This window comes from Sorex fumeus, unplaced genomic scaffold, assembly GCF_029834395.1.
Source record: "Sorex fumeus unplaced genomic scaffold, SorFum_2.1 ptg000183l, whole genome shotgun sequence".
Taxonomy (NCBI): Eukaryota; Metazoa; Chordata; class Mammalia; order Eulipotyphla; family Soricidae; genus Sorex; species Sorex fumeus.
This window is the reverse complement of record NW_026606240.1, coordinates 3,711,744-3,783,832: the sequence shown is the minus strand read 5'-3', so window position 1 is coordinate 3,783,832 and position 72,089 is coordinate 3,711,744. Positions and strand designations below refer to the sequence as shown.

Below are 72,089 nucleotides of genomic sequence, written 5' to 3'. Positions count from 1 at the left end.
TGGTTAACTAGGCAATATAAATTATTAACTAATAACTATTTATTAATGAAATATGTAAGCTCATCAGTATATAGGAGTATTTTCCTAACCTACGAGTCTGAGGAAAGTGAAACTGTTATAACTGTCTTGTAAGATTCCATCTCTCTAGCCTGCTTAAGCTAAATCTCAATCTATCCAATCCAGTCTTCTTCTTGGGAATCTGACGTCCCAATTGGCTAGCCTCTACCTTTCAACTGCCTGCTTTATGACATCATTCTGGCACCAAACCTACCAGCACGTGGTAGAATCTTGGGGCTCCCGTGCAGTTGTTTGTAAACAAGTTTGGATCATCACGATTGACCAGTAACCAATGACCGATCACCAGTGATCGGTCATTGGTGCTGAACACTTGTGGACTCCCACTTCAGTGTTCAGACATACTCTCATATCGTGTCCTCTTATCATTTACCTTTCCTTGATATTTCCTCTTTTCTGATCATGTCAGGTAAGGAATAATATTTTTCAACGCTTTTCAGGAGATTTCTTATCCCTAACTTAGCAGTTAAGGAAAAGCAGCATGTAATAATGGAGGAAAGTATTCAACTAGAATATGGTAAGCTTATTTTAGCTTGACGTTCACATTTCTTTGTGCTTTTAGACACTGACTTCCTTTCTATCAAATACAAAGGGTATTTCTTCATTTATTAAATTATATTTGATACATATTTACAACCTCAATTACATGTTTATATATGAGTATTCACTCTCTGTGTTTCCTTTTCCTTTTAATTGTATTTTGACAAGATATTCATGAAATAAAATAAATCAGAGACAATATTTTGACAGAAACAGAAAATTCAGTTTTGGTAGAAAACCTAATATATACCAGGATTTTTTAACTGTAGTGGTCTCTCCAATTGTATTTATAATTTATTATTTTAAATTTAGTGCTATTCAAAAGTCATTATCATGTGTCTTTTGAGTTTTCTTTCTAAAATCGATGATAAGAAAAACTGGATTGTGGGGAAGGTTTGGAGTGCTGAGTGGTAGGGAGGCATGTCCTCAAAGTGTAGGGTTATTTTCAACAAGCTGTGGCGAACAGAAGCCAAGAATTAGAAGATGATATGAGGGAGAATGAAATAGGAAAGAAAGTTTATGGAGGGAAATTATCAAGGAAGGAGATACAGTTTGAGATAGAATGTTGGAGAGAACCAAATTGTTCAAATCAAAACAGAGAGAATATAGTTAAATATGCTGAGAGCAAGTCAAAGCAGTTGACTTTAACCAATTTTAGGACTAGAAAACATACTATATCTTTAGTAGCGTACCTAACACTATGAGAGAAAAAACAGCCTATCTGAAAACCATGGTTGTGGTTTTCTTTCTTATTGTCTCTAGAACACAGTTGGCACTTGGCAGTTTTGAAAGTAAACACGTTTTATAAATGATACTTCCTATAAATAACTAATACATGTTACCTAGGGGGATGGAAGATACATCATCTTTAATGTTGTTATTACATTCTAGTTTGTAAGGTACATGTATGATCTGCCTGTTATAAAAAAGAAGTGATATCTTCTAAGTTGAAACAGGAGAAATGATTCCTTCGTGTGGTAAGTAGGGTCCAGGTTAAGGCAACTTAACCTCCAGGTTTTTGGGTAGTTCAAAGAAGCCCAAAGATGTCCAGCCCTCCTCAGCTGTGAAACCATTGGCAGGTGCTATAAAGGATGGAAAAGGTCTTGAGAAAACTCAGGTCAAAGCTCAGAAATCCAAGCAGCAGTGCCTAGAAAGCTCGTCTCCATCCCAGTCTGAGCTGCCACCTCCTGGGAAGGTCAAATTGGTACCTTTGCCTTTTATTACCATGGAGAAGCCACAAGCTCGACGTATTCCTCGGAAACCACAGTCTCTGGCTTCACATCGTCCTGCTGCAGCTTACCCTGCCAGGCCTGGCTCGACCAACTCAGCTCGGCCAACTGCCAGCAATTCATCCCGGCCAGTGACTGCATCTTTGTCACGTCCTGCCAGACCAGCTCAGCCCATTTGGACCAACCCATCTCGACTAGCTTTGCTGAGCTCTACTAGCCGTCCTATTTCTCAGCCAGCAACTTCTAGACCTGCTCCCTCCAAGACAACAGCTAGCACTTCTCTTCTGCGGGACCCTCTTCCTGTCTTTGAGATTGAGCGCCAGGCTCCACCCAAACAGCAGAGTCAGTTTCTACTCCAAGACTTCCATTTCCAACCAATTCCATGGAGAAAGCCCAATGTTCCCGAGCCAGTCATGTCAAAGCCCATCACAAAAGAGCAGAGGCCAGATCGTGAGGCTATGAAGAGGAAGGCTCAGCAGGAGCTTGAGAATGCTGCCAAATGCACCTCTTTGGGGAAAGTGCAGTTTTTTATCGAGAGAGAAAAAGATGTGGACATCTCTTAATTCTATGGCTATAAGTAGATGGAATGGTTGGTGCCAAATTAAGTACCAGATAATTGTCTTAGACAAACACCTGAAATGCCATACACATTTCATTTATTCGATACATTTTTCAAAAAATAAATAGATGCTTATAAGTTAATATATTGGTAATAAAATTTCTGAATGTTGAGAGCCTTTCCATTGTGGTCATCTTTTGGAGGGGGTCAGGATTGAAGGATTCAGGAGAAACAAATAGAAGTTAGCGGGGGATAAAAGGGGAAACAGACAAGACTCTATGAAAGAGAAACTTGGCTCAGGGTTTTAAAGCCATTAAGAGGAGTAATTTTATGGGCCTGATGAAGAGTTGGGGAGAGTGGGGCAGAGAAATAGTATACCTGATACGGCATTGCACGAGGCTGACCCAAGATTCTTCCCTGGAATCCTATGCGGTCCCAGGAGTTTCACTAGATGTTATCCTTGAGCACAGAGCCAGGAGTAAGCCCTGAGTACAGGTAAGTGTGTTTCCATCGCCAGTCTCCTCCAAAAAAGAATGGGAGAAATAGCACAGTTCGAGGGTTTGGTTTAATATAAAAAAATGGAATAGGTTGAAGAAGGAGGATTAGTAGAAGATAAGCTGTTGAAAAGTAAAAATAGATTCACAGAGGCTGTCTTTATGTTTCAGGACCTCCGTTATTAAATAAAGAGATTTGAGACATGTCTCCAAAAGGTGTGGGTGGTCTATCCATAAGTGATCAGGCTGTGGGATGCTAACATGTATACTGGGGTCAGAATCTACAGATGAACAGTCCAGGGCCCTCAGAATTATTCAGGGGTGACTGTAAATAGTGACCAAGCAAAGATTACAGTTGTAGCAATATGCCTGAAAATCAGCTCTTGGAACATGTAAAGATCAATTGCCATGTACTCAGGCCAATAGTTCAGCAAAACTAGATGCACCATTTCACTTCATCTTCCCAACAATACTCAGAGTCAGTATTACCGGGACACTAGGCCAGCGGGGTTCAACAATGAGGTGTATTTGACTAAGTTCTTTGGATTTGCAAACTCCCCAAAGTGGGCAATTTGTCTTTCAGACCACAGCATCCTGACATTACTGACTTTGGAGCTCAAAATATATTAGCTTCAGGGGGCCTCCCGGGTGTTTTCCGTGGTTCCTGGTCCCTGCAGACTTCTCCAAACATCAATGTTAATGGAAGCTCACACAAAAACCAATGGTATCAATGGTGTTGGAGGCTGGGCCGTGGGAGAATTGTAGCTGTTAGAAAGGATGAAGTCATGAAATTTACATACAAGTAGTTCAACATAGTAACATGCTAGGTGAAATGAGCCAGAAAGAGAGGAACAGAGATAGAAAGACTGCACTAATCTGGGGAATGTTAAATTACAGAATGGGAGAAAACACCCAAGAATATTTGAAGTCATTACCAGGAGGTCTGCTCCATGGCTTGGAAACCAGCAAAACTGGACAGCTACATGCAAAAAAAAAATGGGCTCAGACCTCTACATAAACCGCGCAAAAAAATTGAGATCAATATGGATTAAAGAACCTCAGCATCAGATCTTAATCCATAAGGTCCATTGAAGAGAAGGTCAGCAAAATCCTCCTCGTCATTGTAAATAAAAGTATCATCAAAGGTGACATGCCACTGAACAAGCAAGTGGAAACAGAGATACACTAATGGGACTGTCTTATACTAAGTAGCCTCTGTGCCTCAAAAGAATCAGTGAGCATAATACAAAGACAGTTTACAGAATGATAAAGGATATTCACTCAATACCCATCTGATAAGAGGTGATTATCAAGGGTATACAAGGCACTGGTTGAACTCTACAGTAAGAAAACATCCATTTCATCAGAATGTGGGGCAATGAAATAAACAGAAACTTTCTCAGAGGAGAAATTTGCATGGCCAAAAGGCACATGAAAAAATGCTCTTCATCACAAGTCATCAGGGAGATGCAGATGAAAACAAATAATACCATGTCACACCACAGAAACTCGTACATATCCAAAAGAACAAAAGCAACCAGTGTTGGCATGGATGTGAGTTGAACGGCACTCTCTTTCTCTGCTGGTGGGAATGCTGAATGGTGCAGACTTTTTGGAAAACAATATGGACGTTTCTCAAAAAATCCTAGAAATTGAGCTCCCATTTGAGCCCGCAATACCACTTTTGGGAATATATCCTGGAGATTCAAAGAATTACAGTAGAAATGACATCTGCACTTGTATGCGCATTGCAGAACTCTTTGCAACAGCCAGAATCTGGAAAAATGTCCAAGTGCCCAAGAACTGATGACTGGTTAAATACAACTTTGGGATTCAGCCGAAGAGAAGGACTACATAGAGGGCGGGATCCACAGATCCCGAAGGGAAAAAAAAACAGGTTCCAAAAAGAGCTGAGATCATCGGGAAGTCCCAGATGGGGTAGATACTGCATCCCGCCTCTCCCAGATGGAACCCCGGTGACCAGAAGCCTCTACAAGCACAGCTCGAGTATGCGGGAACTAGGACTTTTCCTCAAATCTGCCGGGACTACAACTCCCAGGTAACCTCAGATTCCGGAAGTCACGCCCACAGCCTGCCCCCCAGCGCCATCTTTACAGCATTCAGCTGAAGAGAAGGACTACATGGAGGGCGGGATCCACAGATCCCGAAGGAAAAAAAAAACAGGTTCCAAAAAGAGCCGAGATCATCAGGATGTCCCAGATGGGGTAGGTACCGCATCCCGCCTCCCCCAATTGGAACCCCGGTGATCAGAAGCCTCTACAAGCACAGCTCGAGTATGCGGGAACTAGGACTTTTCCTTAAAACTGCGCGGCCGCTTATGTGGCCGTGCGACATCTCTCTATATACAAAGTGATCCATGGGAAGTAAACCACCCAACGTTTCTCTCTGAAAATCATAGTTAAGTTTGGAGCACGGCCACAGCCCCAGAAACACAAGGACTTAATGCATAACCCAGCAGCTTGGAGCAGAAAAGTGAACGGGCTATGCGTTAATCCAGGCCATCAAGTCTGCTGGAGGGGAAAGGGTGTTGCCCCAATCGCCCTCTCCTCTCTGGAAAGAAAGATGGCGGCCGCATGGGAGCCTTGTGGACAGCAGGTATGAGCCGGGGGAGTTGGGGCGACTAAAACCTCATGGGAAGGGGGGCGTTTCGGTCCGCCCTTCACACCCTACCGAGGCCACCAGTTGCCCCCCACTAGCGGCTCTCCAGCACGGCCACGACTCCAGAGCACAGAAACCAATTTCTTAACTATCTGACTTTCAGTAGAAATAATTCCAGGGTCAATAAGTAAAATAGCAGAAATCCAAAACCAACATTTAATTCTTGAACCCAGCTGTAGAAAGCAAATCACTTCACAATGCTTTTTCAGCATGTCTGATTTGGGGTGGGGGGTTAAAGGTAAAGGTAAAGGCCCTCCCGTTGATCGTCGATTTGCTCGAGCGGGCCCAGTAACGTCTCCATTGGAGACTTTGTTGTTACTGTGTCTGGCATATCGAATACTCTCAGTAGCTTGCCGGGCTCTCCGAGAGGGGCGGAGGAATCGAACTCGGGTCGGCCATGTTGGCCGCGTGTAAGGCGAATGCCCTACCCGTGGGGGGGTAAACTCTAAATAATAGTGGTGAATCTTTTATTGAAACAATGAATCTAATCAAAGCAGATAGAGTGTTAACTAGAATTCATCTGCCCCACAGGGACTTGGAGGGGTGAAGGGTGGGGTTTTATTGGGGTTCTTCATGGTAAAAAATAAGTATTGGTGAAGGGAAATGTTTTTGATATTTGCATGACTGAGACCTAAACCTGAAAGCTTTGTAACCTTTCCCACGGTGATTCAATAAATAAATAAATAAAAAAGAAAAAAAATAAATACAACTTTGGTACATCTACACAATGGAATACTATGCATCTTTTACAAAGGTGAAATAATGATATTTGCATACATGTGCATCAATATAGAGAGTGTCATGCTAAGAGAAATCATTCAGAGAGAGAGGGTTGGACATAGAATTACTGCACTTATTTGTGGAATATAATGTAACAGCTGGGAGACTGACAGATAGAATAAAGAAGGGACCAATATTTTTTTAAGATCATTTCTCCTGCCCCCACGCCTGACTTCACTACTTTCATAAACTAGAAATTACATTAGGTATATAAAGAGTAAAATTTAATTTTTTTTTTGCTTTTATTTTTTTTTTTATTAGTGAAACACCATGAGGTACAGTTGTAGATTTACAATTTTTTGTGCTTGGGTTTGATTATACAATGATAAGATACCCATCCCTCCACCAGTGCCCATTTTCCACCACCATGGATAATATCCCCTCCACCCCCATCCCCCATCCCCCCTGCCTCTGTGGCAGGGCAATCCCCTGTGTTCTCTCTCTCCTTTTGGGTGTTGTGGTCTGCAAAAGAGGCATTGAGTGGCAAACATGTTCAGTCCATAGTCTACTTTCGACATGCATCTCCCCTCCTGGGAGGGTGCTCCAAGCACCCTTTATTTGGTGTTCCCTTCTCTGTCTGAGCTGCCCTTTCCTCTAGAATGCCCGACTGGCCACTAAGCTATGGAGTAATCCTCCTGGTGCTGATCTCAGCTATTCTTGGGTATTAATCTCATATTTTGTTACTTTATATCCCCCAGATGAATGCAATCTTTCTATGTCTATCCCTTTCTTTCTGACTCATTTCGCTTAGCATGATACTTTCCATGTTGTACCACTTGTATGTAAATTTCATGACTTCATCTTTTCTAAGAGCTACATAGTAGTAAAATTTAATTTTATAACTCTTCGTTGTTTTTAATTTTCTGAAGTTTCTATAACCTTGCTCTGGCCTCATCTAAGCATTACAGGAATGCACAGGGTTGCCCCAGACCTAGGCACGCAGGAGGCTTTTAGAGACTTGCTTCTTGATGGTTGCAGTTGCCAGAAAAAATGGTCCATAATAAACCCATCTGGAAGAACTAATTTGAAAGCTTAATTTATAAACTCTATAATGACAGCATTGTTGTCACTACAAGATAAAAGAAATATAAACTCACGTTTAGTTCTTCTTTTACCATAGCTTCACATCAACTATGCTGTCATGTTTTTAATATTTTTTGGTATGTTTAGTAGGAGAGCTTATTGACCTCCTTATTAAGTTTAAGTTCACATTACATGTCGGTAAAAGCTCCACCAATCATCATTGTCATATTCACTTCGGATGATAAATTTTAATAGATGATTGTGTGTAACAAAGTATATTGTAAGCATTGCATTGTGTATCTCAACATGTTTCTCATAAATAATACAAGTGGAAGGAGCAAGAATAGAATAGTTCAGGGTGGTCTAGTTTTTAAGGTCTAGTGAGGTTAAGTGTTAATACAAAAATACAAAAATGTGAACACAACAAGGAATTATGGAAGAATGAATATTGGGGAAGAATAACTATAGTAAAGTACAGACTGTGAATTGGTTAAAATGAACAACGCACATTTAATCAGTCATGTAACTGACCTGTTGGCTACATGCAGTTACTAGCTCCAAAAACTTACTGGTAATCTTCCAAAACTGCTTTTAAATCAAGTTCTTAAATCTTAGCTATAAACAAAAGGACAAGAAACATTTAAACAATACTGCAGTTTATCAAAAGACAGATAAGAAATTTCAAATCTTATGTCTTTGACAGTTATAAGAAAAATTGAAGTCTTGGCTAAGTTATAAACATGTTTATAATGCAACGTTTGCATAACGAATAATGCTACGAATGATGTCTAGAAGATCAGGATAGTTTTAAAAAAAACAAAACATAAAAATACAGAGCCAATTATTTACTTGTAGAACATGTACATTTATGCCTAAATTTTAGCATTTACTGTACCACCATTAATTTAAAAAATCACATCCAAAATCTAATGCAAAAACCACCTATGAATTGGCATATTAGTTTATTTCTCAGTTTTTGAAGATGTCCTTAGTTTACTGATGTAGCAAACAAATGTCAGTTCTGATTCCTATGCAAAAAAACAGAAGATAATCTGTTTGGCAATGAACATTAAAAGTTCAATTACACACAGGCAACATGCTATATATGAAAAGTTACTAACTGAACTAAGGGTATTAAATACTGAAAAATGTTAACAGTTTATTATAATTTATTTTATTTAACAATCTAGGAAATTCGCAGCCATCAGCCATTCCAGTGCAATTTCAGGTGATATTGAGAATTCAGGAATCTCGGTGGAGCTGTTAGTGTAAGGAACCTTGTATGTGAAATACATGCACACTTTGGATAGCACATGTGAAGGGATCTCTCTACAATTGACTTCATTGGTTTCATTTTCAGGAAACTGACCTGGGCCCCTCAACATGGCTTTTATTGTTCCTGATGTTAACGCATGTTCTCTTTTTACAATAAACTCATGGCCATCAGAGGATATTAATTTGACATACATAGCATCAGGGCCTTCACAGCCACCATAGGTTTTCTCTTCTGCATCAATTATGTTCTTAAGAAATTCTACTTCATTCCAGAGGAAATTTAGGAGTTTCTTGTCAGCTCTGCAGCCACCACAGCCACTACAGCCGCCACACCCGCACCCGCGCTCTGCCAAGAAGGGACCACAATTTAAATGATTCTTGGAGGGCTCACTTGGGATGTTAGATTCCTGCTGAAAGTAAACTATAGAGCAACCATGAAGGCCACTTGCTATATGCATTGCAAAGCATAACACCCAAAGGAGAGAGAGTAAAGGGAATGTGTTTGCCATAAAGACAGGTGGGAGAGATTGTGTGGGGGTGGCAGGAGGGATACTGGAAACATTAGTGGTGGAGAATAGGCACTGGTAGAGAGATGCGTACTCGATCATTTTATGACCGAAACATAGTCACGAAAGTTTGCAAATCCGTAACTGAATGTGATGGTGATTCATTAAAAAATACAATAGAACAGAAGGAAACCAATCTTAAGGGAAATATATTTATACAGAAAGATAGATGGACAGACAGATATGCACACAAGGCTAAACCTTAACAACGTGTTACTAATCTGTTATAGAAGTGCTTCATGGCTCCTGGTGAAATACAACCACCTTGACATACTTTTCTCTAAGAAACAATTTTTAGATCATTTTTAGTGAATTATTCATAATAAGCACTGCAAAAGTAAATTTTTGGCTCTGCATTAGGGCAAGGTTTTAGGTTTGGGATGGAAACATTTGAAATACGGTGGTGAGAAGGTGTGATGGTGGTGTATTGGCGTTTGAATATTAAATGTACTCAAATATTGTGAACAACTGTATAAAAATAAAATTAACTTTAAAAATCTTTTTAACAGATTAAAGCAACAATTCTGAGTGTCGAAAACTATGAAGAGGAAAACCAAATCAAGAATATCTCAGAGGTTTCTGTATTCAATTATCAGGTGTTCACTAATAAAATTCAGCATGGTCCACAAGGCTCATGCTGAAAACTGAATGCTGAAATCCCCAAACGTGCCATGTGGAGAGACGCATCATGTGAGTCCAGCACTAAGCCAGAGGTTAGGACTGTGATCATAAGAAAACAGTTGGTTGTCAAAAAAATGAAAGTATATAGAGCAAGACCTCACAAGCTCATGTTTGAATCAAGGCGCACTTATAATATTGAGAATCGAATAGTGGAATATTCTGCCATTCACAGTACTCACACTTCAGTCTATAAAACACTAGAAATTTTATCTGCACATAGCACCATAGCACTGTCCTCCATTTGTTCATCGATTTGTTCAAGCGGGCCCAGTAACTTCTCCCTTGTGAGACTTGTTGTTAATGTGTTTGCCTTGCTTGCTCTGCGGGTGAGATACTCTTGGTAGTTTGCCAGGCTCTCTGAGAGCAGCGGAGGAGACAAACTCAGCTCAGCCAGGCAGAGGCAAAATATTTACTAAATTTAAATGTAGTAATGACTCAGCCAGAGCCATAGTAAAGCAGATAGGTATTTGGCTTGGTCAGGGACCTATCAGGTTCAATCTAAGGCTTCCCATATTTTTCGACAAGCACTGCCAGGCATAATTACTGACTGTCGAGCCATGAGTCACCTCTGAAAATTTTGGGGTGGCCCCCAAAACAGTAAGACCTTATGAAATACCCACTGTATACAAGCCACAGTTTTAAGCATATTAAGAGGCATTAGTTGATAATATTTTGTTAGAAATGCTCTAGCATCAAAGATATAAGATCAAAGAGATAGTATGTGGGAAATTGTCTGCCATGAAGGCCGGGGGGAAGGCCAGAAAGGGGCAGTATACTGGGGAGATTGGTGGTGGGGAATGTGCCCTGATGGAGGGATGGGTGTTTGAACTTTGTATGTTTGTAACTCAGGCATGAAAGCTTGTACTTGTTTCTCACGGTGATACAGTAAAATAAAATTTAAAAAATGTAAAAATTCAACCAAGAGAACTCTCAAAAAAAAGAAGATAAGAAAATAAATAAAAAAAGATTCAAAATCTATTTAGAGACTCATCCCTTCCCCGCCCAAATGGAGCTAGCCCCAGCAGACAAAAATGTCCAGAACTTGAAAGCCATGATCATGGCCACTATCGGCAATTGTGGACTAGCCTCCTCTATGAGTTATCTGCAGAAAAACTCGGGTATGTGGGACTTCTGACTGAAAACTCCAGGCTCAATGAAATCAGATAATGGGTGATCTCTCCCCAACTCTCCCTGTTCTCAGCTGCTTGGCAGTCACACCCACAAAACACCTCTGGCGCCATATAATCTCATCAATGGCCATGATCCAGTGACTCAACAATGAATCTCTCAGAATAGAGCACAGAACAGTACACCATAGACATGGCCCTAGACCCCAGGTCAGCCTGTTTTATTCAGGGCATCCCAGAGGGAAGTGAGGTGGTCCAATGGAGCCAGCCCCAGCAGCCGAAAACTTTTTCCTTCCTTCCTTCCTTCCTTCCTTCCTTCCTTCCTTCCTTCCTTCCTTCCTTCCTTTTTACCTTCCTTCCTTTCTTTTTTTCTTCCTTTCTTTATTCCCTTCTTCCTTTCTACTTTCCATCATTCTTTCCTTCCATCCATGTTTCCTTCCTTAGATATGCCTTACTTTCTTCTTTCTCTCTTTCTTTCTTCTTCTCCTCAGTCTTCCTTTCTTTCTTCCTTTAGCTAATTAGGGATCAGCAAATACTTTCTTTTAAAAAAAAACTACATCTAGTCAATTGGTTACTCTTTAAGGATCTGTCTCTGTCTCTACTCATCTCTGCATGTGTAGTATGAAATCCGTCCCTGGACACTTGGGTGATCCTTCCCCAGCAAAGTTCCTGATTCTGTCTTTGCACTGACTCCTACTGGCTCATCTTTTTTTCACTTCTAAAATATATTTCTGCTCCAGCACTGAGGAATAATGTAGGGCTCAATATATTTTAATATTCCGGGTGACTGACCCTGGTTCTATCTCCAGCACAACATATAGTCCCATTAGCAGCACCAGGAGTCACTCCTGAGCATAGAGACAGGAGTACTTGAGTATCACTGGGGCTACCCCAAATCCTCTCCCTCTACACACACACACACACACACACACACACACACACACACACACAAACACACATACATAACACACACATACACACATACTTTCTGGGCTGGATTGATAGTACAGTGTGTAGGGTGCTTGCCATGTATGAAGACAATACTCAAGAGTTCAAGGAACATACATATTGGGATGGCAGGGATTGAATCTAGGTCGAACATGTGGAAGGCAATTGCGTTTCCCACTGGATTATCACTTTGATCCAGATGACGACACTATGTTAAATTACAACTGACTTCAAGTATTTATTGTGTTCTTCCTGATTCTTTTGATAGGTTCCCAAATATCCCATACTACTTGCGATTTTCTAATAGATGGTAAAATTTGTTGATCACAACAATTGGTTATAATATGTGTAAATTGTTTCTCATTTGTCAAATCTAATTGTCACTTTGAATGTCCATTCAGCAGCAGTCACACACAGAGAGTGAGACAAACACATAAGTAGACAAACAAACGGATTGACTTAGCTTTAGGGTCATCTATGCAGCCATCAGTAGTCTCATGGCATGTCAATATAATGCAATATTGCTCCCCCCAACCCCAGCAGATCCAAAGGTGAGCCAATGTTGTAGTTGACAGAGACATCAAGGACAGTTAGGAAGTATATAAACATGTCACAGGGACCTGGAGAGCAGAGGCTAGTGTAGTTCACAGAGAATCAGTAGGCATGAGTAAAATTTAAAGTTGTTTGTGCAGGAGAGAGAGTTCAGTGGGCAGGGTACCTCCCTTGCACCCAGTCTACCCAGATCCTCCAGGAGTGATTCCTGAGTGTGGAGCCAGGAGCAAGCCCTGGGCATGGCTAGCTTAGGACCCAAAATCAAAATAAATAATTAAAGATTGTGAAAGTTGTTTATTCTAGTTTTGGCTATATTGCCCCTAAATCTAAAAGACCTTACAAAGTATTAGTCTATGTTTTCCTGACACAAGTTTACAACTGGCAGATACTGTGTCATCTATTCTAACCTTGCCTACTATTCTTTTCTGTGTGCATGTTTGCTAGCGGAACACCCTAAACTTAGGGTTTTTTGCTAGTGGAAGATTTCTCATAATAATCATTTACTACCCCTAAAGTAAGTAATAATAGATATCATAAAGCATTAACATATAATTTATTTTTTATTGTTAAACATCATACAAAATACACTAGTAGTAACTTAATGTTATTGGTTAACTAGGCAATATAAATTATTACCTAGTGCCTGTTGATTTTTTAAAGAAATATGTAAGCTCATCAGTATATAGGAGTATTTCCCTAACCTAAGATTCTAAGGAATGTGAAACTGTTATAACTGTCTTGTAAGATTCCATTTCTCTAGCCTGCTTAAGTGTACATCTGAGTCTATCCAATCCAGTCTGCTTCTTGGGAATCTGACGTTCCTATTGGCTAGCCCCTACCTTTCAACTGCCTGCTTTATGACATCATTCTCCCACCAAACCTACCAGCACCTGGTAGAAACTTGGGGCTGCCGTGCAGTTGTTTGTAAACAAGTTTGGATCATCAAAAGTGACCAGTGACCAATGACCAATCACCAGTGATCAGTCATCCGTTCTGGACATTTGTGGACTCCTGCTTCAGTGTTCAGACATACTCTCATATCGTTTCCTCTTCTCATTTACCTTTCCTTGATATTTCCTCGTTTCTGATCATGTCAGGTAAGGAATAATACTTTTCAAAGCTTTTTATGAGATTTCTTATCCCTAAACTTAGTAGTTAAGGAAAAGCAGCATGTAATAATAGAGGAAAGTATTCAACTAGAATATGGTAAGCCTTATTTTAGCTTGACGTTCACATTTGCAGTGTGATTTTAGACACTGACTTCCTTTCTCTCAAATACAAAGGGTATTTCTTCGTTTATTAAATTATATTTCATAGATATTTACGACCTCAAGTACATGTTTATATATGAGTGTTCACACTCTGTGTTTCCTTTTACTTTTAATAGTATTTTTAAATGATATCCATGAAATAAAGTAAATCAGAGAATATTTTGACAGAAACAGAAAATGCAGTTTTGGTAGAAAACCTAATATTTACAGGATGTTTTATCTATAGCGGTCTCTCCAATTGTATTTATAATTTAGTATTTTAAATTTAGTGCTATTCAAACGTCATTATCATGTGTCTTTTGAGTTTTCCTTCTAAACTTGATGATAAGAAAAACTGGATTGTGGGGAAGGTGTGGAGTGCTGAGTGATAGGGGGGCAAGTCCTCAAAGGTAAGGAAGTTTGGGGTTATTTTCAACAAGCTTTGACCAACAGAAGCCAAGAAGTAGAAGATGATGTGAGGGAGAATAAAATCAGACAGAAACATTACAGAGAGAAATTATCAAGGAAGGAGAAACAGTTTGAGATAGAATGTTGGAGAGAACCAAATAGTTCAAATCAAAACAGAAGGAATATAGTTAAATATGCTGAGAGCAAGTCAAAACAGTTGACTTTAATCAATTCTAGGACTAGAAACCCTACTTTATCTCTAGTAGAGTACCTAACTCTACTAGAGGAAAAACAGCCTAGCCAAAAACCATGGTTGAGGTTTCTTTTCTTATTGTCTCTAGAACACAGTTGGCACTTGGCAGTTTTGAATGGAAACACGTTTTAGAAATGATACTTCCTATAAATAACTAATACACATTACGTAGAGGGATGGAAGATACATCATCTTTAATGTTTTTATTACATTCCAGTTTGTAAGGTACATATATGATTTGCCATTATAATAAAGAAATGATATCTTCTAAGTTGAACAGGAGGATTGATTCTTTTTTTGCTGTAAGTATGGTCCAGGTTTAGGCAACTTGTCATCTTCACAAAGATTTTCTTTCTGGGCTGGAGCTATAGGTAAGGCGTTTGCCTTGCACAAGGGTAGGCCATTTACCTCACATGTGGCCGTCCCAGGTTCGATACTCAGCATCCTGTATGGTTCCCTGAACAGCACCAGGAGTAATTCCTGAGTGCATGAGCCAGGAAAAACTCCTGTGTAGTGCCAGATGTGACCAAAAAAAAGTAATTTCTCCCTAACCTGACAGCATTTTGATAGCAGTGGACATCTGCTAAGATCCTAAGAAGAAACAAAACAGTCAAGTCTCAGATGTCTAAGTACACATTGATTACAGCTTTGTGGAGTCTGACTTTTCCTACATTAAAAATATTTAACTTGGATTTCGGTGATTATTTCTGAAAATTTGGGAATGACATTTTCCTGGTTGATAAAGATATTTGTTATCTAGGTTTTCAAAATAAATCTGAAATGTTGTGACCATTTTTGAAATGAACTTTTCTGCTTCTTGTGTAATTTACTGAAATGCTATATTCTATTTCATACCTGTTGTTTGATGGCTAATATTCAGAGGTATGAATGAGGTATGAATGAGAATAACAAAGTCATTTCCTTGTAATTATTATTTTTATTTCTGCTCTATACTCCTTTAAAACATATACTGGCCACGAAATGCAATCACATTTATTCTATTTTCTGCTTGTTATGTCAGTTACTGGTAAATCTTCTGTTTTATGGACTGGTAAGCTATACACTCAAAAATCACCTTTTATTGCCTTTTTTGGTTTGTTGTTTTTGCTAAAATAGAATTTCATATTCATATCTTATACATGACACAAAGTTTTGTACTGTTTTCTTTGTTGTGTTTGGGGATGACATTCACTGTTGGTCAGGGCTTACTCTTGGGGCTGCTCTTATTCAATTACTGTCATATGCTGCTTGCCAGGTAGCCCATATTTCATTAATTTCTACATACTTCTTATTCAGTTCTGTGATACATATTTTTCATGATTTTTTCTTGGTCTCAATTCTTCTCAAATATCATGTAAACCATGTGAAAAAGACAAATTTTATTTCTGTGTTCACATTATTCTTAATTAGATTTGTAAGTAACGCCTTTGCAGGATGGCAACTTGAGAGTTAGAATTTAAACAACACTCTTCCTTCCAAAAGCACAACTTGAGAAAAACTAAAGTACTCATTTTTGATGGGGGGATCAGAAACCAGGGTACACTTGTGAACCTTTAATTCATCAAGCAGTTTGACTTATATGTGAGCCATAGGCAATAGATAGGAACTGCACAAGAAAAAGACAACCCTGAAGATTACACTGCTAATAGTTGTAACGACCACACATGCCTATATTAATGGAAAGTATCTTCCTCCTAGTTTCTGATATTGTAGTGATCAAGGCAGAGTCCAAGCAAGAATGTCCACATGCTTAGGTTCCGTAACCTGATAATCCATAAGGGACAGCGAGATAGTCCAGAAGGGGAAAAGGCATTTGCCTTATAGGCAGCTAATCCAGTTGGATCTCTGTCACTGCATCCAGTCTCCGGAGCACTACAGGGTGTTACTTCAGATTACAGAGCCAGAAATAGCCCAAGTTCACTGCCAGGTATTGGTCCAAATCCACTCCACCCCAATTAAAATAAAAAAATAAAAAATAAATGGGAAAGCTTGAACAAGTCTCTATGCCAATTCTAGGCCTCAGGTTTCTTTCTTCTCCAATAAAATGTTAGTCATTCTCTTAGGACTTCCTAGTTGTAAAATGGCTTCCATTCTAGGAAATAATGTAAAGTTCAACAGGAGAGCAAGCTACAGGTAGAGCTAGGACGAGGAGAAACTAGCTCTAAGCAACAAATCCGTGTACCAACATCACCAGAGTCTTCTATAAACTTGGGAGCATGGTGCCAAATACACTAAGTGCAAAATGTTCCAGCCTTTCAACCAACCAAATTTTTGGGACTTTTGGTAAATTACTCGACTGTTGGTATTACAAACGTCTCTATACTTGAAACTTAAAGTGAATTTTGCTCCTCTCCAACTTTGTCAGAGGGGCTGGAGTGATAGCACAGCAGGTAGGGCATTTGCCTTACACAAGGCTAACCCGGGTTCCATTCCCAGGATCCCATATGGTTCCCTGAGCACTGTCAGGAGTAATACCTGAATGCATGAATCGGCAGTTAGCTCTGTGCATTGCTAGCTGTGACAAAATAGAAAAAAAAATGGTCGGAGGTTATCAGTCTCACAGATTTTTTTCATCACCCTCTTGTTCCTTACAGAAAATATTCAAACTCCATCTGTATTGGGAACTGCACATTCTCTACAGCTTCCTTTCCCGTGGTGCACATTGCAGATTCTCTAACAGGAAGTGTCTGCAACTACTCCAGCATACTTACGCCTGTTGGTAGATCTGCTTGGCTCCTTCCCTCAGATACTGCCATCTCTTTCCAACCACTCATGTGTAGTGGCTACCTTGACCAACATTCTAGCACAACAATGCTGCCTGGAGTGTCTGGCCAGGGCCAGCTATCCACTTTGTCTGCTTCCAATGCAAGTGTTTTGGAGTGGGATATTGCAGGAAGTACTAAAAAGAATTCTTACACTGGAGACTTTACTGTGACTATCCTTGACCAAAACACCACTTTCTCATCCATGTCTATGGCAGCTCGCTATTAGAAAACCTTATATACCAACCACATGGTGTCTTTTTACCCATCACTTGCTGCCAGTCTTGTTGAAAGGACAAGATTTCAAGTTCTAATCAGAGTTATAGGCTGTCGTTTCCCTACCAGGAAGGAAACCAGGTGGTTTACTATCATCAGGGCAGTCCAGGACCTCTCCTTTCTGGAGAGGACATCACAACATGGGTGGAAGATAAACAACTTCCCCAGTCCTTTGATTGCTTAGAAGACCTAGATCAGTGCATAGATCCACAGGAAATTAACACCACAGATACCATCACTCTGAATCAGGGGCAAGAAAACTTAGGTGGCACTAAAGGGACCTCCCACCCAACAAGGTAGAACAAAAACCAGGTCTCTGAGCCTCTGGAGGGAGAACCCAAGGCCAAAATCTACTCCAAAGTCCCAGAACACTTGCTAGGGGGAGCAGGGATTGTTTGTAATGCTGCAGCCTGTGATAGGTGTCCTGTGACCTTGGTCAAACCCAACAGCAAACCTCAGAAAGCTGCATCAAGCAAGATCACCGAAACCAAGAGCCATGGGCAGGAGAAGACCAAAAGGGCCAGAGAAAACTGCAAGAAAGCTGATGACAATAAGCAGACAGGGAACAAGGTGAAGGCAGAAGAGAAGGCCACCGTTGCCAGGATGAAACACAAGTTAAGTCAATCTGAGATTTGCCAAGAGGTCTTAAAAAGCTTCGCAGCTGCCAGGACATGCACATGCTAGAGTCTGTGCACTGGGGAAGAAGAGGGTTCCAAAGCCTGGATCCTCTTCCTCCCGGGTTCTGGGTAGTTCAAAGAAGCCCAAAGATGTCCAACCCTCCTCAGCTGTGAAACCATTGTCAGGTGATATAAGGGATGGAAAAGGTCTTGAGAAAACTCAGGTCAAAGCTCAGAAACCAAATAGCAGTGCTGAAAAATGCTCGGCTCCTTCCAAGTCTGAGCTGCCACCACCTGGGAAGGTCAAATTGGTACCTTTCCCTTCCTTACCATGGAGAAGCCGCAAGCTCGACATGTTCCTTGGAAACCACAGTCTCTGGCTTCACATAATCATGCTGCAGGCCTGGCTTGATCAACTCACCTCGGCTAACTACCAGCAATTCATCCCGGTCAGTGACTGCATATTTGTCACATCCTGCCAGACCACCTCAGCCCTTTTCGACCAACCCATCTCGACCAGCTTTGCTGAGCTCTACTAGCCAGCCTATTTCTCAGCCTGCAACTTCTAGACCTTCTCCCTCCAAGACAACAGCTAGCCCTTCTCTCCAGCGGGACCCTCTTCCTGTTTCTGGAACCGAGCTCCAGGTTCCAACCAAACGGCAGAGTCAGTTTCAACTCCAAGACTTTCGTTTCCAATCAATTCCATGGAGAAAACCCAATGTTCCTGAGCCAGTCATGTCAAAGTCCATCACAAAAGAGCAGAGACCAGAGCGTGAGGCTATGAAGATGAAGGCTCAGAAGGAGCAAGAGAATGCTGCCAAATGCACTTCTTTGGGGAAAGGGCAGTTGTTTATTGAGAGAGAAAAAGATATGGACATTTCCTGATTCTATGGCTATAACTAGCTGGAATGGTTGGTGCCAATTTAAGTACCAGATTGTTGCCTTAGACAAACACTTGAAATGCCATACACATTTCATTTATTCTGATACATTTTTCAAAGATAAATAGATGCATATAAGTTAATAGATTAGTAATAAAATTTCTGAATGTTGAGAGGCTTTCCATTATGGTCATAATTTGGAGGGGGCAAGGATTTAAGGTTTCATGAGAAAGAAATAGAAGTTAGAGGGGGGATTAAAGGGGAAACAGACAAGAATCTATGAAAGAGAAACTTGGCTTAGGGTTGAAAAATCCCTTAAGAGGAGAAATTTTTGGGGCCTGATGAAGAGTTGGGGAGAGTGGGGCAGAGAAATATTATACCTGATAGGGCATTGCAGGAGGCTGACCCAAGGTTCATCCCTGGAATCCTATGTAGTCCCATGAGTTTCACTACATGGTATTCTTGAGCACAGAGCCAGGAGGAAGCCCTGAGTACAGGCAAGTATGTTTCCATCGCCAGTCACCTCCAAAAAAGAATGTAATAGGTTGAAGAGGAGGATTAGTATAATAAGATGACCTGAATAAAAGAAAATATAGTTTCACAGAGGCTGTCTTTATGTTTCATGACCTCCGTTATTAAATAACGAGATTTGAGACATGTCTCCAAAAGGTGTGGGTGGTCTATCCATAAGTGAAGGCTGTGGTTGCAAAAACATATACTGGGGATAGAACATACAGATGAACAGTCAATGGATCTCAGAGTTATTCAGGGATCCCTGTAAAATAGTGACCAAGCAAGGAGAACAGTTGTAGAAAGAAGCCCGAAAACTAGCTCTTGGAACATGTAAAGATAAATCACCGTGTACTCAGGCCCGTGGTTGAGCTACTCTAGATGCACCGTTTCACTTCATCTTCCAAACAATACTCAAAGCCAGTATTACCAGGGCACTATGCCAGCGTGGTTCAACAATGAGGTTTTATATGACTAAGTTCTTTGAATTTCAAACTCTCCAACTTGGCCGATGTGTCTTTGAGCATCCTGAGATAACTGAATTGGGAGCTCAAAATATATTAGCTTCAGGGGACTCTCGGGGTTTTTCGCGGGGCCTGGTGCTTACAGTCTTTTCCAAAGATCGATGTTAATGGAAGCACACACAAAAACCAACGGTATCAATGGTCTTGGAGGCTGGGCCATGGGAGAATCCTGACTGGTATATGCGCAGTAGATCACCAGTCCCAGATCATTTGGGACCACCTCTTCTTGAGACTGGGAAGGCGGTGCTGGGAAGATATGTTGCTAGAAGAGATATGGGGTGATGAATGAAAGGGAAGGAAATGGAGAAGGACAGGGACCGGGACACCAGATGGGCATGATGGGAAAGTTGGTGGGTTACATTAAAATCCTTTTTAAGAAACACTGTATCCCATTCATCAAAGTATGAAAATAAAATAGGTGAGAAATAACAGGTCACATACAAGGACCGAGAGAGCTCAAAGAGCTTAAGTCCATTCTGGAGCTACTGCTGGAACTTGAGCAGACAGCCTGGTTCTCCTAGCATCACGTTATGTGACCACAAAACAACCACAAAGTGTTAAACATGCAAAGACAAAAAAAAACCAAGCTGCAAACTTTGAGAGTGTTGAGTGGTTTTTCTTTTGGGGGCGGTGGGAGAGACTTTGAAGTGAAGAGTTGTAAGTATTTCCTAAGGGGAATAAAGTAAATACACCTTGTCCAACATAGGGATTAGAGTCCCAGAGGTGAGAATCTGATGGCCTTCTATTGCTAACATGAAAAAGGTAAGGTGCACTGCATTTACATAATTTAGAGTTTGCAAAGTAGAAAAAATCTAACACAGCCCAACAGTTATTTCCAATATTCCTAGGTGCTTGTAGGCAATGAGTAAAGGAGAAAGAACTTGTACCCTTTTAAAATACACACCTGCTTAAGCAATTTTTTTATGGGATCCATCATTTAAGACAAATTTCAGTGCTATTTGCTATACTTGCTAGTTTTGCAACTATTACCATTATTTTATCCATGTGCTGGAGCGATAGCACTGTGGGAAGGGCATTTACCTTGCAAGCGGCCAACATAGGCAACCCGAGTTCAATTCCTATGCCTCTTGCAGAGAGGCAGCAAGCTACCGAGAGTATCTCCCCCGCACGGCAAAGCATGGCATGTTACCCTTGACGTAGTCGATATGCCAAACACAGTAACAATTGTCACAATGGAGACGTTACTGGGCCCGCTAGAGCAAATCGATGAACAATGGAAGGACATTGACAGTGAGGGTGACCATTATTTTATTCATAACAGTTTCATCATTTCCAAAAACAGCCTCTTCACTACCCACTGACCTCTCCATTCTCTCTCTCCTCTGGTTCCTGGCAACGCTTGTCTTTTTTCTACATGAATTTTCTTTCTCTAAACCCTTCACATATACGGATCTTAAAATATGTGTCCTTTTTGGCAGCCGTTTTTAAACCCTGATGCTTTCAAAATTCATCTCTGCTACAGTATGTCATTAGTTCCTCTGACTGATATTCTGTTGTATGGATCTATCATATTAGAGACCGTTCCACACGTTAAAAATACACAGAGCCCTGGAGGTCTCATATATTGTATAAAAGAAATATTGATAGTGGTTATACAAATAGTACACAGGGTTCTTTGCCTGTCTTCAACACAGTAGGCCTGCTTGGCTCCCTGGCACTCCATATATCCCCTGAGCCCTGTCTGGAGTGACACCTGAGCAAAAAACCAAGAAGAAGCTTTGAGCACCATCAGTTGTGGATACAACACACAAAATATCAAAGCCTTCACACACACAAAGATCTAGTCCCATTCATGTAATTTTAGATGCTAACAACATCATGGTGTAGGATAGGTAATGGCCATTCAAAGAAAGCATCAAACCTGCAAATATTCCTTCGTTTAGAAAACCTTTATTGAATAGGTGCCATGGCTGGCAATGGAGTGATCTGGTGTATTTTCAGGCGAGTCAATGGAATAACAATTGTTCTGACACAATGGCGGAAGTAGATGATGAAGACAGAGGAGAAGGTCATATGACGTTCGAGGCCAGGATGTGAGTTTATTAACTACCAGACAAGCCTAATGGAAATTATCAGAAGTTATCAGAAAATACAGGCTAAAGACCTTCTTAAGAAGGCTTATATCCCGGCTGACATCTTTTTCCCAGTCATCTGTATATGAAATTTCTGAGTTGTAGGAGTGCGTATTTTTTTCCTCTGGTGTTTAAGCTAACAAGTAATTGGTTACAGCAGTCACAGAAAACCTAAACAAAACAACACATCAATAACACAGTAGCCTGTAAAACAATATAGTGCTCCAGCAACAAATATTTGAAACCAGTATATATAAAACTTGCTTGGAATATCACGTTTCACTCAAATGAGAGAAAAAATCTGGAGTTCCGACATCCGTCGACGATCAAGAATCAGGGACGCTGTCTCATTTGCCAAGGTGTCAAATATCAGATGGGCTGGTCACGTAATGTGATTTAAAGATGACCGCTGGATTAGAGCTGTTACTGACTGGATTCCACGGGATGTCAAAAGGCCGCGTGGCCGCCCACCTACCAGATGGTCAGACTTCTTCCTGAAGATCATGAACGATTGGTTTGAGGTTCTTCATGTTCCTAGAGCGAACAGATGCCATTGGGCTACACTAGCACGCGACAGGGACAAATGGAGACGTTACTGGCACCCGCTCGAGCAAATCGACGAATAACGGGAAATTAAGTGATTAAGTGATATATAAAACTTAAAAATCTTTTTCTATTTCACTCTTAAATAAAAACAGAATGTCAAAAGACCACGTGGCCGCCCACCTACCAGATGGTCAGACTTCTTCATCAAGATCATGAAGGATCGGTTTGAGGCTCTTCATGTTCCTAGAGCGAAAAGATCCCATTGGGCTACATTAGCACGCAACAGGGACAAATGGAGACGTTACTGGCGTCCGCTTGAGCAAATCTACGATTAACAGGAAGTCAAGTGATCAAGTGATCAAGTGAAATAAAAACAGCATTTGTTAAGGAACATGTGTAGATATTGGGCAAGTAGCAATATCGTGAACCTGAGACTTAAAATGACCAGTGTGTTTCCCTGCTCCACATTAATTTTAAAACTATTTTGATTTTTATTATGGTGACTCCTCCTGGAATGACTCCTGAGTTCAGAGCCAGGAGCAATCCCTGAGGATAACCAAGTGTGGGCCCCAAACTGAAATAAAAAATAAATAGATCAGATTTTGAAAGTTTCCTATCCTCTTTTTAGAAATATTGTCCATAACTCAATCACCTCTATTCTCACAGGCACTATTCGACACTATTCACACACTCAGACTAGTCTCACCTATGAATGAATCTCTTCCAACCTCTTATACTTTACACCACTGATAGATCAAATATAGCACACCACATTTGTTGAGTTTTAAAATAGAAGCAAGGGGTTGGTGGGCGTGCACTCCAGGGCAGTGTGCCAGAAATCCAGCTCAGGGAACTGCAAGACTCATCAGCTTTGGCCATGCCCCCTATCCCCCAGAGGCACTCAGGACAGAGGCGTTCCCCAGCAAATTCTAGGACTGCATCAGAAGTGGGACTTCTTTCCAGATCAGGCACCATTGGGGCTTACTCCCCCCAAAGTAGAGCAGTGTGGTGGGCATGGCCTCCAAGGCAGTAGCACCTCATGCGGCTGCTCTAATTTTCCCCTTTCTCTACACTTTTGACTCACATCTCAGTCACCATTACCTAACTTTCAGGAGTACAGTCTGGTTGTCACAAATACATTATGCCAATAGTCCACTAGCTTATTTAGATCTCACCAAAAAAATGTAAACACAAGATAATGAACAAGTCTACATTAAAGAACGCACATCTGAAACTGCACTAGAGGACACACAGAGGTCTCAAAGGAGTAGCACCAAAGACGAAGGTAGTATTCTAGAAGGGGGAAAAGGTGACCACCATTGAGGAGCTCATCCAGAATCCTTTCTGACAGCAAGAGGGGAACACTGAGAATGAACCGGAGGGTCCCACCTCTAAAATACCTAAGCAGCATGAAGAATAGGCACAAATCCCCACCATGAGGAGTGATGAAGAAAAGAGCTCAGAAACCTCAAAGCGAATACCCACAAATACAATCTCACCAATAAAGGATTCAAAAAACCGTCCTAGCCCAAAGACAATGGGGGGATATAGTGAAAACACCCATTGAAATGAATGCTTCACCAAAGAATACTCTATCTGTCAATGGAATATACTGCAACTGTTAGAAAGGATGAAGCCATGAAATTTACGTACAAGTAGTTCAACATAGTAAGTATCATACTATGTGAAATGAGCTAGAAAGGGAGGGACAGACATAGAAAGACTGCAATCATCTGGGGAATATAAAATAACAGAGTGGGAGAAAACACCCAACAATATTTGAGATTATTACCAGGAGGTCTGCTACATGGCTCGGAACCCATCAATACTGGACAACTACATAAAAAAAGAAAGGCTCAGACATCTACCTAAGACCATGCACAAAACTCAGATCAAAATGCATTAAAGAACCTCAGCATCAGATCTTAATCCATAAGCTTCATTGAAGAGAGAGTCAGCAAAATCCTCTGCAAGACTGAAACTAATAGTATCGTCAAAGGAGATATGCCACTGAAAAAGCAAGTGGAAACAGAGATACACTAATGGGACTATCTTTTTGTTCTTAGTTTTAAAATATTTTATTTTTTTAATTTTTATTAGTGAGACATCATGAGGTACAGTTGTAAACTTAAAATTTTTGTGCTTGGGTTTCAATTATACAGTGATCAAATACCCATCCCTCCACCAGTGCCCATTTTCCACCACCACAGATCCCAGTATCCCTCCCACCCCCCATCCCCCCATTTTTCCAATCCCACCCTGCCTCTGTGGCAGGCCATTCCCTTTTATTCTCTCTCTCTCTCTGATTGGGTGTTATAGTTTTCAAAAGAGGCAATGGGTGACAATCATGTTTGGTCTATTGTCTACTTTTCGGCATGCTTCTCCCATCCTGGGAGGATGCTCCCAACACCCTTTATTTAATGCTCCTTTCCTAACTGAGCTGCCTTTTCCCCTAGCATGTGTAGCTGCCCTCCAAGCCATGGAGTAAAATTCCTGGTATGAAGCTCGGCCATTCTTGGGTGTTAGTATCCTATTTTGTTACTTTATGTTAATGGGACTATCTTAAACCAAGAAGCCTTTGTGCCTCAAAAGAATCAGTGATCCGAATACAAAGACAGTTTAAAGAATGGGAAAGGATGTTAATCCAATACCCGTCTGATAAGGGGTGAATATCAAGGCTCTACAAGGCACTGGTTAAACTCTACAGTAAGAAAACATCCATCCCATCAGAAAATGGGGTGAAGAAATAAACAGAAACTTTCTCAGAGGAGAAATCTGAATGGCCAAAAGGCACATGAAAAAATGCTTTTCATCACAAATCATCAGGGAGATGCAGATGAAAACAAAAAGATACCATGTCACACCACAGAAACTGGCACATATCCAAAAGAACAACAGCAACCAGTGTTGACATGGATGTGGGTCGAAGGGCACTCTCTTTCTCTGCTGGTGGGAATGCTGACTGGTGCAGCCTTGTGGAAAACAATATGGACATTTCTCAAAAAACAAAACAAAACTAGAAATTGAACTCCCATTTGACCCCGCATACCACTTCTGAGAATGTATCCTGGAGACGCAAAGAATTCCTGTAGAAATGACATCTGCACTTGTACATTCATTGCAGAACTCTTTGCAATAGCCAGAATTTGGAAAAAATCCAAGTACCCGGGAACAGATGACTGGTTAAAAAAAACTTTGGTACAACTACACAATAGAATACTATGCATCTGTTAGAAAAAATGAAATGATGAAATTTACATATAAGCGAATTGATATGGAGAGTATCATGCTAAGTGAAATCAGTCAGATAGAGAGGGACAGACATAGAATGACTGCACTCATTTATAAAATATAAAGTGACAGAATGGGACACTAACACCCAAAGATAATAGAGAAAAGGTCAAGCAGATCGGTCCAAGGCTTGAAAACCGGTCTCACATGCTGGGGGAAAAGGCAGATGGAATAGAGAAGGGACCACTATTTAAATGATTCTTGGAGAGCTCACTTGGGATGGTAGATGCCTGTTGGAAGTAGAATATAGACCAAACATGATGGCCACTTACTACATGCATTGTAAACCACAAAACACCACAGGACATAGAGACTATAAGGGATTGTGTTTGCCACAGAACCAGGTGCGAGAGATTGTGTGGGGGTGGCGGGAGGGATACTGGGAACATTAGTGGTAGAGAATGTGCACTGGTGGAGAGATGGGTACTCAATCATTTTATGACCGAATGTACTTTCAAAATGTAATCAAGAAAGTTTGTAAATCTCTAACTGAACCTCATGGTGATCCAATAAAAAATAAAAATAAAAAAAAATAAATAAAAATAAATAAAATAGAATAGAAGGAAATCAATCTTAAGGGAAATACATTTATACAGAAAGATAGATAGATGGACAGACAGACAGACACACAGATAGATAGATAGATATGCACACAAGGCTAAACCTTAACAACATGTTACTAATCTCTTATAGAAGTGCTTAATGACTACTGGATGAAATACAACCATCTTGAAAGGCTTTCCACAAAGAAACTATTTTTGGATGATTTTTATCGAATTATTCATAACAAGCAGCACAAAATTAATTATTTTGGCTCTGCATTAGTGCGGGGGCCCCCGCCAGAGGAATCCTCCGGCCTGCAGTGGTGGCACTCGGGTCCGTAGCTGCAGGGAGGGACCGACCGAATAAACACAAGACACAAGAGACATAATGCAGTTTAGAAGCAGAGAGAAAAAGAGACAGGACAGAGCAGACAGGACAGCAGACAGGATCTGACAGGACAGGATTTTATTCAGGGCATCAGGGGCTAAAACACCTATCAGTACAGGAAAAGCACAATGCAGTTACACAAAAAGGGTCATGTCCATATATGGTTAGGAAAGTTATAAAGTCTATACGTTTTCACATACCAGGCATGAGGTAGTTACACAAAGGGTCATGTCAATATATGATTTACAAAGTTTATACTTTTCACATACCAGGGTAATCACTGTCAGTTACTTGTTGTTTTTACTGACAGCCATGACAGATGTTTTCTCAAGATAACCATACATAGCACAGGCTCGTAGGCCCTTTGCCAGTTAAAGGACCAGCTTCCCACACATTAGGGCAGGGTTTTAGGTTTGGGATGGAAATATTTGAAATATGGTGGTGATAAGGTGTAATCGTGGTGTATTGGTATTTGAATATTAAATGCACTCAAATACTGTAAACAACTTTTAAAAATAAAATTAAATTAAAAAATCTTTTTAAGAGATCAAAGCAACAATTCTGAGTGTGGAAATCTACGAAGAGGAAAACAAAATCAAGAATTACTCAGAGGTTTCTGTATACAATTATCAGGTGTTCAGAAAGAGAATTCAGCATGGTCCCCAAGGCTCATGCTGAAAACTGAATACTGAAAGCCCCAAAGGCGCAATGTGGAGAGAAGGATCATGTGAGTCCAGCACTAAGCCAGAGGCTAAGGACTATGATCATTAGAAAACAGTTAGTTGTCAAAAAATGAAAGTGTATAGAGCAAGACCACTTAAGATCAAGGTTGAATCAGTGCGGAATTATAATATTGAGAATCGAATAGTGGAATTTTCTGCTATTCACAGTTCTCAAACTTCGTCTATAAACCACTAGGAATTTCATCTAGCACATAGCACTGTAGCACTGATCACCCATTGTTCATCCATTTGCTCAAGGGGGCCCACTTTTCCTTTGTGAGACATGTTGTTACTGTGTTTGGCATATTGATTATGGGAAGGCACTGTAGCTTGCCTTACTTTACTGTGCGGGCGAGATAAACTTGGTAGCTTGCTGGGCTCTCTGAGAGGGGCGCAGGCATCGAACTCAGGTCGGCCAGGCTGAGTCAATATATTTACTCTATATCAGTATAGTAATACTTCAGCCAGAGCAATAGTAAATTAGATAGATATTTGGCTTGGTCAGGACCTATCCAGGTTCAATCTAAGACATTCCTTATTTTTCAACAAGGACTGTCAGGCATAATTACTGAGTTTTGAGCCAAGAGTCACCTCTGAGAATTTTGGGGTGCCCCCTCAATTAGTAAGAACTTATGAGGTACCCACTGTATACAAGCCATTGTTTTAAGCATATTAGTAGGTATTAAGTTGATAATATTTTGTTAGAAATGCTCTAGCATCAAAGATATAAGATCAAAGAGATAATTTGTGGGAAATTGTCTGCCTTGAAGGCAGTTGGAGGGTGAGAAAGAGGCAGTTTCTGGGGAGACACGCTGAGGGTTGTGTATTTGCGTGCTCTCTGGATGGCAATATCTCACCGTCCGCGTTCGGTGCCATAGAACTACTGTGTGTGGCCTGGATCTGGAAGGCTGTTGGCCAAGGGCAGACTAAGGAAGAGCCCAGGGCCAGGCCGGTTGATCTTTGCAGTAGTTTATTAGCAGGAAGTTTATCCCATATAAAAAATTTATGTTATGGAGGGCCTAGGTTATCTCAAGCACATGTTCTCCTTGCTGGTCTCTCCGTGGTCCATCTTGAAGCCCTGCAATCTCTCTCTCTCCAGCTCCCTTGTCTCTCCAATTCCCTGTCAGTCAGGTAGAAAAGTCAACATAAGAAAATCCTTCCTGAAGGCCTAGCTAAAAGGTAATTCTAAAGCCCATCCTGACAGCCCAAGGGCAAAATACCTTCTAAGGTGTTTTTCTCTATTCCTCAGTCCAATAAAATATCAAGAAACTATCAACTATTAAGTATTTCTGAGGCTTTTCAGAAAGGACAGAACAGTGTTATCCTACAGAATGTGCACTGGTGGAGGGATGGGTGTTTGAACATTATGTTTGTAACTCAAACATGAAAACTTGTAACTCTCTCACAGTGATTCATAAAATAAAATTTAAAAAATACAAAGATTCAATCAAGAGGACTCTCAAAAAAAGATAAGAAAATAAAGAAAATATGATTCAAAATCAATTTGGAGTCCCGTACCATCCGCGCCCCAATGGAGCTAGCCCCAGCAGCCAAAAACCTCCAGAGACTGAAAGCCATGATCATAGCCACTATCCTCATGTGTGGAGAAGCCTCATCTATGCGTGAATATGCAGAAAAACTCAGTTTTGAGGGACTTCTGATTGAAAACTCCAGGCCCAATGAAATTAGAGTATGAGTGACCTCTCCCCAACTCCCCTCCTTTTCCAGCATCTTGGCAGTCACACCCACAAAACAAAACACCTCTGGTGCTATATAATCTCATCAATGGCAGTGATCCAAAGACTCAACAATGAATCTCTCAGAGGAGAGCACAGAACAATACACAATCGACATGCCCCTAGATTTCATGCCAGCCTGTTTTATTCAGGGACTCCCGGGGGTGGGTGCTGCGGATGAGGTCAAATGAAGCCAGCCCCAGCAGCTGAAAACATCTTCTATCCTCCGTCCTTCCTTCCTTCCTTCATTTTTCCCTTCCTTCCTTCCTTCCTTCCTTCCTTCCTTCCTTCCTTCCTTCCTTCCTTCCTTCCTTCCTTCCTTTCTACTTTCTATCCCTCCCTCCTTTCTACCATGCCTCTTTCGTTCCTTACATATGCCTTTCTTTCTCCTTTCTTTCTTTCTTTCTTTCTTTCTTTCTTTCTTTCTTTCTTTCTTTCTTTCTTTCTTTCTTTCTCTTTCTTTCTTTCCTTCCTTCTTTCTCACTCTCTCTTTCTATCTACGCTTTCTCCTTCTTTCTTTCACACTTTCTTCCTCTCAGTCATCCTTTCTTTCTTCCTTTTGCTAATTTGGGATCAGCAAATATTTTCTATTTAAAAAACTACACATAGTGAACTGGTTACTCTTTGAGGATCTGTCTCTGTCTCTGCTCATCTCTGCAGTTGTAGTATGAAATCCGTCCCTGGCCACATGGGTGATCCTTCCCCAGCAAAGTTCCTGATTCTGTCTTTGCACTGACTCCTACTGGCTCATCTTTTTTTTCATTTCTAAATTATATTTCTGCCCCAGCACTGAGGTAAAATGTAGAGGTTAATATATTAATATTCGATGTGACTGACCCTGGATCTATCTCCAGCACAACATATGGTCCCATGAGCACCACCAGGATCACTCCTGAGAACAGAGACAGGAGTACTTGAATATCACAGGGGCTACATCAAATCCTCTCTCTCTACACACACAAAAAAACACACATACATAACACACACATACGCACAAACATTTGTTGATCACAAGAATTGGTTATAATATGTGTAAATTGTTTCTCATCTGCCAAATCCAATTGTCACTTTGAACCTCCATTCAGCAGCGGTCACTCACAGAGAATGAGACAAACACATAAGTAGACAAACACACGGATTGACCTAGGTTTAGGGTCACCTGTGCAGCATTCAATGGTCTCATTGCAGGTCAATATAATACAATATTGCTCCCTCAACCCCAGCAGATCCGAACAGGTTAAGCAATGCTGGAGTTGACAGAGACATCAAGGACAGTCAGGAAGTATATAAACATGCTTCAGGGACCTGGAGAGCAGAGGCAAGTGTAGTTCACAGAGAATCAGTAGGCATGAGTAAAATTTAAAGTTGTTTGTGCAGGAAAGAGAATTCAGTGGGCAGGGTAACTCACTTGCACCCAGTCTACCCAGATCCTCCAGGAGTGATTCCTAAGTGTAGAGCCAGGAGCAATCCCTGAGCATATCTAGGTGAGGACCCAAACTAAAATAAATAAATCAAAGATTGTGAAAGTTATTTATTCTAGTTTTGGCTATATTGTCCCCTAAATCTAAAAGACCCTACGAAGTATTAGTCTATGTTTGCCTGACACAAGTTTACAACTGGCTGATAATGTGTCATCTATTCTATCATTGCCTACTATTCTTTTCTGGGTGCATGTTTGCTAGCAGAACAGCCTAAACTTAGGGGTTTTTGTTACGGGAAAATTTCTCATAATAATCCATCATTTCCTACCCCTAAAGTAAGTAATACTGTATATAATAAAGCATAAACATAATTTATATTTATTATTAAACATTATACAAAATACACTAGTAGTAACTTAATGTTATTGGTTAACTAGGCAATATAAATTATTACCTACTACCTGTTGATTTATTAATGAAACATACAAGCTCATCAGTACATAGGAGTATTTCCCTAACCTAAGAGTCTAAGGGAAGTGAAACTGTTATAACTGTCTTGTAAGATTCCATCTGTCTAGCCTGCTTAAGTCTACCTCTCAGTCTATCCAATCCAGTCTTCTTCTTGGAAATCTGACGTTCCTATTGGCTAGCCTCCATCTTTCAACTGCCTGCTTTATGACATCATTCTCCCATCAAACCTACCAGCACCTGGTAGAATATTGGGGCTCTGTGAAGTTGTTTGTAAACAAATTTGGATCATTGCGAGTGACCAGTGACCAATGACCAATCAACAGTGATCAGTCATTGGTACTGGACACTTATGGACTCCCGCTTGAGTGTTCAGACATACTCTTATATCGTCTCCTCTTCTCATTTACCTTTCCTTGATATTTCCTCGTTTCTGATCATGTCAGATAAGGAATATTTTTTCAATGCTTTTTATGTGATTTCTTATGCTTAAACTTAGTAGTTAAGGAAAAGTAGCATGTAATAATAGAGGAAAATATTCAACTTCAATATGGTAAGCCTTATTTTAGCCTAACGTTCACATTTCCTGTGTAATTTAAACACCGAATTCCTTTCTCAAATACAAAGGGTATTTTTTCATTTATTAAATTATATTTGATAGATATTTACTACCTCACGTACTTTTTTATATATGAGTGTTCAGTCTCTGTGTTTCCTTTTCCTTTTAATAGCATTTTGTCATGATGTGCATGAAATAAAATAAATCAGAGACAATATTTTGACAGAAACAGAAAATGCAGTTTTGGTAGAAATCCTAATATCTACCAGGATGTTTTATCTGTAGCCGTCTCTCCATTTGTATTTATAATTTAGTATTTTAAATTTAGTGCTATTCAAAAGTCAATATCATGTGTCTTTTGAGTTTTCTTTCTAAACGCGATGATAAGAAAAACTGGATTGTTGGGAAAGTGTGGAGTGCTGAGTAGTAGGGGGGCAGGCCCTCAAAGGTAAGGAAGTTTAGGGTTATTTTCAACAAGCTTGAACAACAGAAGCCAAGAAGTAGAAGATGATGTGAGGGAGAACAAAATAGGAAAGAAACATTATGGTGGGAAATTATCAAGGAAGAAGATACAGTTTGAGATAGAATGTTGGAGAGAATCAAATAGTCCAAATCAAAACGGAAAGAATATAGTGAAATATGCTGAGAGCAAGTCAAGGTAGTTGACTATAATCAATTCTAGGACTAGAATACATACTATGTCTCTAGTAGAGTACCTAACTCTACCAGAGGAAAAACAGCCTATTCGAACTCCATGGTTGTGGTTTCTTCTCTTATTGTCTCTAGAACAGTATTGGCACTTGGCAGTTTTGAGTGTAAACATGGTTTAGAAATGATACTTCCTATAAATAACTAAGAGTGTTTACCTAGGGGGATGGAAGATACATCATCTTCAATGTTTTTATTATATTCTAGTTTGTAAGGTAGATGTATGGTCTGCCTGTTATAATAAAGAGTGGTATCTTATAAGTTGAAGCAGGAGAATTGATTCTTTTGTGTGGTAAGTAGGGTCCAGGTTAAGGCAACTGTCATCTTCACAAAGAGTTTCTTTCTGGGCTGGAGCGAGAGGAGGGGTGTTTGCCTAGCATGCCTTTAGGTCATTTGCCTTGCATATAGCCGACCTGGGTTCGATTCCCAGCATGCCATATGGTTCCCTGAACACCACCAGAAGTAATTTTTGAGTAAATGAACTAGGAGGAACTCTTGTGTAGTGCCAGGTGTGACCAAAAAAGAAAAAAAATAGTTTTTTTCCTAACATGACAGCAATTTGATACTAGTCTACATCTGCTTTTAAATCCTAAGAAAAAAGAGAAAAGTCAAGTCTCAGATATCTAAGTACACAGTGATTTCAGTTTCTTGGAGTCCGAGTTTTCCTACATTAAAATATTTCAATTGGATTTTGCTGATTTTTTTCTGAAACATTGGGAATGACATTTTCCTGGTTGATAAAGATATTTGTCATCTAGGATTTAAAAATAAATTTAAATTTTTGTGACCATTTTTCAAGTGGTCTTTTCTGCTTCTTGTATGATTTACTGAAATTGTATGCTCTATTTAAAACCTGTTGTTTGATGGTTAATATTCAGAGGTATTAATGAGAATAATAATGTCATTTCTTTAAAATCATTATCGTATTTCTGCTTTATACTCCGTTACAAAATATACTTGTTACCAAAAGCAGTCACATTTATATTATTTTCTACTTGTTAAGTCAGTAACTGCTAAATCATCTGTTTTATGGACTGGTAAGCTATACACTCAAAAATCACCTTCTATTGCATTTTTTGGCTTGTAATTTTTGCTAAAATAGAATTTCATCTTCATATCGTACACTGTCCCAATTTCTTAATAACCTTATTGTACTGTTTTCTTTGTTGTGTTTGGGGACGACATTCACTGTTGGTCAGGGCTTATTCTTGTGTCTGCTCTCAATCAGTTACTGCACTATGATGCTTGCCACATATCCCATATTATATTAATATGAACATACTTATTTTTCAGTTCTGTGATACATATTTTTCATAATTTCTTTCTTGATCTCTATACTTGGTTCCTGGCAACACTTCTCTTTTGTCTTTCTGAATTTTCTTTCTCTAAATCCTTCACATATATGGATCCTAATATATGTGACATTTTTGGCAAGCTTTTTAAAACCCTAATGCTGTCAAAGTTCATCTGTGCTACAGTAAGTCATTACTTCCTCTCACTGATACTCTGTTGTATTGATCTATCATATTGGAGAGGTTTCCACACGTTCTAAATGCACAGCACCCTAGAGGTCTCATAAATTGACTAAAAGAAATATTGATAGTGGTTGTACACATAGTACAGAGGGTAGGGTGCTTGTCTTCAACACAGTAGGCCTGCTTGGCTCCCTGGCACTCCATATGTCCCCTGAGCCCTGCTAGGAGTGACTCCTGAGCACAGAGCCAAGAGGAAGCTCTGAGCACCATCAGGTGTGGTTACAATACACAAAAAATAAAAGCATTCAAACACACAGACAAAATCTAGTCCTGTTCATGTAATTTTAGATGCTAACAACATCATGGTGTAGAATAGATAATGGCCATTCAAAGAAACCATCAATTCTGCAAATATTCCTTTGTTTAGTAAACCTTGATTGAATAGATGCTATGGCTGGCAATGGAGATATCTGGTGAATTATTAGGTGAGTCAATGGAATAACACTCATTCTGACACAATGGAAGAAGTAGATGATGAAGGTAGAGGAGAAGGTCATGTGACCTTCGAGGCCAGGATGTGAGTGTATTAACTACCAGACAAAGAGAAGTCATCATAATTTAACAGAAAATACAGGCTAACGACCATTTAATGAAGATATGTATCCTGGCTGACATATTTTTCCCACTGATCTTTATATGAAATTTTGGCTTTTAGGAGTGTGCATTTTTTTCTTCTGACGTTTAAGCTAACAACTGCTTGATTCCATCAGTCACAGAAAATCTAAACAAAAGAGCACATCAATAACACAATAGCCTGTAAAAGAAGACAGTGCTCCAGGAACAAATATTTGAAACCAGTACTTATAAAACTTAAAAATCTTTTTCTATTTCACTCTTAAATAAACACAATACTTGTTAAGGAAATATGTGTAGCTATTGGGCAAGTAGCAATATCTTGAAACTGGGACTTAACTTAAAATGACCAGTGTGGTTCCCTGCTCCACATTAATTTTCAAACTATTTTGACTTTTTATTATAGAGATTCTCCAGGAATGATTCCTGAATGCAGAGCCAGGAACAATCCCTGAGCATAGCCAGGTGTGGCCCCCAAACAGAAGTACTTAAATAAATAAATAGATCAGATTTTTCAAAGTTTCCTATCGTATTTTTAGCCATATTATTCATAACTCAACCACCTCTATTTTCACAGCCACTCTCCACACGCTGAGACAAGCCTTACCCATGAATGAATCTATTACTGGACCTCTCATAATTTACACCAATGATACATCAAGAGTAGTACACCACATTTGATGGGGTTTAAAATAGAATGCAAGTGATTGCTCAGCATGCACTCCAGGGCAGTGTGCCCCGAAATCTAGCTCAGGGAACTGCAACAATCCTCACTATTGGCCATGCACACCCCCAATCACTCAGGATAGAGGCGTTTCACGGCAAGGTTTAGGACTGCATCAGAAGTGCTACTTTATCCCTGATCAGTCACCATTTAGGCTTACTCCGCCAAAAATAGAGCAGCGGCGGTGGACATGGCCTCCAAGACATCAGCGCCTCCTGCGGCTGCTCTAATTTTTCCCTTTCTCTACACTTTGGAATCACATATCAATCTCCTTTACCTAATTTTGAGGAGGACAGTCTGGCTATAACAAACACATTATGCCAATATTCCACTAGCTTATTCCAATCTCACCAAAATAAATGTGAACACAAGAAAATGCATAAGTCTAATAATAAACAGCACATATCTGAAACTGCACAAGAGGACTCACAGAAGTCACAAAGGAGCAGCACCAAAGATGACGAAAGTATTCTAGAAGGGGTAAAAGATTACCACCATTGAAGATCTCATCCAGAATCCTTTCTCACAGAAAGAGGAAAACATTGAGAGTGAGCCAGAGGGACCCACCTTGAAAATATCAAAGCAGCATGAAGAAAAGGCGCAAATCCCCACCACGAGGAGTGGATGAAAAAAGAGCTCAGGAGCCTCAATAGGGATTACCAACAAATAAAATCTCTCCAATAAAGAATTGAGAGATGAAATGTTGAGGATGTATTTTGAACTCAAAAAAATGATGAAACAGGCACCCAGTAGATTAAAGGAAGCCATGAAAGAAAGTGTGGAATGGACAGCCAATAAAATAAGGAATCAATGAAAGCAGAAATAAGAAAGGAACAAACATGTGTCACTAATAAAGGATTCAGTAGATGAAATTAAAAACAGAGTATGCGCGCACAACAGTAGAAAGACCATCGCTGAAGACAGAATCAGTGAGCTTCAAGATGAGCTGCATAATGCATACAGGCAACAACATATAATAGGAAAGGACCTCAAAATAGTTCATGTGAATGAGAGACCTAGGGGATGAACTTTAGAGGAATAACATGAGAATCATCAAAGATTCAGAAGAAATAGTAGGCAATGCCAATGAAGTAGCAACAGTAAAGGACATCATTGCTGAGAATTTCCCAAAGCTGGAGCATGCAGATATCCAGATCCAAAGAGCTTGAAAGGTACCAGCTAAAAGAGACCCTAATAAAGAGACTCCAAGACATTTCATTTTCAGACTGATGGATACCACAGATAGAGACATAATACTGCAAGCGGAAAGGTCAAAGAGGGAAATCACATATAAAGGAGCATCCCTTAGATTTTCAACAGACTCATCAAAGGAAACCGTTCTAGCCCAAAGACAATGGGAGGATATACTGAAAACACTCAGTGAAATGAATGCTTCACCAAGAATACTCTATCTGTCAATGGAATACACTGCAGCTTGATAGAACGGATGAAGTCATGAAATTTACATACAAGCAGTTCAAAATAGTATTATGCTATGTGAAATGAACCATAAAGAGAGGGACAGACATAGAAAGACTGCACTCATCTGGTGAATATTAAAGAACAGAATGGGAGACTAATACCCAAAAATAGTTGAGATAAGACCCCTAGGTCTGCTCCATGGCGTGGAACCCAGCAAAACAGGACTGTGACATGAAAAAAAAAAACGGACTCAGACCACTTTCTATGACCATGCACAAAAGTCAGATCAAAATGGATTAAACACTCGTCCTTCACGCCCTACCGAGTTCACCAGTTGCTCCCCACGGGCATTCTCTGGCATGGCCATGGCTCCAGAAACACAAGGACTTAATGCAGAGTCCAGCAGCTTTCAGCAAAAAAGTGGACAGACTATACGTTAATCCATGCGACAATGTCTGCCCAGACGGGAAAGGGTGTTGGTCCTTTCCACCTTCTCCCGTCTGGAAAGAAAGATGGCAGCCACTTGGGAGCTTTGTGGAAAGCCAGGTATTAACCGGTGGTGATGGGGCATCTAAAACCTCATGGGACGGGTGGGCTTTCCCTGCTCGTCCTTCACGCCCTACCAAGGTCACCAGTTGCCCCCCATGAGCGGCTCTCTGGCACGGCCATGGCTCCAGATGCACAGAAACCAATCTCTTAATTATCTGACTCTCAGCAGAAATACTTCCCGGGTTAATAAGTAAAATAGCAGAAATCTAAAACTGCAAGGCCACAATAGCCATAACTTAATTCTTGAACCAAGCTGTAGAAAGCAAATCATTTCACAATGCTTTTTCAGCATGTCTGATTTGGGGATGTAAACTCTAAATAATAATGGTGCATCGTTTATGGAAACAATGAATCTAGTCAAAGTAGATAGAGTGTTAACTAGAATTCATCTGCCTCACAGGCATTGGGGGGGGCGGTGATTGTGGTTCTTCGTGGTGAAAAATATGTATTGGTAAAGGGAAATGTGTTGGATATTTGCATGACTGAGACTTAAACCTGAAAGCTTTGTAACTTTTCCCAAAGTGATTCAATAAATAAATTTTTAAAAATGGATTAAAGACTTCAGCAGCCAATCTGAATCCGTAAGGTACATTGAAGAGGTCAGCAAAATCCTCCACGTCACTGAAAATAAAAGTATCTCCAAAGGTGACATGCCACTGAACAAGCAAGTGGAAACAGAGATACACTAATGGGACTATCGTAAACTAAGTAGCTCCTGTGCCTCAAAAGAATCAGTGAGCAGAATCCAAAGACAGTTTACAGAATGGGAAAGGATATTCACCCAATACCTGTAGGATAAGGGGTTAATTTCAAGGCTACACGAGGCAGTGGTTAAACTCTACAGTAAGAAAACATCCATTTACATCAGAAAGTGGGACAATGAAATAAACAGAAACTACCTCAGAGGAGAAATCTGAATGGCCAAAAGGCACATGAAAAAAATGCTCTTTGTCACAAATCATCAGGGAGATGCAGATGAAAACAAAAAGATACCATGTCACACCACAGAAACTGGCACATATCTAAAATAACAAAAGCAACCAGTGTTGGCATGGATGTGGGTCAAAGGGCATTCTCTTTCGCTGCTGGTGGGAATGCTGACTGGTGTAGCATTTGTGGAAAACAATATGGATATTTCTAAAAAATCTAGAAATTGAGCTCCCATTTGACTCCACAATACCACTTCTGGGAATATATCCTAGAGATGCAAAGAATTACAGTAGAAATGACATCTGCACTTGTACATTCATTGCAGAACTCTTTGCAATGGACAGAATCTGGAAAAAAAAAATCAAGTGCCCGAGAACAGATGACTGGTTAAAAAAAGCTTTGGTAAATCTACACAATGGAATACTATGCATCTGTTAAAAAAGGTGAAATGCTGAAATTTGCATGTATGTGGATCCATATGGAGCGTATCATGCTAAGTGAAATCAGTCAGAGAGAGAGGGACAGACATAGAATGACTGCACTGATTTGTGGAATATAAAGTAACAGAATGGGACACTAGCACCCAAAGATAATAGAAATAAAGTTCAAGCGATTGCTCCAAGGCTAGGAAGCCAGTCTCACATGCTGGGGGAAAAGGCAGATGGAATAGAGAAGGGACCACTATTTAAATAATTCTTGGAGGGTTCACTTGGGATGGTAGATGCCGCCTGAAAGTAGACTATATACCAACCAGGATGGTCACTAACTACATGCATTGAAAATCATAACACCCAAAAGGAGAGAGATAGTAAAAGGGATGTGTTTGCCACAGAGGCAGGTCTGGGAGATTTGAGGGTGTGTCAGGAGGGATACTGGGAACATTGGTGGTGGAAAATGGGCACTGGTGTAGAGTTGGGTACTCGGTATATGACCAAAACGTAATCAGTTTGCAAATCTGTAACTGAACCGCCTGGTGATTCATTAAAAAATAAAAACATAAAAATAAATAAAAGAGTATAGAAGGCAACCAATCTTAATGGAAATATATTAATACAGATAGATAGATAGATAGGTAGATAGATAGACAGACTGATAGATATGCACACAAGGCTAAAACTTAACAATATATTACAAATCTCTTATAGAAGCGCTTAATGGCTCCTGGGTGAAATACAACCATCTGGACATACTTTCCTCTAAGAAACAATTTTTGAATCATTTTTAGCGAATTATTCATAACAAGCATTATTTTGGCTCTGCATTAGGGCAGGTTTTAGGTTTGGGATGGAAACATTTGAAATATGGTGGTGAGAAGGTGTGATGGTGGTGTATTGGTGTTTGAATATTAAATGCACTCAAATATTGTGAACAACTGTATAAAAATAAAATTAAATTTAAAAGTCTTTTTAAGAGATCAAAGCAACAATTCTGAGTGTGGAAAACACTGAAGAGGAAAACAAAATCAAGAATATCTCAGAAGTTTCTGTATTCAATTATAAGGTGTTCACTAATAGAATCCAGCATGGTCCACAAGGCTCATGCTGAAAAATGAATGTTGAAAGCACCAAAAATGCCATGTGGAGAGTAGGATCATGGGAGTCCATCATTAATCCAGGGTCTTAGGAAGGTGATCATTAGAAAACTGTTGGTGGTCAAAAAATGAAACTGTATAGAGCAAGACCACTTAAGATCAAGGTTGAATCAGCGGGGACTTATAATATTGAGTATCGAATAGTGGAAATTTCTGCTATTCAGAGTTCTCACACTTCAGTCTATAAACCACTAGGAATTTCATCTTGCACATAGCATTGTAGCACTGTCCTCCCATTGTTCATCGATTTGCTCAAGTGGGCCCAGTAAGGTCTCCCTTGTGAGACTTGTTGTTACTGTGTTTGGCATATTGAATAGGGCACTGTAGCTTGCCTTGCTTTGCTGTGCAGGCGAGATACTCTCGGTAGCTTACCGGGCTCTCTGAGAGGGGTGGAGGAATTGAACTCAGCTTGGCCAGGCTGAGTCAATATATTTACTACATTTATATATAGCAGTACCTCAATCAGAGCAATAGTAAAGAAGATAGGTATTTGGTTTGGTCAGGGACCTATCCAGGTTGTATCTAAGGCTTCCCATATTTTTCGACAAGCACTGCCAGGCATAATTACTGAGTGTCGAGCTAGGAGTCACCTCTGAGAATTTTGGGGTGCCCCCGCAAACAGTAAGACCTTATGAAGTACCCACTGTATACAAGCCACAGTTTTAAGCATAGTAAGAGGCATGAGTTGATATTATTTTGTTAGAAATGCTCTAGCATCAAAGATATAAGATCAAAGAGATAGTATGTGGGAAGTTGTCTGCCATGAAGGGAGGGGGAGGACCAGAATGGGGTGGTATACTGGGGAGATAGGTGGTTGGGAATGTGCCCTGGTGGAGGGATGGGAATTTGAACATTGTATGTAACTCAAACATGAAAGCTTATAACTTTACCTCACGGTGATACAGTAAAATAAAATTTACAAAATATAAATATTCAATCAAGAGAACTCTCAAAAAAAAAAAAAGAAAGGATAAGAAAAAAACAAAAACTGATTCAAAAATCTATTTAGAATTCCATCCCTTCCCCACCCCAATGGAGCTAGCCCCAGCATCCAAAGTCCTCCAAAATTTGAAAGCCATGATCATGGCTGCTATCAGCAAGTGTGGACTAGCCTCATCTATGAGTAAATCTGCAGAGAAACTCAGGTATGTGGACTTCTGACTGAAAACTCCAGGCTCAATGAAATCAGAGAACGGGTGACCTCTCCCAAACTCCCCGTTTGCAGCAGCTTGGCAGCCACACCCACAAAACACCTCTGGCGCCATATAATCTTATCAATGGCCGTGATCCAGAGATTCAACAATGAATCTCTCAGAAGAGAGCACAGAACAATACACCATAGATATGCCCCTAGACCCCATGCGAGCCTGTATTATCCAGGGCATCCCAGAGGGGAGTGGGGTGGTCCAATGGAACCAGCCCCAGCAGCGGAAACCTTTTTCCTTCCATCCTTCGTTCCATCCTTCGTTCCATCCATCCTTCCTTCCTTCCTTCCTTCCTTCCTTCCTTCCTTCCTTTTTTCCTTCCTTTATTTATACCCTTCTTTCGTTCTACTTTCCTTCATTCCTTCCTTCAATCCCTGTTGCCTTCCTTACATATGCCTTACTTTTTTCTTTCTTTCATTTTTTACTTTCTTTTTTCTTTCTTCCTTTCTACCTTTCTTTCTTCCTTCCTTCCTTCCTTCCTTCCTTCCTTCCTTCCTTCCTTCCTTCCTTCCTTTCTACCTTCTTTCTTTCTTTCTTTCTTTCTTTCTTTCTTTCTTTCTTTCTTTCTTTCTTGTGTTTGTCTTTCTTTCTCTCTTTCTTTCTATCTTTCTTTCTTTATCTCAGTCTTCCTTTCTTTCCTCTTTTTGCTAATTAGGGATGAGCAAATATTTTCTATTTAAAAAACTACACCTAGTAATTTGGTTACTCTTGAGGATCTGTATCTGTCTCTGCTCATCTCTGCAGTTGTAGTTTGAAATATGTCCCTGGACACTTGGGTGATCCTTCCCCAGCAAAGTTCCTGATTATGTCTTTGCAGTGACTCCTACTGGCTCATCTTATTTTCACTTCTAAACTATATTTCTGCTCCAGCACTGAGGAATAATGCAGGGGTTAATATATTAATATTCCATGGGTCTGACCATGGTTCTATCTCCAGCACCCCATATAGTCCCATGAGCACTACCAGGAGTCACTCCTGAGCACAGCGACAGGAGTACCTGAGTATCACTGGAGCTGGCACAAAAAACCTCTCTCTCCACAGACACACAAACACACATACATAACACACACACACACACACACTTTCTGAGCTGGATCGATACTACAGTGTGTAGGGTGCTTGCTATGTATGAAGACAATCCTCAAGGGTTCAAGGGACCATATGTATTGGGATGGCAGGGATTGAATCCAGGTTTACCATGTGCAAGGCAAGTGCGTTTCCCACTGGATTATCACTTTGAAACAGATGACGACACTATTTTAAATGACAACTGCGTTCAATTATTTCTTGTATTCTTTCTGATTCTTATTAAAGGCCCCCAATTACCCCACACTACTTGGAATTTTCTAATAGATCGTGTAATTTGTTGATCACAAGAATTTGTTACAATCTGTCTAAATTGTTTCTCATCTGCGAAATTCAGTTGTCACTTTGAACCTCCGTTCAGCAGCGGTCAGTCACAGAGGATGAGACAAACACAGAAGTAGACAAACACATGGATTGCCCAAGATTTAGGGTCACCTGTACAGCCTTCAGTGGTCTCATGGCAGGTCAATATAATGCAATATTGCTCCCCCAACCCCAGCAGATCCCTACAGGTGAGCCATTGGTGGAATTGACAGAGACATCAAGGACAGTCAGGAAGTATATAAACATGCCACAGGGACCTGGAGAGCAGAGGCAAGTGTAGTTCACAGAGAATCAGTAGGCATCTGTAAACTATAAAGTTGTTTGTGTAGGAGAGAGAATTGAGTGGGCAGGTTACCTCTCTTGCACCCAATCTACCGAACTCTTCCAGGAGTGATTCCTGAGTGTGGAGCCAGGAACAAGCCCTGAGCATGGCTAAGTGAGGACCCAAAATCAAAATAAGTAAATAAAATATTGTGAAATTTGTTTATTCTAGTTTTGGCTTTATTGTCCCCTAAATCTAAAAGACCCTACAAATTATTAGTCTATGTTTGCCAGGTATAAGTTTACAGCTGGCAGATTCTGTGTCATCTATTTTATCCTTGCCTACTATTCTTTTCTGGGTACATTTTTGCTAGTGAAATATCTTAAACTTAGGGGCTTTAGTTACGGGAAGTTTTCTCACAGTAATTCATCATTTCCTCAACATAAAGAAAGTAATAATGTATATCATAAATCATTAACATATAATTTATTTTTTATTTTTGAACATTGTACAGAATTCACTAGTAGTAACTTAATGTTATTGGTTAACTAGGAAATATAAATTATTACCTACTACCTGTTGATTTATTAATGAAATATGTAAGCTCATCAGTATAATAGGACTATTTCCCTAATCTAAGAGTCTGAGGATGGTGAAACTGTTGTAACTGTCTTGTAAGGATTCCATTTCTCTAGCCTGCTTAAGTCTACATCTCAGTCTATCCAATCCACTCATCTTCTTGGAAATCTGACATCCCTATTGGCTAGCCTCTACCTTTCAACTGCCTGCTTTAAGACATCATTCTCCCACCAAACCTACTAGCACCTGGCAGAATCTTGGGGCTCCCGTGCAGTAGATTGTAAACAAGTTTGGATCATTGCGAGTGACCAGTGACCAATGACCAATCACCAGTGATCACTAATCGGTACTGGACACTTGTGGACTCCTGCTTCAGTGTTCGGATATACTCTCATATCGTCTATTCTTCTCATTTACCTTTCTTTGATATTTCCTCGTTTCTGATCATGTCAGGTAAGGAATAAAATTTTTCAATGTTTTTCATGAGATTTCTTATCCCTAAACTTACTAGTTAAGAAAAAGCAGCATGTAATAATAGAGGAATGTATTCAACTAGATTATGGTAAGCCATATTTTAGCTTGACATTCACATTTGCTGTGTAATTTTAGACACTGACTTCCTTTCTCTCAAATACAAAGGGTATTTATTTTATTTATTAAATTATATTTGACACATATTTATGACTTTAAGTACATGTTTATATATGATTGTTCACTCTCTGCGTTTCCTTTTCCCTTTAATAGCATTTTGTAATGATATTCATGAAATAAAGTAAATCAGAGACAATATTTTGACAGAAACAGAAAATGCAGTTTTGGTAGAAAACCTAATATCTACCAGGATATTTTATGTGTAGAGGTCTCTCCACTTGTATATATAATTTAGTATTTTAATTTTAGTGCTATTCAAACGTCATTATCATGTGTCTTTTGAGTTTTCTTTCTAAACGCGATGATAAGAAAAAATGGATTGTTGGAAAATGTGGAGTGCTGAGTAGTAGGGGGGTATGTCCTCAAAGTTAAGGAAGTTTAGGTTTATTTTCAACAAGCTTTGACCAACAGAAGTAGAAGTAGAAGATGATGTGAGGGAGAATAAAATAGGAAAGAAACATTATGGAGGGAAATTATCAAGGAAGGAGATACAGTTTGAGATAGAATGTTGGAGAGAACCAAATAGTTCAAATCAAAACAGAAGGAATTTAGTTAAATATGCTGAGAGCAAGTCAAAGCAGTTGACTTTATTCAATTCTAGGATTAGAAAACATACTACGTGTCTAGTAGAGTACCTAACTCTACTAGAGAAAAAACAGCCTATCTGAAAACCATGGTTTTGGTTTCTTTTCTTATTGTCTCTAGAACACAGTTGGCCACTTTGCAGTTTTTAGTGTAAACAGGGTTTAGAAATGATACTTCCTATAAATAACTAATAAATTTTACCTAGTGGGATGGAAGATACATAATCTTTAATGATTTTATTACATTCTAGTTTGTAAGGTACATGTGTGGTCTGCTGTTATAATAAAGAAGTGATGTCTTCTAAATTGAAGCAGGAGAGTTGATTCTTTTGTGTGGTAAGTAGGGTCCAGGTTAAGGCAACTTGTCATCTTCACAAAGAGTTTCTTTGTGGGCTGGAGTGATAGGTAGGGCATTTGACTTACATGAGGGTAGCAATTTGCCTCGCATGTGGCCAACCCGGGTATAATTCTCAGCATCCCGTATGGTTCCCTGAATACCACCAGGAGTAATTCCTGAGTGCATGAGCCAGGAGGAGCTCCTGTGAAGTGCCGAGTGTGACCAAAAAAGAAAAAAAAATAGTAGTTCCTTCCTAACATGACAGCATTCTGATAGAAGTCGACATGTGCTTTTATATCCTAAGAAGAAATGGAAAAATCAAATCTCAGATGTCTAAGTACACATTGATATCTGTTTTGTGGAATCTGAGTTTTCCTATATTTAAAGATAGTTAAGTTGGATTTTGCTGGTTGTTTCTTAAACTTTGGGAATGACATTTTCCTGGTTGATAAAAATACTTGTCATTAAGGTTTTAAAAATTAATTTAAAATTTTTGTGACCATTTTTGAGTGGTCTTTTCAGCTTCTTGTGTGATTTACTAAAATGGTGTGCTCTATGTAATACCTGTGGTTTGATGGTTAATATTCAGAGACATAAATGAGAATAGTCATGTCATTTCCTTGTAATTATTATATTTATTTCTGTTTTATACTCCTTCAGAATATATTCTGGCTACCAAATGCAATCACATTTATTATATTTTCTGATTGTTATGTCAGTTACTGGTAAATCTTCTGTTTTATGGATTGGTAAGCTATACACTCAAAAATCACCTTTTATTGCCTTTTTTGGCTAGTGGTTTCTGTTAAAATAGAATTTCCTCTTCATATCGTATACATGGCACAATTCGTTAAAAAACTTTTGTACTGTTTTCTTTGTTGTGTTTGGGGACAACATTCACTGTTGGTCAGGGCTTACTCTTGGGGCTGCTTTCAATCAGTTACTGTACTATGCTTCTTGCCACATAGCCCAGATTTTATTAATATGAACATACTTCTTTTTCAGTTCTGTGATCCATATTTTTCATGATTTCTTTCTTGATACTCTATACTTCTCCCATGTAAATCAGGTGAAATAGACAAAATCTATTTCTGTGTGCACATTATTCTCAATTAGAGTTGTAAGTAACTCCTTTGCAGGAAAGGAACTTGAGACTCAGAATTTAAACAACATTCTTCCTCCCAAAAGCACATCTTGAAAAAAACTGTTACTGTCCTCCTGTTGTTCATTAATTTGCTCGAGTGGGCCTAGTAACGTCTCCATTGGAGACTTTATTGTTACTGCGTTTGGCATATCAAATATATCATGGGTAGATTGCCAGGCTCTGCCGTGCGGGCAAGATACTCTCGGTAGCTTGCCGGGATCTCCTAGAGGGGCACAGGTATCGAACTCTGGCCGGCTATGTTGGCTGTGTGCAAGGCAAACGCCTGCTAAAGTACTCATTTTTGAGGGGTGATAAAAATCCAGGGTACGGTTGTGAACCTTCAAATTATCAAGTAGATTGAGTTATATGTGAGCCATAGGTAATAGATAGGAACTGCACAAGCAAAAGACAAAACCTGAAGATTACAAGGGTAATAGTTGTAAGGAACCCACATGCCTATATGAATGGAATAAATTTTCCTCCTAGTTTCTGACTTTGTAGTTATCAAGGCACAGTCCTAGCAAGAAAGTCCACATGCGTAGGTTCCGTAACCTGGTAGTACATAAGGGACAGTGAGATAGTACAGGATGGTATAAGGCCTTTTAGGCAGATAATCCAGTTGGATCTTTGTCACTTCATCCAGTCTCCTGAACACTACAAGGGGTCACTCAGAGTACAGAGCCAGGAATACCCCAAGATCACTGCCGGGTATTGGGCCAAACTCCACACCACCCCAATCCCAATAAAAATAATGGGAAAGCTTGAACAAGTGTCTAGGCCATCTCTGGGCCTCAGGTTCCTTTCTTCTCCAATAAAATGTTAGTCATTTTCATAGGACTTCCTAACTGTAAAATGCTTCCATTCTAGGCAATAACGTAGAGTTCAACACGAGAGCAAGCTACAGGTAGAGCTAGGACAAGGAGTAACTAGCTGTAAGCAAAAAGTCCGTGTACCAACATCACCAGAGTCTTCTATAGCTCTGTATTCACTTTGGGAGCGCGGTGCCCAATACACAAAGTGCCAAAATATTCCAGCCTTTCAACCACCCAAAGTTGTTTGGACTTTTGGTAACTTTCTTGACTGTTGGTATTAGAAGATTGTCTATACTTGAAACTTTAAGTGAATTTTGATCCTCTAAAATGTTGTCAAAGGGGACTGGAATGATACAACAGTGGGTAGGGCGTTTGCCCGTGTTTGCCTTGCTCGCGGCCAACCTGGGTTCCATTCCCAGCATCCCACATGGTCCCCTGAGCACCGGCAGGAGTACTTGAGTGCATGAACGAGGCGTAACCCCTGTGAAACGCTGGGTGTGACCCAAAAAGAAAATAAAACCTTGTCAGAGATTATCACTCACAGATTTTTTTCGTCACCCTCTTGTTCCTTACAGAAAATATTCAAATTCCACATGTATTGGGAAGTGCACATACTCTGCAGCTTCCCCTTCCTGTGGTGAACAATGCAGCTTCCCTAACAGGAAGTGTCTGCAACTACTCCAGCGTGTGTACTCCAGCTGGTAGATCTGCTTGGCTCCTGGCCTCAGATTCTGACATCTTTTCAACCACTCATGGGTAGTGCTGATCTTGACCAACACACTTGCACAAAAATGCTCTCTGGAGGTTCTGGCCAGAACCAGCTATCCACTTGGTCTGCTTACTACTCAAGTGTTTTGGAGTGGGATATTGCAGGAAGTACTGAAAAGAATTCTTACACGGGAGACGTTACTGTGACTATCCTTGACCAAAACACCACTATCTCTTCCATGTCTATGGCAGTTCGCTAGGAGAAAACCTTAGATACCAACCACATGGTGTCTCTGTACCCACCACTTTCTGCTAGTCTTCTTCTAAGGACACCATCTCAGGTTCAAAATAAGACGTACAACCTGTCGCTTCCCTACCAGGAAGGAAGCCAGGTGTATTACTATCATCCAGGCACACCGGGACCTCTCCTTTCTGGAGAATCTGGTCCCTCCCTGCAATCCAATGGCTCTATGACATAAAAGGAGGTAGGGGTTCTGCCTTCCAAGATTACAGCAATGCATCCCCAGAAATGGTTATGGTTCTAAAGGAGGTCCAGCCCCCAAAGAACTAACCAACAGCCTCACACTCTGGAGTCTACTACTCTGTGTCTGCTCCACCAATCATGGAATCGTGTTATCAAGGTGAGTAACACTGAGAGAAGGGAATTCTGGGATTCAAAACTTGGGGTCAAATCTGCAAGTGAGTAACTGTCCATAGACAGGTGGCACTTCAGTTCAATATACTGAGATTTTTTAATTTTTTATTAGTGAAACACCATGAGTTACAGTTATAGACTTAAAAATTTTTGTGCTTGGGTTTCAGTTATACAATGATCAAGTACCCATCCTTCCACCAGTGCCCATCCTCCACCACCACGGGTCCCAATATCCCCCCCACCGCCCATCCCCCCATCCCACCCTGCCTCTGTGCCAGGGCATTCCCCCTTGTTCTCTCTCTCTTCTTTAGGGTACTGTGTTTTGCAAGAGAGGCATTGAATGGTAATCATGTTTGGTCTGTAGACTACTTTTAGCATGCTTCTCCCACCCTGGGAGGGTCCTCACAACACCCTTTATTGGGTTCTCTCTTCTCTATCTGAGCTTCCTTTTCCCCTAGCACGTGTGGCTAGCCTTCAAGTCATGGAGCAAAATTCCTGGTACTAATCTCAGCCATTCCTGGGTGTTAGTCTCCCTTTTTGTTGCTTTATGTTCCCCAGATGAATGCAATCTTTCTGTGTCTATCACGCTCTTTCTGACTCATTTTGCTTAACATGATACTTTCCATGTAGTACCACTTGTATGTAAATTTCATAACTTCATCTTTTCTAACAGCTACATAGTACTCCATTGTGTATATGTACCAAAGTTTCTTTAACCAGTCATCTGTTCTCGGGCATTCAGGTTTTTTCCAGATTCTGGCTATTGTAAAGAGTGCTGCAATGAACAAACAATTGCAGATGTCACTTCGACTATACCTTTTTGCCTCTCTGGGATATATTCCCAGGAGTGCTATAGCTGGGTCAAAGGGGAGATCAAATTCTAATTTTTTGAGAATCGTCCATACTGTTTTCCAAAAGGGTTGGACCAGCCGGCATTCCCACCAGTAGTGAAGGAGGGTCCCTTTCTCGCCACATCCGTGCCAGCACCGGTTGCTTTTGTTCTTGTGGATGTGGGCCAGTCTCTTACACTGAGATTTTTAAATGTATGAAACCTAAAGTTAAATAAACTCAGTTTAAGTTTAGACTCCCCTCACTCATTTTATAGCACCTTATTTTCACACTCAACATCAGACCTTCTCATGTAGATTGGAAGGTGTGTTAGTATAAAGACCACCTAGGTTTCCTAGAAGAAAACTTCAGTAGCATAACAAGGAATGGCACATTTTCGTAGTTGATCAGTCCGCCAGTAAGACCGCAGTAACAATAAACTCCATTTTTTAAATTATTGTTTTTTGTGAAATCTGAAGACACTTAAGAACTCTTATTGTGATGATACCACATTAACTTTCCCTACTTTAATGTACAAGATTCTGAATACACAACACACTCAGAGATCCTGTCCAAAGTTATGAAACCTAGAATCTCTACTTGACACAAAATTCATGAGGAAGTGTTGATTCATTCCTTTTTTTTATACCATGATATGACATTTCCAGGGGTTTTTTTTGGTGGAAATTGAAGAAATTGATTATATTATGCTAAGTTTTGTATAGCATTTAATAGTTTAAAAATCTCTAGCTTGAAAAAAAAGCTTTACTTTAGGGGAGGCAGAATGTGGGTCACAAATCGCAGTGCTAAGGGTTTGGACCTTGCTGTGTACTCAGGGTTCACTTACGAAGGTGCTTAGATGCTCATACATAGTGCTGAGGATCAAACTAAGGTCAGCTCTGCGCAGGGCAAGTGCTTTTCCAACTGCCCTATTCCTCTGTTCCAAGTCTCTTAGTTTTAAATACGGTTCTCTTAGTTTTAAATACGGTTTACAGAAACTCTTTCAAATACAAAGAAAACAATGGCACCACATGACCAACAGTAAGACATACAACAGTTACCTCCAATCTTCTAGCTCTGGGCCTTGTCCATGATCCTTAGAAGAGGCAGTAACAAAGCCTTGCACATTGCTGGAAGGTGCCCAATTGTGGCACCACGAGTTGTGTGGAGGGAGTACCTCATTTAAGGGAGACTGATTTCTTCCATGGTTCCTTTGTAGTGATGAATTCCATGGGGATCGAGACTTCCCTGTCATTGCAACATTCCGATAAGACTTTTTGTGTGACACCAATTTCAGAATTACCCATGTCTTGCAGTAGCAGGATTCAAATACTTGAGAGTAACCCAGCATCAGAGATCCCGGATGTTCGTATAATAGAATCAGCACAAAGTAACCTGGCACTGCCCCCAGCTCCAACTCAGGAACAAACAGATAAGAATTGGGATGAGATGAACATTGGGCTTTCAAAGTCTCTGGATACCTAGCAGATCCCAATATAAAACCAAGATCCTCCACTGTGCCCTTTAGAAATCCCTGATATCCACCAGCTCCTGGCTTGCATGGATGCTCTCAGCCAAGACCAACAGCCTGGTACTGAAAGAACTCGTCAGGAAAAAAATGGTCAATGTTTGGAGAACACAGAAACACTTGAAGGTGGGACTGAATCTGTTGGTATTTTTGCAGATTCCACGACATGGGTGGAAGACAAAGAACTTCCCCAGCTCTTTGATTGCTTAGAAGACCTAGATCAAAGCATATATCTGCAGGGAATGAACACCACAGATACCATCACTCTGAATCAGGGGAAAGAAAACTCAGGTGACACTAAGGGGACCTCCCTCCCAACATGGAAGAACAAAAACCAGGCCTCTGAGCCTCTGGAGGGAGAACCCAAGGCCAAAATCCATTCCAAAGACCCAGAAAGCTTGCTAGGGGGATTGTTTGTAATGCTGCAGCCAGTGGTAGGTGTCCTGTTACCATGGCCAAACCCAATAGCAAACCTAAGAAAGCTGCGTCCAGCAAAATCAGCAGGACCAAGAGGCATGAGCAGGAGAAGACCAAAAAGGCCAGAGAAAACTCCAAGAAAGCTGATGACAAGAAGCAGACAGGGAACAAGGTGAAGGCTGAAGAGAGCCCCACCATTGCCAGGATGAAACGCAAGTTAAGTCAACCTGAGCTTGGCCAAGAGGCCCTTAAAAAGCCCCGCAGCTGCCTAGTCATACACATGCTGGAGTCTGTGCAAGAGTTTGATGCACTGGCGAAGAAGAGGGATCCAAAGCCTGTATCCTCTTCCTCCAGCGTCCTGGGAAGTTCAAAGAAGCCCAAAGACGTCCAGTCTTCCTCAGCTGTGAAACCATTGGCAGGTGCTCTAAAGGATGGAAAAGGTCTTGAGAAAACTCAGATCAAAGCTCAGTATACAAGAAGCAGTGCCTTGAACGCTCGTCTCCATCCAGTCTGAGCTGCCACCTCCTGGGAAGGTTAAATTGGTACTTTTGCCTTTTCTTACCATGGAGAAGCCACAAGCTCGACGGGTTCCTCAGAAACCACAGTCTCTGGCTTCACATCGTCCTGCTGCACCTTACCCTGCTAGGACTGGCTCAACCAACTCAGTTCAGCCAACTGCCACCAATTATCCCGGCCAGCCACCGCATCTTTGTCACATCCTGCAAGACCAGCTCAGCTCATTTCGACCAACCAATCTCTACCAGCTTTGCTGATCTCTATTAACCGGCCTATTTTTCAGCCTGCAACTTCTAGACCTGCTCCCCCCAAGACATCAGCTAGCACTTCTCTCCAGCGGGGCCCTGTTCCTGTCTCTGGGACTGAGTGCCAGACTCCACCCAAAGGGCAGTGTCACTTTCTATTCCAAGACTTCCATTTCCAACCAATTCCATGGAGAAAGCCCATTGTTCCCGAGCCAGTCATATCAAAGACTATCACAAAATAGCAGAGACCAGACCGTGAGGCTATGAAGAGGAAGGCACAGCAGGAGCGTGAGAATGCTGCCAAATGCCCCTCTTTGGGGAAAATGCAGTTTTTTATCAAGAGAGAAAAAGATATGGACATCTTTTAATTCTATGGCTATAAGTAGCTGGAATGGTTAGTGCCACTTTAAGTATCAGCTGGTTGCTTAAGACAAACACTTGAAATGCCATACACATTTCATTCATTCTGATATATTTTTTAAAAAATAAATAAATGCTTATAATTTAATATATTAGTAATAAAAGTTCTGAATGTTGAGAGGCTTTCCACTGTGGTGGTTATTTGGAGGGGGTCAGGGTCGAAGGATTCATGAGAAAGAAATAGAAGTTAGGGGGGGGATAAAAGGCGAAACAGACAAAAATCTAAAAAGAGAAACTTGGCTCTAGGTTGGAAAGCCCTAAGAAGAGAAATTTTATGGTCCTGATGAAGAGTTGTGGTGGGGGGGAAGGCAGATAAATCGTTTACCTGCTAGGGCATTTGCAGGAGGCTGACCCAAGAGTCATTTCTGGAATCCTACGTGGTCCCACGAGTTTCACTAGATGTTATCCTTGAACACATAGCCAGGAGTAAGCCCTGAGCACAGGCAAGTATGCCTCCATCACCAGTCTCCACTAAAAAAGAATGGGAGAGATGGCACAGTGAGGGGGTTACGTATATTATAAAAAAAATATGGAAAACGCTGAAGAAGGAGGATTAATGTAATAAGATAACCTGATTAAAAGTAAAAATAGTTTCACAGAGGCTGTCTTTATGTTTCATGCCCATCCTTGTTAAATAAAGAGATGTGAGTCATATCTCCAAAAGTTGTGGGTGGTATATTCATAAATGTTCAGACTGTGAGATGCTACGACATATACTGGGGAAAGAACCTACAGAGGAACAGTCAAGGTCCCTCTGAGTTATTCAGTGGTGACTGTAAATAGGGACCAAAAAAGAGAACAGTTGTGGCAAGAAGCCCGAATACCAGCTCTTGGGACTTGTAAAGATCAATTGCCATGTACTCAGGCCCGTGGTCCAGCCACTCTAGATGCACCATTACACTTCTTCTTCCCAACAATACCCAGAGTCAGTATTATCGGGGCACTTAGCCAGTGCGGTTCAACAGTGAGGTCTCTATGACTAAGATCTTTTGATTTGCAAACTCCCTAAGGTGGCCAATGTCTCTTTCAGGCTACAGCATCCTGACATTACTGACTTGGGAGCTCCAAATATATTACCTTCAGGGGCCTCTCGGGGATTTTCCGCGGGGCCGGGTGCCTGCAGCCTGCTCCAAACATAGATGTTAATGGAAGCTCACACAAAAACCAACGTTATAACTGCCGTTGGAGGCTGGGCCATGGGAGAATCAAGACTGGGACATGCGCACTAGGTCATCACTCCCAGAGCGGTTGGGACCGGCTCTTCCTGAGGCCTGGAAGGCGGTGGTGGGAAGAGATAGTCCTAGGAGAGATATGGGGTGATGAATGACAGGGAAGGAAACGGGGAAGGACTGGGACCGGGACACCAGATGGGCATGATGGGAAAATTGGTGGGTTACATTAAAATGAATTTTAATGAAAAACTAGGAAATTCGAAGTTGGTGGGTTACATTAAAATGATTTTTAATAAAAAACTAGGAAATTCGAAGCCATCAGCCGTTCCAGTGCAATTTCAGGTGTAATTGGGAATTCAGGAATCTCAGTGGAGCTGTTAGTGTAACGAACATTGTAGATGAAACACATGCACACTTTGGATAGCACATGTGAAGGGATCTCTCTACAATTGACTTCATTGGTTTCATTTTCAAAACTGACCTTGGGCCACTCAACATGGCTTTTATTGTTCCTGATGTTAACGCATGTTCTCTTTTTACAATAAACTCATGACCATCAGAGGATATTAATTTCACATACAAAGCATCAGGGCCTTCACAGCCACCCTAGGTTTTCTCTTCTCCATCCATTATGTTCTTAAGAAATTCTAGTTCACTCCCAGAGGAAATTTAGGAGTTTCTTGTCAGCTCCGCAGCCACCACAATCACTGTAGCCGCCGTGCCAGAGGCCCCCGCCCCGCCGAGAAGGGAGCACTATTTAAATGATTCTTGGAGGGCTCCCTCGGGATGTTAGATTCCTGCTGAAGTAGACTATAGAGCAACCATGATGGCCACTTACTAGATGCATTGCAAACCATAATACCCAAAAGGAGAGAGAGAGAGAGTAAAAGGGAATGTGTTTGCCACAGAAACAGGTGGGAGAGATTGTGTGGGGGTGGCAGGAGGGATACTGAAAACATTGGTGGTGGAGAATGGGCACTGGTGGAGAGATGCATACTTGATCATTTTATGACTGAAACGTAATCACGAAAGATTGCAAATCCATAACTGCACCTCATAGTGATTCATTAAAAAATAAAAAAAATTAGAATAGAAGGAAATCAATTTTAAGGAAAATATATTTATATAGACAGATAGATGGACAGACACACAGACAGACAGATATGCACACAAAGCTAAACCTTAACAACATGTTACTAATCTCTTATAGAAATGCTTAATGACTCCTGGGTGAAATTCAACCATCTTGACATACTTTCCTCTAAGAAACAATTTTTGGATCATGTTTAGAGAATTATTCATAACAAGCAGCACAAAAGTAATTATTCTGGCTCTGCATTAGGGAAGGATTTTAGGTGTGGGATGCAAACATTTGAAATATGGTGGTGAGAAGTTGTAATGTTGGTGTATTGGTGTTTGAATATTAAATGCACTCAAATATTGTGAACAACTGTATAAAAATAAAACTAAATTAAAAAATCTTTTTAAGAGACAAAAGCAATAATTCTGTGTGGAAAACTATGAAGAGGAAAATAAAATCAAGAATATCTCAGATGTTTCTGTATTCAACTATCAGGTGTTCACTAATAAAATTCAACTTGATTCATAAGGCTCATGATGAAAACTGAATGCTGAAAGCCCCAAAGGTGCCATGTGGAGAGAAGGATCATGTGAGTCCATCACTAAGCCAGAGGCTTAGGACTGTGTTCATAACAAAACAGTTGGCTGTCAAAAAATGAAAGTGTATAGAGCAAGACCACTTAAGATCATGTTTGAATCAGTGCGGATTTATAATATTGAGTATTGAATAGTGGAATATTCTTCTCTTCCCAGTTCTCACACTTCAGTCTATAAACCACTAGGAAATTCATCTTGCACTTAGCATTGTAGCACTGTCCTCCCATTGTTCATCGAATTGCTCAACCGGGCCCAGTAACGTCTCCCTTGTGAGACTTGTTGTTACTGTGTTTGGCATATTGAATATGGCACGGTAGCTTGCAGTGTTTGCTGTGCGGGCAAGATACTCTCGGTAGCTTGCTGGGCTCTCTGAGAGGGTGGAGGAATCATAATCAGCTCTGCCAGGCTAAGTAAATATATTTAGTAAATTTTAACATAGTAATACCTCAGCCAGAGCAATAGTAAAGCAGATAGGTATTTCGCTTTGTCAGGGACCTATTCAGATTCAATCTAAGGCTTCCCATTTTTTTCGATGAGCACTGCCAGGCATAATTACTGAGTATCGAGGCAGGAGTCATGTCTGAGAAATTTGGGGTGCCCCCGCAGACAGTAAGACCTTATGAAGTACCCACTGTTTACAAGCCAGAGTTTTAAGCATATTAATAGGCATTAGTTGATAATATTTTGTTAGAAATGCTCTAGCATCAAAGATATCAGATCAGAGAGACAGTATGTGGGAAATTGTCTGCCATGAAGGCAGGAGGAGGGTCAGAAAGGGGCAGTATACTTGGGAGATTGGTGGTGGGAAATGTGGCCTGGTGGAGGGATGGGTGTTTGAACATTGTATGTTTGTAACTCAAACATGAAAGCTTTTAACTGTATCTCATGGTGATATAGTAAAATAAAATTTAAAAAATATATAGATTCAATCAAGATAACTCTCAAAAAAAAGAAGATAAGAAAATAAATAAAAAATGATTCAAAATCTATTTAGAATCCCATCCCTTCCCCGCCCCAATATAGCTAGCTCCAGAAGACAAAACCCTCCATAACTTGAAAGCCACGATCATGCCCGCCATCAGCAATTGTGGACAAGCCTCATCTATGAGTTATCTGCAGAAAAACTCAGGTATGTGGGACTTCTTACTGAAAACTCCAGGCTCAATGAAATCAGAGAATGGGTGATCTCTCCCCAATCTCTCTGTTTTCAGCAGCTTGGCAGTCACAACCACAAAATACCTCTTGCGCCATATAATCTCATCAATGGCTGTGATCCAGAGACTCAACAATGAATCTCTCAGAAGAGAACGCAGAATAGTACACCATAGACATGGCCCTAGACCCCATGACAGCCTGTTTTATTCAGGGCATCGCAGAGGGTGGTGGGGTGGTCCAATGGAGCCACCCCAGCAGCCGAAAACTTCTTCCTTCCTTCCTTCCTTCCTTCCTTCCTTCCTTCCTTCCTTCCTTCCTTCCTTCTTTCCTTCCTTCCTTCCATCATTTTTTCCTTCATTTATTTATTTTTTCTTCCTTTCTTTATACCCTTCTTCCTTTCTACTTTCCATCATTCTTTCCTTCCATCCATGTTTACTTCCTTACATATGCCTTACTTTCTTCTTTCTTTCTTTCTTTCTTTCTTTCTTTCTTTCTTTCTCTCTTTCTTTCTTATTCTCAGTCTTCTTTCTTTCTTCCTTTTGCTAATTAGGGATCAGCAAATATTTTCTATTGAAAAAAATTTATCTAGTCAATTGGTTACTCTTTGAGGATCTGTCTCTGTCTCTGCTCATCTCTGCAGTTGTAGTACGAAATCAGTCTCTTGCCACTTGGGTGATCCTTCCCCAGCAAAGTTCCTGATTCTGTCTTTGCACTGACTCCTACTGGCTAATCTTTTTTTCACTTCTAAAATATATTTCTACTCCAGCACTGAGGAATATGCAGGGCTTAATATATAAATATTCCCTGTGACTGACCCTGGTTCTATCTCCAGCACCACCAGGAGTCACTCCTGAGCACAGAGACAGGAGTACTTGAGTATCACTGGGGCTACCCCAAATCCTCTCTCTCTCTCTCTCTCTCTACACACACACACACACACACATACACACACATATATATAACACACATACACACACTTTTCCTGGGCTGGATTGATACTACTGTGAGTAGGGTGCTTGCCATGTATGAAGATAATCCTCAGTGGTTCAAGGGAACATATGTATTGGGATGGCAGGGATTGAATCCAGGTCGACCATGTGCAAGGCAAGTGTGTTTCCCACTGGATTAACACTCTGATCCAGATGATAACACTATGTTAAATGACAACTGACTTCAAGTATTTCTTGTGTTCTTTCTGATTCTTTTTATAGGATCCCAAATATCCCATACTACTTGCGATTTTCTAATAGATGGTATAATTTGTTGATCACTATAACTGGTTACAATCTGTCTAAATTGTTTCTCATCTGCCAAATCCAATTGTCACTTTGAACCTCCATTTAGCAGCGGTCAGGCACAGAGAATGAAACAAACACATAAGTAGACAAACATGCGGATTTACCCAACTTTAGGGTCACCTGTGCAGACATCAGTAGTCTCTTGGCATGTCAATATAATGCAATATTGCTCCCCCAACCCAAGCAGGTCCAAACAGGGAGCCAATATTGTAGTTGAGAGAGACACCAAGGACAGTTAGGAAGTATATAAACATGCCATAGGGACCTGGAGAGCAGAGGCTAGTGTAGTTCACAGAGAAACAGTAGGCATGGGTAAAATTTGAAGTTGATTGCGCAGGAGAGAGAATTCAGAGGGCAGGGTACCTCTCTTGCACCCAGTCTACCAAACTCCTTCAGGAGTGAGTCCTGAGTGGGGAGCCAGTAGCAAGCCCTGAGCATGGCTAGGTGAGGACCCAAAATCAAAATAAATAAATAAAAGATTGTGAAAGTTGTTTATTCCAGTTTTGGCTATATTGTCCCCTAAATCTAAAAGACCCTGCTAAGTATTAGTCTATGTTTGCCTGGCACAAGTTTACAGCTGGCATATACTGTGTCATCTATTCAGTCCTTGTCTAATATTTTTTCTGGGTGCATGATTGCTAGCGGAACAGCCTAAACTTAGGGATTTTTGCTAGGGGAAGATTTCTCATAATAATCAATCATTTCCTAACACTAAAGTAAGTAATAATGTATATCATAAAGCATTAACATATAATCTATGTTTTATTATTAAACATTTATACAAAATACACTAGTAGTGACTTAACATTATTGGTTAACTAGGCAATATAAATTACTACCTAGTACCCGTTGATTTGTTAATGAAATATGTAAGCTCATCAGTATATAAGAGTATTTCCCTAACCTAAAAGTCTAAGGAAAATGAAACTGTTACAACTGTCTTATAAGATTCCATCTCTCTACCCTGCTTAAGTCTACCTCTCAGTCTATCCAATCCAGGCTTCTTCTTGGGAATCTGACGTCCCTATTGGCTAGCCTCTACCTTTCAACTGCCTGCTTTATGACATCATTCTCCCACCAAACCTACCAGTTCCTGGTAGAATCTTGGGGCTCCCATGCAGTTGTTTGTAAACAAGTTTGGATCATCGCGAGTGATCAGTGACCAATGACCAATCACCAGTGATCCGTCATCGGTACGGACACTTGTGGACTCCCGTTTCGGTGGTCAGACTTACTCTCATATCGTCTCCTCTTCTCATTTAACTTTCCTTGATATTTCCTCTTTTCTGATCATGTCAGGTAAGGAATAATATTTTTCAAAGCTTTTTTATTAAGATTTCTTATCCCTAAACTTAGTAGTTAAAGAAAAGCAGCATGGAAAAATAGAAGAAATTAATCAACTAGAATATGGTAAGCCTTACTTTAGTTTGACATTCACGTTTGCTGTGTGATTTTAGACAGTGTCTTCCTTTCTTTGAAATACAAAGGGTATTTCTTCATTTATTAAATTATATTTGATAGATATTTATGACCTCAAGTACATGTTTACATATGAGTGTTCACTCTCTGTGTTTCCTTTTACTTTTAATAGTATTTTGACATGATATACATGAAATAAAGTAAATCAGAGACAATATTTTGACAGAAACAGAAAATGCAGGTTTGACAAAAAAACCTAATATATACCAGGATGTTTTATCTGTAGCAGTCTCTCCATTTGTATTCATAATTTAGTATTTTAAATTTAGTGCTATTCAAAGTCATTATCATGTGTCTTTTGAGTTTTCTTTCTAAACTCAAATGAGAAGAAAAACTGGATTGTGGGGAAGGTGTGGAGTGCTGAGTGGTAGGGGCGCAAGTCCTGAAAGGTAAGGAAGTTTAGGGTTATTTTCAACAAGCTTTGACCAACAGAAGCCAAGAAGTAGAAGATGATATGAGGGAGAATGAAATAGGAAATAAAGATTATGGAGGGAAATTATCAAGGAAGGAGAAACAGTTTAAGATAAAATGTTGAAGAGAACCAGATAGTTCAAATCAAAACAGAAGGAATATAGTTAAATATACTGAGAGCCAGTAAAAGTAGTTGACTTTAATCAATTCTAGGACTAGAAAACATACTATGCCTCGAGTAGAGAACCAGTAGAAAAAAAAGTCTGTAGAAAACCATGGTTGTGCTTTCTTTTCTTATTGTCTCTAGAACAGAGTTGGCACTTGGTGGTTTTGAATGGAAACACCTTTTAGAAATGATACCTCCTATAAAAAACTAATACTGGTTACCTAGGGGGATGGAAGATACATCATCTTCAATGTTTTTATTACATTCTAGTTTGTGAGGTACATGTATGGTCTGCCTTTTAAAATAAAGAAGTGATATCTTCTAAGTTGCAGCAGGAGAATTGATTCTTTGGTGTGATAAGTAGGGTCCAGGTTAAGGCAACTTGTCATCTTCACAAAGAGTTTTTTTCTGGGCTGGAAGAATACGTAGGGCATCTGCCTTGCACGCGGACAGGTCATTTGCCTTTCACGTGGCCAACCCAGATTCGATTATCAGCATCCCGTATGGTTCCCTGAACACCACCAGGAGTAATTCCTGACTGCATGAGCCAGGAGGAACTCCTGTGCAGTGCCGGGTGTGACAAAAATGAAAAAAAAAATGTAGCTCCTTCCTAACATGACAGCATTTTGATAGCAGTTGACATCTGCTTTTAGATCCTAAGAAGAAATAGAAAAGTCAAGTCTCAAATGTCTAAGTACACATTCATTTCAGTTTTGTGGAATCTGAGTTTTCCTACATTAAAGATAGTTAAGTTGGATTTTGGTGATTGTTTCTGAAACTTTGGGAATCACATTTTCCTGGTTGATAAAGAGACTTGTCATCTAGGTTTTAAAAATAAATTTGAAATTTTTGTGACCATTTTTCAAATGGTCTTTTCAGCTTCTTCTGTGATTGGCTGAAACGGTATGCTCTATTTAATACCTGTTGTTTGATGGTTAATGTTCAGAGACATGAATGAGAATAATCATGTCATTTCCTTGTAATTATTATATTTATTTATGCTTTAAACTCCTTTAGAATATATACTGGATACCAAATGCAATCACATTTATTATATTTTCTACTTGTTATGTAAGTTACTGGTAAATCTTCTGTTTTATGGACTGGTAAGCTATACACTCAAAAATCACATAGCCTTTTTTGGCTAGTGGTTTCTGTTAAAATAGAATTTCATCTTCATATCGTATACATGACAAAATTTCTTAATAAACTTTTGTACTGTTTTGTTACTGTTTTGTAACCCCAACAACGGCCAGGATCCAGATATTATCACACTCAGCTCCCGGAAGCGCGTGGCTTATCATCTCATTCCTACTTTGGACAAACTGGCAGGCTATCAAATGTAACCTGCCCTCATGGCAGAGTCTGGCGAACTCCCCGTGGTATACCCAATATGCCAAATACCAGTAACAATGATGGGTCTCACTCTTCTAACCCTGAAAGAGCCTTTAAGATGGCACTTTTTAAAAAGGGCTAGGACGAAGGAGACATTACTGGGGCCTGCTTGAGGCAATCGACGAACAACAGGATGGTCATGACTGTTTTCTATGTTGTGTTTGGGGAGGACATTCACTGTTGGTCAGGGCTTACTCTTGGGGCTTCTCTCAATCAGTTACTGTACTATGCTGCTTGCCACATAGCCCAGATTTTATTAATATGAACATACTTCTTTTTCAGTTCTGTGATCCATATTTTTCATGATTTCTTTCTTGATCTCTATACTTCTCCCATGTTAATCACGTGAAATAGACAAAATCTATTTCTGTGTGCACATTATTCTGAATCACAGTTGTAAGTAACTCCTTTGCAGGAAAGCAACTTGAGACACAGAATTTATACAACAGTCTTCCTTCCAAAAGCACATCTTGAGAAAAAATTAAGTACTCATTTTTAGGGGTGATCAAAAACCGGGGTACGGTTGCTAACCTTCAAATCATCAAGGTGATTGAGTTATATGTGAGCCGTAGATAATAGATAGGAACTGCAGAAGCAAAAGACAAAACCTGAAGATTACACTGGTAATAATTGTAATGACACCACATGCCTATATGAATGAAAAGTATCTTCCTCCTAGTTTCTTACATTGTAGTGATCAAGGCAGAGTTCTAGCAAGAAAATCCACATGCTTATGTTCCGTAACCTGGTAATACATAAGGGCCAGTGAGATAGTACAGAATGGGGTAAGGCATTTGCTTTGTAGGAAGAAAATCCAGTTGGATCTCTGTCACTACATCCAGTCTCCTGAACACTACAAGGGGTCACTCAGAGTACAAAGCCAGGAATACCCCAAGATCACTGCAGGGTATTGGTCCAAACTCGACCCCACCCTAAACCCAATAAAAATAATGGGAAAGCTTGAACAAGTGTCTAGGCCATCTCTGGGCCTCAGGTTCCTTTCTTCTCCAATAAAATGAAAGTCATTTTCATAGGACTTCCTAACTGTGAAATGCTTCCATTCTAGGCAATAACGTAGAGTTCAACACGACAGCGAGCTAGAGGTAGAGCTAGGACAAGGAGTAACTAGCTGTAAGCAAAAAGTCCGTGTACCAACATCACCAGAGTCTTCTATAGCTCTGTATTCACTTTGGGAGCGCGGTGCCCCATACACAAAGTGCCAAAATATTCCAGCCTTTCAACCACCCAAAGTTGTTAGACTTTTAGTAAATTACTTGACTGTTGGTATTAGAAGCTTGTCTATACTTGAAACGTTAAGTGAATTTTGCTCCTCTCAAACGTTGTCGGAGGGGACTGGAGTGAAAGCACAGTGGGTAGGGCGATTGCCTTGCACAGGGCCAACCTGGGATCCATTCCCAGCATCCCATTTGGTCCCTTGAACACCACCAGGAATAATACCTGAGTGCATGAATCAGGAGTAACCCCTGTGCAACGCTGGCTGTGACCCAAAAGGGAAAAAAAAAGTTGTTGGATATTATCAGTCTCATGGATTTTTTTCATCACCCTCTTGTTCTTTACAGAAAATATGCAAACTCCATCTGTATTGGAAACTGCACATTTTCTGCAGCTTTCCCTTCCCGTTGTGAACAATGCAACTTCCCTAAAAGGAAGTGTCTGCAACTACTCCAGCGTATCTATACCAGCAGGTAGATCTGCTTGGTTCCTGCCCTCAGATTCTGGCATCTCTTTCCAACCATTCATGGGTAGTGCCGATCTTGAACAATATTCTTGCACAAAAATGCTGTCTGGAGGGTCGAGCCAGAGCCAGCTATCCACTTGGTCTGCTTCCAACCCAGGTGTTTTTGAGTGGGATATTGCAGGATGAAGTCTTACGTGGGTGATGTTACTATGACTATCTTTGACCAAGACACGACTGTCTCTTCCTTGTCTATGGCAACTCGCTATGAGAAAACCTTAGATACTAACCACATGATGTCTCTGTACCCATCACTTTCTGCCAGTCTTGTTGAAAGGACACCATCACAGGTTCCAAATCAGAGTTATAGCCTGTCGCTTCCCTACCAGGAAGGAAGCCAGGTGTATTACTATCATCAGGGCACTCCAGGACCTCTCCTTTCTGGAGAACCTGGTCCCTGCCTGCAATCCAATGGCTCTATGATATACAAAGGAGGTAGGGACTCTACCCTCCAAGCTTACAGCAATGCATCCCCAGAAATGGTTATGGTTCTAAAGGAGGTCCAGCCCCCAAAGAACCGACCAACAGCCTCAACCTCTGGAGTCTACTACTCTGTGTCTGCTCCACTCATCACGGAATCATGTTATCAAGGTGAGACAAACTGAGAGAAAGGAATTCTGGGATTCAAAACTTGGGGTCAAATCTTCAATTCAGAAACTCTCAATAGACAGGTGGCATTTCAATTCAATACACTGAGAGTTTTAAATGTATGAAGCCTGAATTTAAATAAACCGAATTTCAGTTTAGACTCCCCTCACTCATTTTACAGCACCTTATTTTCACACTAGCCATCAGATCTTCTCATGCAGATTGGAAGGTATGATAGTATAAAGACCACCTAGGTTTCCTAGAAGAAAACATCAGTAGCATAACAAGGAATGCCACATTTTCATAGTTGATCAATTCGCCAGTATGACCACAGTAACAATAAGCTCCATTTCTTAAATTACTGTTTTTGTGATTTCTGAAGACTTTTAAGAACTCTTATTGTGTTGATGTAACATTAACTTTCCTTTACTTTAACGTACAAGATTCTGAATACACAATAAACTCAGAGATCCTGTCCAAAGTTATCAAACCTAGAATTTCTACTTGAGCACAAAATTCATGAGGAAGTGGTGCTTCATTCCTTCTTTTAAAAGCTGATATGAACTTTTTTTTGAGGAAAGTGAAGAAGTTGATTAAATTATTCTAAGTTCTATATAGCATTTAATAGTTTACAAATCTATAGTTTGAAAAAAATGCTTTAGTTTGGGGGAAGCAGAATGTGGGTCACAGACCACAGTGCTCAGGGCTTGCACCTTGCTTTGTGCTCAGGGTTCACTTACGAAGGTGCTTAGGCGCTCATACGTGGTGCTGAGGATCAAACTAAGGTCAGCTGTGCACAGGGCAAGTGCTTTACCAACTGCGCTATTCCTCTGTTCCAAGTCTCTCATTTTTAAGTATGGTTTACACAGAAACACTTTCAAATACAAAGAAAACAATGGCACCACATGACCAACAGTAAGAAATACAGCAGTTACCTCTAATCATCCAGTTCAGGACCTTGTCCATGATCCCCAGAAGAGCCAGTAACACTGCCTTGCCCATTGCCGGAAGGTGCCGGAAGAGAACCCAATTGTGGTACCACGAGTTGTATGGAGGGAGTATCTCATTTAAGGGGGATAGACTTCTTCCATGGTTCCTTTATAGTGATGAATTCCCTGGGAATAGAGACTTTCCTGGCATTGCAACCTTCCGATCAGACTTTTTGTCTGACACCCACTTCAGAATTACCCATGTCTTGCAGTAGCAGGATTCAAATACTTGAGAGTAACCCAGCACCAGAATTCCCAGATGTACCCATAATAGTTTCTGCACGAAGTATCCTGGCACTACTCCCATGTCCAACTCAGGAACAAACAGATGAGAAGTGGGATGAGGTGAACATTGGGCTTTCAAATTCTCTGGATACCTACCAGATCCCAGTAGAAAACCAAGATCCTCCACTGTGCCCTTTAAAAATCCATGAATCCACCAGCTCCTGGCCTGCATGGATCCTCTCAGCTAAGAGCAACAGCCTGGTACTGAAACTACTCGTCAGGAAAAGTATGGTCAATGTTTGGAGAACACAGGAACACTTGAAGGTGGGTCTGCATCTGGTGGTATTTTTGCAGACATCAGGACATGGGTGGAAGATAAACAACTTCTCCAGCTCTTTGATTGCTTAGAAGACCTAGATCAATGCATAGATCGGCAGGGATTGAACACCACAGATACCATCACTCTAAGTCAGGGGCAAGAAAAGTCAGGTGGCAGTAAGGGGACCTCCCACCCAACACGGGAGAACAAAAACCAGGCCTCTGAGCCGCTGGAGGGAGAACCCAAGGTCAACATCCATTCCAAAGACCCAGAATGCTTGCTAGGTGGAGCAGGGACTGTTTGTAATGCTGCAGCCAGTGATAGGTGTCCTGTTACCATGGCCAAACCCAAGAGCAAAACTCAGAAAGCTGCATCCAGCCTGATCATCAAGACCAAGGGCCATGGGCAGGAGAAGACAAAAAAGGCCAGAAAAAACCCCAAGAAAGCTGATGAAAATAAACAGACAGGGAACAAGGGGAAGGCAGAAGAGAAGTCCACCATTGCCAGGATGAAAGGCAAGTTAAGTTAGCCTGAGCTTTGCCAAGAGGCCCTTAAAAAGCCCGGCATCTGCCAGGGCATGCACATGTAGGAGTATGTGCAAGAGTTTGATGCACTGGGAAAGAAGAGGGATCCAAAGGCTGAATCCTTTTCCTCCCAGGTCCTGGGTAATTCAAAGAAGTCCAAAGACATCAGCCCTCCTCAGCTGTCAAACCACAGCCAGGTGCTACACAGCATAGAAAAGGTCTTGAGAAAGAAAACTCAGGTCAAAGCTCAGAAACCAAGCAGCAGTGCTGAAGAACGCTTGTCTCTTTCCCAGTTTGAACTGCGACCTCCTGGGAAGGTCAAATTGGTACCTTTGCCTTTTCTTACCATGGAGAAGGCACAAGCTCGATGTGTTCCTCGGAAACCACAGTCTCTGGCTTCACATCGACCTGCTGCAGCTTACCCTGCCAGGCCTGGCTCGACCAACTCAGCTTGGCCAACTGCCACCAATTCATCCCGGCCAGCGACTGCATATTTGTCACACCCTGCCAGACCAGCTCAGCCCATTTCGACCAACCCATCACAACCAGCTTTGCTGAACTGTACTAGCCGGCCTATTTCTCAGCCTGCAACTTCTAGACCTGCTCCATCCAAGACAACAGCTAGCACTTTTCTCCAGCGGGGCCCTCTTCCTGTCTCTGGGACCCAGCTCCAGGTTTCTTCCAAACATCAAAGTCAGTTTCAACTCCAAGACTTCCGTTTCCAACCAATTCCATGGAGAAAGCCCAATGTTTCCGAGCCAGTCATGTCAAAGCCCATCACAATAGAGCAGAGACCAGGGTGTGAGGCTATGAAAAGGAAGGCTCAGCAGGAGCGTGAGAATGCTGCTAAGTGCACCTCTTTAGGGAAAGTGCAGTTTTTTATCCAGAAAGAAAAATATATGGACATCTCTCGATTCTATGGCTATAAGTAGCTGGAGTGGTTCGTGCCACTTTAGGTACCAGATGGTTGCCTTAGACAAACACTTGAAATGCCATACACATTTCATTCATTCTGATATATTTTTTAAAAAATAAATATCTGCATATAGGTTAATAGATCAGTAATAAAATTTCTGAATGTTGAGAGGCTTTCCACTGTGGTGGTTATTTGGAGGGGGTGAGGGTTGAAGGATTCATGAGAAAGAAATAAAAGTTGAAGTGGGACAAAATTGGAAACAGACAAGAATCTAAGGAATAGAAACTTGGCTCCGAGTTTTAAAGCCCTTAAGAGGAGAAATTTTATGGTCCCGATGAAGAGTTGCGGGGTATTTGCTATACTTGCTAGTTTTGCAAGTATTACCATTATTTTATCCATGGGCTGGAGCTATAACACAGCAAGTAGGGCATTTGCCTTGCAATCGGCCAACATGAGCAACCCGAGTTCAATTCCTCAACCCCTCGGGGAGAGCCCGCCAAGCTACCGAGAGTATCTCCCCTGCAGTGCAAACCCTGGCACATTACCCATGACATAGTCGATATGCCAAACACAGTAACAATTTTCATAATGGAGATGTTACTAGGCCAGCTCGAGCAAATTAGTGAACAACAGAAGGACATTGACAGTGACCATTATTTTATGCATAACAGTTTCATCATTTCCAAAAACAGCCACCTCAGTACCCACTGACCTATTCATTCTCTCTCTCCTCTGGTTCCTTGCAACCCTCCTCTTTTGTCTATATGAATTTTCTTTCTCTAAACCCTTCACATACATGGATCTTAAGGTATGTGACTTTTTTGGCAGTCATTTTTAAACCCTGATGCTTTCAAAATTCATCTCTGCTACAGTATATCATTAATTCCTCTGACTAATATTCTGTTGTATGGATCTATTATGTTGGAGAGGTTTCCACACGTTCTAAATGCACAGAGCCCTGGAGGTCTCAGAAATTGGCTAAAAGAAATATTGATAGTGGTTGTACACATAGTACAGAGGGTAGGGTGCTTGTCTTCAACACAGTAGGCCTGCTTGGCTCCCTAGGACTCCAAATTTCCCCTGAGCCCTGCCAGGAGTGACTTCTGAGCACAGAGCCAAAAGGAACCTCTGAGCATCATCAGATGTGGCTACACACAAAAAAATCAAAGCATTCACACACACACACACAAGATCTAGTCCCGTTCATGTAATTTTAGATGCTATCAACATCATGGTGTAGAATATATAATGGCCATTCAAAGAAACCATCAACCCTGCAAATATTCCTTTTTTAGTAAATCTTGATTGAATAGATGCTATCATTGGCAATGGAGAGATATGGTGTATTTTCAGGTGAGTCAATGGAATAACACTTGTTCTGACACAATGGAGGAAGAAGATGATGACGATAGAGGAGTAGGTCATGTGACCTTCAGGCCAGGATGCGAGTGTATTAACTACCAGACAAGCCTCGTGGAAGTTATCAGAAGTTAACAGAAAATACAGGCTATACAGACCTTCCAAAGAAGGCATATATCTGGGCTGACATCTTTTTCCCAGTGATCTGTATATGAAATTTCTGGCTTCCATGAGTTCAGATTTTTTCTTCCAACAGGTGATTGGATCCAGCAGTCACAGAAAACCTAAACAAAAGAGCACATCAATAACACAATAGACTGCAAAACAATACAGTGCTCCAGCAACAAATATTTGAAACCAGTACATATAAAACTTAAAAATATTTTTCTATCTCACTCTTAAATAAGCACAGTACTTGATAATGGAACATTGTACAGCTATTGGGAATGTAGCAATATATTGAACCTGGGACTTAAAATGACCAATGTGGTTACTTCTTCTGCATTAATTTTCAAACTATTTTGACTTTGTATTATAGTGACTTCTCCAGGAATGATTCCTGAGTGCAGAGCCAGGAGCAATCCCTGAGCATAACCAGCTGTGGCCCCCAAACTGACATAAATAAATAAATAAATAGATCAGATATTGAAAGTTTCCTATCCTCTTTTTTGCCATATTGTCCATAACTCAAGCACCCCTATTCTCACAGCCACTATACACACCCTCAGACAAGCTTCAACCTTGAATGAATCTCTTCCAATCTCTTATGCTTTACAACACTGATAGATCAAATGTAAAACATCACTTTTGTTGAGGCTTAAAATAGAAGGCAAGTGGTTGGTGGGCATGTACTCCAGGGCAGTGTGCCCAGAAATCCAGCTCAGGGAACTGCAAGACTCCTCATCATTGGCCATGTACCACTCTCCTACGCCCGCCATCCACCAGAGTCACTCAGGACAGAGGCGTTCTTCAGAAAATTTTAGGACTGCATCAGAAGTTGGACTTTATTCCAGTATCATGCAAGGTGAAATCAGTCAGAGAGAGAGGGACAGACATAGAATGACTGCACTCATTTGTGGAATATAAAGTAACAGAATGAGAGACTAACACCCAAAGATAATAGAGATAAAGTTCAAGTGGATCGCTCCTAGGCTTGGAAGCAGGTCTCACATATTAGGGGAAAAGGAAGATGGAATAGAGAAAGGAGCACTTTTTACATGATTCTTGGAGGGCTCACTCGGGATGGTAGATTCCTGTTGAAAGTAGAATAGAAGGAAACCAATCATAAGGGCAATATATTTTTACAAAAACATAGATAGATGGACAGACAGAGAGACAGACACACAGACAGACAGACAGATAGATGAATATGCACCCAAGGCTAACCCTTAACAACATGTTACTAATCTCTTATAGAAGTGCTTAATGATTCCTGGGTGTAATATAACCATCTTGACGTACTTTCCTCTAAGAAACAATTTTTGGATCATTTTAGCAAATGATTCATAACAAGCAGTACAAAATTAATTATTTTGGCTCTGCTTCAGGGCAGGGTTTTAGGTTTGGAATGGAAACATTTGAAATATGGTGGAGAGAAGGTGTAATGACAGTGTATTGGTATTTGAATATTAAATGTACACAAATATTGTGAACAACTGTATAAAATTAAATTAAAAATCTTTTGAAGAGTTCAAAGCAACAAATCTGAGTGTGGAAAACTATGAAGAGGAAAAAAAATCAAGAATATCTCAGATGTTTCTGTATTCAATTATCACGTGTTCAGAAATAGAATTCAGCATGGTCCACAAGGCTCATCCTGAAAAATGAATGCTGAAAGCCCCAAAGGTGCCTTGTGGAGATAAAGATCGTGTGAGTACAGCACTAAGCCAGAGGCTTAGGAATGTGATCATTAGAAAGCAGTTGGTTGTCAAAAAATGAAAGTGTACAGAGCAAGACCACTTAAGATCAAGGTTGAATCAGTGCGGACTTATAATATTGAGTATCGAATAGTGGTATTTTCTGCTATTCACAGTTCCCACACTTCAGTCTATAAACCACTAGGAATTTCATCTTGCACATAGCACTGTGGCACTGTCCTCCCATTGTTCATCGATTTGCTCAAGCGGGACCAGTAACATCTCCTTTGTGAGACTTGTTGTTACTGTGTTTGGCATATTGAATATGACACGGTAGCTTGACTTGCTTTGTTGTGCAGGCAAGATACTCTTTGTAGCTTGTCGGGCTGTCTGAAAGGGGCGAAGGAATTGAACTCAGTTCAGCCAGGCTGAGTCAATATATTTACTATATTTAAATATAGTAATACTTTAGCCAGAGCCATAGTAAAGCAGATAGGTGTTTGGCTTGGTCAGGGACCTATCCAGGTTCAATCTGAGGCATCCCATACTTTTCTACAAACACTGCCAGGCATAATTACTGAGTGTTGAGCCAGGAGTAACCTCTTAGAATTTGGGGGTGCCCCTGCAAATAGTAGGACCTTATAAAGTACCCACAGTATTTAAGCCATTTTTAAAAGCTTAGTAAGAGGAATTAAGTTGATAGTGTTTCATTAGAAATGGTCTAGCATCAATATATAAGATCAAAGTGATAGTATGTGGGAAATTTTCTGCCAAGAAGGCAAGGGGAGGGCCAGAAAGGGGGGAGTTTCTGGGGAGACACGCTGAGGGTTTTGTGTTCGCAGGCTCTCTGGAGGGCTCTATCTCACAGCCCAGGAACGGTGACCTAGAGCTGCTGTGTGTGGCCTAGATAGGGAACGCTGTTGGCCAAGGGCAGACAAAGGAAGAGACCAGGGCCAGACCGGTTGATCATTGTAGCAGTTTATTACAAGGAAGTTTATCCCATAGAAGAAATTTAAGTTATGGAGGGTCTGGGTTCTCTCAAGCACGTGTTCTACTTGCTAGTCTCTCCGTATCCATCTTGCAGCCCTGCTCTCTCTCTCCAGCTCCCTTGTCTCTCTGACTCCCTGGCTGTCTGGGCTGACACTCCACTCAGTTAGGTAGCCAAAGCAACATAAGAAAGCCCTTCCTGGAGGCCCACCTAAAAGGTAAGTCTAATGCCCTTCTGACTGCCAAGGGCAAAATACCTCCTAAGGTGTTTTTCTCCTTTCCTCAGTCCAATAAACTATCAATAAATTATCAATTATCAACTATTCCTGAGGCTATGCAGGAAGGACAGAATAGTGTTATTCTACATCTCCTGCTTTTTCTTTTTACACAAAAACACAAAATTTGAAAAAAAATTGCTAGCTATTTTTGTATGGACACAGTAAGAGATAGCATTGAGACTTGTAGGGCAGCTGTCCCGGGAACATCTTGCCACAGACTCACAGACTACCGATCTCAGGCCAGATTAATCATTCCTAACCCTAGCAGGGTCCAAATCTAGTTGTTACTATTTGGATCATGACAGCATTTGTCCATGATCAAGCTCTTAACTTATAGTTAAGCATTATGGCGCTTTAGCCAGGTCCATCTCGATGCCAGAGTAGCACATAGCTTACCTGTTTGCCCTGGTTCCATCCAGTTCCTCATCGGGACCCTGCTTTGGGGGGCGCTAGGAAGTGTGGGCAAGGAAGCTTTAAGTGACAGAACAGATGCCTGGGAGGGAAATATCACTGAGAGTCACATTACAAAAGCATGTCTTCTTGTGTCCATACAAAAAGGACATTGCTCTGAATAACCTATGCAAAGGACTTAGGGAGAAGAGAAAAGCAATACTTACATGTCAAAAGAACACAAAGAAAGTTACAAATGAACACAGAGAAATAAGAGCACTGTGATGGGAGCAACCCAATAAGCCTAAACTACCTGAGGTAATGCAGGAAGAACTAAACAGTGTTACCCTACATCTCTACCCCCTTTTTTTTTACAAAAAAAATCCAAAATTTGAAACAGAGAAACAATTCCAAATAAAAGACAGTCTCATTAGTTGTCGTAAGATTTCAGCCCAACCCTGGACCCAGAGCAGTGCTTGTAGTAAAGCATGCAATTGTCCTGCACTGTCCTGGGGTGATAAGAGTCACCAATGATGAGAGTCATTTAGTCCCATTCTGAAGAAATGAAGTGTCTGGATTAAAACTGGAGTTGTTCCTGTAACAGCATCAATAGTAGTTGCAGTAATGAGTCCCAGGGGAGCAGCTATGAGGAGTCCGATAAATTCCAGGAAGCACTGGATCAATCAGGGAGCACTGGAACAGGAGCATCACAACTTCAGGCAGGAGTACTTCAGTAGGGGAATGCAGCCATTCTCCGGTCAGGTTCATTGGCAGTCATAGATGTACAACCTAGCTTATATTTGAGAAAAACACTTTTTTTTTAGTTATCAGAGGCTTTGACCATCAGGGTTTGGTCTCCGTGCATGTGAGTAGAGAAAAAGACAGAGGGAAGCTCCAATACAAATGGATATCCTAGAGAGAAATGAAAAAAGTGTTCCTGTCTAAAAGTCATTCGTTTCCTCCTTCGGGAACCTGTGAATTCCAAGGAAAGGGTAAAAGTAAAGTATTGTTAATTCAAAATATGGAGGCCTGGCGTTGTC

The 72,089-nt window shown here is 40.6% G+C and overlaps 1 protein-coding gene and 1 pseudogene across 1 annotated transcript; one reads left to right on the top strand and one right to left on the bottom strand.

Moving 5' to 3' along the window:
* Positions 1–8,430: 8,430 nt before the first annotated feature.
* Positions 8,431–8,915, bottom strand: LOC130017238 (elongin-C-like). Its single transcript, XM_056107947.1, has one exon. It carries the CDS (start codon positions 8,846–8,848, stop codon positions 8,558–8,560), a length of 291 nt encoding a protein of 96 aa, XP_055963922.1. The 5' UTR covers positions 8,849–8,915; the 3' UTR covers positions 8,431–8,557.
* A 20,207-nt stretch (positions 8,916–29,122) lies between these two features.
* LOC130017225 (uncharacterized protein C2orf78-like) lies at positions 29,123–66,195 on the top strand (annotated as a pseudogene).
* The last annotated feature ends 5,894 nt before the right edge of the window (positions 66,196–72,089 follow it).

Excerpts from the sequence above, each read along its gene's own strand:
- LOC130017238 (XM_056107947.1), bottom strand. The coding sequence starts at position 8,848 with ATGTATGTCAAATTAATATCCTCTGATGGCCATGAGTTTATTGTAAAA.